The 72,089-nt window shown below is 45.3% G+C and overlaps 1 protein-coding gene across 1 annotated transcript; it reads left to right on the plus strand.

Annotated features, from left to right (window-relative positions):
• The first annotated feature begins 8,893 nt into the window (after positions 1-8,893).
• On the plus strand, positions 8,894-29,124 carry LOC126524502 (uncharacterized). Its single transcript, XM_050172805.3, has 5 exons — positions 8,894-9,448; positions 12,253-12,323; positions 12,774-12,875; positions 22,411-23,677; positions 28,959-29,124. Exons 1-5 carry the CDS (start codon positions 9,403-9,405, stop codon positions 29,036-29,038), a joined length of 1,566 nt encoding a protein of 521 aa, XP_050028762.1. The 5' UTR covers positions 8,894-9,402; the 3' UTR covers positions 29,039-29,124.
• The last annotated feature ends 42,965 nt before the right edge of the window (positions 29,125-72,089 follow it).

The raw sequence follows: 72,089 nt of genomic DNA on the forward strand, positions 1-72,089 counted from the left end.
AGTCACATATTCGTAAAGCTGACGACCTTCACGTTCAGGCGCTCAAAGGAAACAAGGCTTGCACACATGAGAGTTTAACCAGAGGGATAAATTAGTGAAATTGTATCGTTGATAAACAAGCACGCATGCAAACGGCGTACTGCTAGAAGGGCTTCGGATTGTTATTCACCGCCATAATAAAAAGACATATATAGAGAGCAAGGGGGAAACAGAAATGCACGTTGCATATTTTACTATATTAAGGGAGCCGATGGTAAAGTGTCCGCCCAAAGCTCGGTTAGTTTGCTTAACACCGGCTTCTTGCCCATTCCGCCAAGTGTGTGCACCCAAGTGACAAACTTTAGAAAAGCCCCGATCCCATTACTTGATCGCGTGCAAGCACTTCATAAACGTGCCCTCATGGAAACTGCACTTCAAGGAGCAATAGAGGGAAGTAAGTCAAGCTTTGGGACTTTACAGCACGTAACGTAAGAAGCGTAAGAAACAAATGACGTGCCAACCTTGCCTTATTTTCTGACTCAGAAAGTGTGAAAAAGGTAGCTTGGTATTGAAGTCTGCACCACGTCCAATGTGTTTAGCGCTTAGGCGCGCCATCAACACACAGCCACCTTAGGCGCCATCAGCTACTCCACTCACGAGTGCTGCTTCTTGTTTCTCGCAACGTAGGGTAAAAAATCTGCGCCTCTTTTCTCGATGATCTGTATTGTGCCCATGCTGGAATTCAACAGCCAGGAATATCTTCACCGTCGACAATGGCGTAGGAAGCAGAACTTTCTTCTGACTTTGTTCAATACAGCCCAGACTACCACCACCAAAATTAAATCCCCCTGCACGCAGCCGGCGCTTTGCAGCCAAGACACGTGGCTTTCCTGTGCTCCGCGTTCGTTTTATTCCTAAGCTTGTAATTAGCTAAAATATCCAGATCTTTCTACCTCAGAAATTCAGCAAGCTGTCCGAAACTCGGAGGCAAATGCGTGTGCACCGTGGCTGCTGAGGCGGATGCTGACCTTGTGCGTCGGTGAAGTACAGGCAGGGGGCAGAAACTCCCTATACTTCCCTTGGGACACTCGGTCCCTTGCCAATACGCGGCGGCAGCGCCCCTTCCACAACTAGCGGTTGCCGGATATCGAACTGGAAATATTTCACAAACAAAACAATGCCTCCACGACGGGACTGATGAGATCAGATGGTAGAGGAAGAGGGAGTGCTGCCGGGAGAAGGTGGCTTTCCGCAAAGCCCTTTCCCACTTCACATGCAGGTGGGCTGCGTCCATGCTCTCTTGCAGGTCCGCTGGCCGCGCGGCGATATTGGAGAAATCGCGGAGTAGAACCCGCTGAAGTGTGCCGTGTTTACGAAACGCCTTTTTTCTGCCGCGTTTACATGAGAAGCTTCTGTTCATTTCTTAAAGCACTGGGACACAGCGCTCATACACATCAGTGTCAAACAACTATAATGAATATTTTTATATAGCAAACCGTCGTCAGCTACCAATTTTCGAAGGTAACATGCTACAGTTCGTCATTTAGTGAAAGCAGTCGGTTTAAAATTCCTAATTTGTGGATAAGTTTAGGGCTGCAGATCAACTAGCCCACAAAAAGCGGGGGGGGGGGGGGGGGGGGGGGGGTTAGTATGAAAAAAATAACTTCCTGGTACCATCAATCTTTAATTTTGTTCGCGTATTGTGAAGTAAGTCAACTAATTCTGGCCGATTTCTCAGTCAGCCAAAACTCAACGCGATAAAAATTGAACGTTTTTGTTTTTATTCACACATTCTGTACTGGAAAAAGACTGACCTCCACGCAGTGCAAAAGCGTCAGTCTGCAGACAGACAGACAGACAGACAGACAGACAGACAGACAGACAGACAGACAGACAGACAGACAGACAGACAGACAGACAAGAAACTTTATTTGGTCCTAAGGGACTGCGTTGTCGAAGTCGCGGGCCACGCCCGCGCCGGGGGCAGAAGACCGTGATTTCAGCCCTGAAATTTGTACATGATGAGCGAACACAGATTCCAGAAGATCGAAAGCAATGCGAAAATTAACCATCACGGGCTGGTCAGCCGGAAGTTGACTATCACGTATGTTATGACGGCTATAGATTTTGTTGCTTACAGAAAGAAGGTAGAGTACAATACTTGTATTTCATTGACAGTATCAGAAGTACAGGCTCACAGAAGTTTAAACTGGCTGCATGCAAACGCATGAAGAGGAAGTAGCCTATAATTTCTGTCATTATTTGAACTTCATGCCGAATGAGGGGGCATATTTCTGTAGCGCTTACAAGCGCATATAATCTGCCTCTCGTCATACATTGTGTCATATTCAAATATACAGAAAAGCACGGCGATTATTAACACACTGTTTTTACACAACAGCAACGCAAGGAACCGACAATTAACAAAAAAAGAAACTTAATAGCACTCTTCCTCGCAAGGGAGATTACCAGTTAGCTCTTAATATCATTAAATACTCTACTCTTGTATTACTGGTAGAATTAAATACATTTTTGCCGTCAAAACAAGCAACATTGCGCCTCGTCTATAACATAGGTGCTCAAAAACTTGCAGACACCAAAGCTGCGCATAAAGCAAGGTAACAGAGCGTATGGTACTGTCTGCGCTCGAAAATTCAGATAAAATAGAGAGCTACAACCTTTTTCAGTACGATATATCTCAGGAATGGTGCATCAAAACGCAATAAGAAATTACGTGCGTGCATCCTTTTGCCATCATCGCTCTTGAAATTTGATAAAACATCACGCCTTGTTTTTTCTTTACTTTAGCCGTGGCCGTATGTGTCGGCAAAGTAAAGAGTGCGCAAAATGCATAGCGCAACAAACAAGGACTCAAGCCCTGCAGTACGAGTATTTCACCGACAGCATGCAGAAGGGCTACCGTCATGACGAATGCGTCGAGCGACACTGCTCCTATGTCAGTCCACTGAGGCTAGGACAGAACTGGTTTACTCATGCAATATGATTACTTGCTCAGAAAATAAAGTTAAATACATGTGATTACCAGCTGTCACTATAAAACCTGAAAAACTTCACAGTACTGGAATTCTCAGTGTTGGAATACCACAGAGCCGCGCAACACATGTGATGCCCCGACCTATCCATCCTCGTCTAATGCTTGATTGACCTGGTTCCCTGCGTCTTCCGTTCCTTGCACGCCTGAGTGAGTTTCTCTGTCTTATCTTTCCCATCTTCATACTTGGGACGATAGCCGAAGCAGATAGATGTACAAGCACGACCCGACTTTTGATATCGCTGAGCGATTGGCATGGGTGAGCGGAGGTAAGCTCGACGGACGCACGAAGATAACCACTTCCTGCGTTTCACCGGATTGAAAACTCACAAAAATAGAAATAAAAAAATTAAGTTACGATATGCGGCAACCGCTTTGAGCGTACATGATCCTAGAAAACGAAACTAGCAATCACCTTCTGATTGTTGGTACAGGTATGTCGAAGTTTACGCTGTTTACTTGGTCCTGGAAATTCGCTCTCTTAGAGCTCAGTTTTTAGGCGCCCGTTCCCGCGGCAAGCGTCGGCGTCGTACATCGTAACCGAGCAAACGAGCAGGGCAAAAAAAGAAAACGAGCACGGAGCACAGCGGGCCATGAAAGACGGTGACAGCGAAGATAGCGCGAAGAGGAAAGCGAAGGAGGAGGGTATGGCGAAAGCGTGGGAACAAAAGCGTAGTGCCACGAAAGCTGGACTATGGCGATGATGGCTACGAGATGGTGCTAGCTTAGCACGCATCGTTAGGGTGCCTCGATGCGCTCGCTGGCCTCCGCTTCATTTGCAACGGCGCACATCGAGGCACTCTGCACGTCGCCTGTTCACCAAAGCGCTGCGTGAGCGGAGTTCTGTCTGTGGCGGCTGCTGTGAATCGCAGCCACGCGTCAGCCACGTGCTGCCTCTCTCGATCTCCCTATAGCGAGGCAGTCGCCGCAGTGCTTCGCTCCGGTAGGAACGTGCCGCGTGAGACAGATTGTCCGCGCCAGTCAATATGTTGAGAGATGAAAACATCCATAGAGCTGCGGTCAAATTTCGCATTATGGAGAATTGTAATCGTCGGTAATTTTTTTTCCGTTGCATGTGGCATGTTACGCTTTCCACAGTGACGTACGTATCATGTGACAGAAAATACCCGCTCCAGGCGTGGACAAAAACGTATAGAGAGTCATTCCAGCTTTAGCAGTTAAGCGAAGGGGGAATGTATGTTTTCATATGTCGAGTGCACTGTGCCAGGGTAAGTGAAACTGTGTGGGCTAATTAGGCATATGTAGTGAATTAATGAAATTCCTGGTAAATATGACTTGTCGCTAATATGCTTTATAAATTTGTGTCCTACGAGAAATATATAGGATGTGTAAAGATGTAGTTTGGCATGTATAATGCGCGCCTTTGGCAGAACGAGGTGGTGTAATTTCTGTGCTGAAGGTGCTTTCATGAATACTGAAATACGAGCACAAAGCAAGAGAAAAACAGTGAAGTCTACAAGACGGGCAGTCAACGAAGCATTGTGCAGGTCCACTTCCTTGTCTTTATCTTAATTCTTGGCCTCTTTCTGTAGTCATGAACATGTTCCGATCCTCCCAACAACACACTTTAAAGGTGCTTTGTGGCCTCTTAAATAGGCTGTCGAATTTGTGCTGAGAAAGTTCTTAATACTTGCTATGAGGAGTTACACCTTTACTTGTTTAAAAATGCTCAGCGTAACTGGTCGAACCTTCGTCGAAATACGATGTGTGTCTCTAGAACACGTACAATAAATATGGCACTGCCATGTATTTCTAGGTGGCGGAAACGTCAGTAAAATCTTGTAACTAACTCAAACACACTCACAATTTTTTTTTTTTTTTTTTTGCTTAGGGCTCGCTCGGACTCGGACTCACCAAATAATTGTACTAAGCCGGGTTCACTCAGACTTGCCAAAGTTATACTCGGGTGGACTCAATCCAGGCCCAGAGTCACACCTCTCAGGCTCGCCCGAATTCATATAGGCTCAGACTCCCGGGCTTGTCCGAGTCCGGATGAGCCGACTCATGAGTTAGTTTGTCCATTTATCTAGAGAAGTACTCCATAGTAGCATTAACTAATGAGCGTTTGAATTGCTGCATAGTGAATGTATGCGCGCTCCAATTGCAATTCTCATACACTTGTTCTCGAATATCCGTTCTGACAGGGACATCAGTTTAACTTAGAATCACTTGATGAATTTAAGTGAGCGTCTGAAGTGTACATGCGATACTGCGACACTAGAGGGCAAATACCAGTCGTTTACACAAGGTCGAAAACGAAAGGAAAGCCATCCTGTAGAAATTAGAGATGTATGAGTAAGCTGCTTCTGTAGGCTGACACCTACTACCTTATTTTTGCGTGACAGGGTAATTTTGCTTTTGTTGTAGAATACGCCACTGACCACTGCTACAACGGTTACGCTTCGCCATGGTAACACGCTAGCCAAATATGAGCGCTGTGTTTCTGTACAACCGCAAGTGACAGCAGCCGCCACCGATTAGCTCGCATGGAATAACTGAAAGAACATCTCGCGCAAACAACCCGCCCTCAACCCTCTCACTTTATGCAGATTGTAAGTGTACCACACAAACGTGCCATCGTGCGTTGTCGCAGTATTCATCTTAGAAAGCCGCGATGGGTATGAATAGTCGATCAGATTTAAATATCGGAAATTGCCTTAATAAAGCGCATATGCCAGTAATGAGAAAGAATGCCTTGCAAAATTTTGCAGCTGTCAAACTATTTCATCTGTACCACTAAAGGCCGCCTATTTCCCTTACAACAGCATCATGAGCGACGCACGTGTGATTGTTTATTGCAATTAGGCTGAGAAAATAAGTAAAAACAAAACAGATTATGGACTAATGGTTGGAGCGTCGGGCTGCTCCGCTAGGGTACCGAGGTTTCAAGCACACCGTCGGATGCGCTTCTTTTTTTTTTTTTAAGTGTAAGGAGGAATCTACTCAGCGAGAAAGCAACTAGCAACCACCGGCCTGGCGAAACCATGATATAGTAGGCCAAGCAAGCTTCGTCCTAAAAAAGTTGAGATTTGTTTGCGTTACAAGACTGCCTGGGCGAACAATACCCATTGTCTTTCATCGCCGCCGCCGCCAGTGTACTCGTGTATCTTTTTCTGGTGACGGCTTTTGACCGTCTAAAAAGAATGTTATCGCTCAGGGTGGAACGCGCCAGCATTTATTTGATGTTTCTCGAATGTTATCGACGGTTTTTGCTGCTGTCTGTTGTCACCGAAGCTTGTGTGATCTGAATGCGTGTGGGACACGAATTTTGTAGAATTTTCTTGAAAACACACGGGCACCAGCGATTACTCTGGAACGTTCGATGGCTCATGCATAAACGTATCACGTATCAGCTTGACCCGCTGATCAGATTTCGACGATCGCCGACTGTCTTCGCCGCTATCGTTGTTTTAAGTGTAGCCTCTTGTTGTGGGCACAGGTTCGCTCGATAAAAGTTAGTTTCGTCATTCACAGTATTACTACTGTGTTCTTCGCTGTCAGTACTACGTGACAACGTGTGTTTATATATATATATATATATATATATATATATATATATATATAGCCGTTTCTCACCCGTTGACCGCCTTTTCGGTGTGTGAATGCTAATGCATTCTTTCGCTATCCTTTATCTTGACTCGGCATCAAAGTTCCGGTGTTATGTTGTCGGTCTTCTCGATATCGTTTTTTTATATCGAGACATAAAGAGGCACAGGCCGTTCGCGATGTCACTGTAGCGGTAGGGTGGTGCCATCTGTCACCGCTACAGCAGCACACGCCAATATGTGCCACGTGGTGACAGATGGTGCCGGCGTTCTCTTGCTGAAAAATCGGCATCTTTTAGACGTGACGCATATATTTGCCTTTGCCTCAAATTGGCACTACTTCAGAGACCTAAAGCCCGAATTTGTGCTGCCCTCGCTTGTACATCAACGCTAGCATGTGTCAAGTCAATGTCACAAATATTTCACAACTCATTAGGTCCTCCCAGATGCATAAGCTTGTCGTGCCTAAACATCGCCTACTGCTTCAGTGATGTGTCTGAGAACCTTGCATGCTTCCGTGAGGAGATGTGGCTACATTGACGTGGAATGATTGGAAAGAGCACTATTAGAGAAATATTGTACACAATTTACAGAACAATCTAATTTTATTCCCATCAAAAAAAAATATAAGATAGTGGAGCCCACGGGTAAAAGCTGCCCCTAAGAGCGTGTCCAAGATAAGGGGTAAGCTATTCGCACTCTTCGAACTGGAGTGGATGGGGCGACAACAAACCCACCCCGCGTGCATTTATTTATGGTTCGACTGCTGACCGGCGATAAGGTCCACGACTGATCACCGTGAACCAGAGGCATGAAACGGGAGGCGACGGAAAAACACAGGCTCAATGTAACAAAATAAAATCAGGCGAGAGAAATGATGAAAAAAGACTACGCAAATTGAAAGCAAATGTTGCAAAGTCGCACGGAAGGCGTCCGGGTCCCACACAAATCACACTCTGACGTGACGCGTGACACAAAGCCCACTACGCGGGAATTTCTAACGCTCGCGAAATTAAGAAAAACATAGGCGAGACAAATGAAAAATACACGCGACAATAAACGCGGCAAGCACTACACTAAAGAACATACAAAAATTAACACGCGATTAATAATTAAATGAAAGATCAAACGCGATTAAAAAAAAAAGAGTCCGGCGGACAGTTCCGAGGGCTGCTTGGAACACGAGGCTTATCTCTGGCGTGCTCGCCTAGATCCCGATTTGAAGAGTGTCGGGCTGTTGGCACCTCGCGGCCGAAGAACTTGACGGACTTGCACCGTCTGTCGAGCTACCGGCGAAGACTTCGGCAGGGGAGTTTCAACCTGCCGACCACATCTTCAGCTGTATCTCGGTGCACGACCACGCTGCTCCGTCTTCCAAACCGATCTGCCCGCGATCGCCGAGGCAAGCTCGTCCCTCGTCACGCTCTGGTGGCCCACGTGACGAACCGTTCCGAAGAGCTCGAGAACAATGGGGAGTCCTCCTCCCGATCGTCGTGCGAGCGGCGCTGCGGCTGCGGTGGCAGTGGCGGCCATCTCGATGTGGGCGCGGGCAGGCACTTTGTGCCAGAGCGGCTAGATGACACTAACGTAGGAATATCTAAATGAGCAAGACACGTTAGAGCCGATGTTTCTGGCTAAATATACGCAGATAAAACGCACAATACACATTTAAATTTCATGCTCTAGCAAACCTGTGTGTGACTACTCTCACTGTAGATTCAGAAATAAAATAGCCGTAATTTTTAATGAACTTTGCGCAACCGATTACGCTGATCGCAAGACAATTTCACAATGATGACACACAAAAGGCACGTACGTAAGCATGGTGCACAGTTATTGCTTGGCCGAAGTTTTTTTTATATTACATAATGATGACAACTTTGGAGAATAATTATCATAAGCCTTTCACCAAACAACTGCAACCATAAGCATGACTAAATATTTAAGCTGGCTTCCGCAAATACTGATAGTACTGGCCAATAACACAGAGAACATAAGTAAGCAATTACAACAATACACATATTAAAAGCGAAAGCTTTACTGGCCGCGAACTTGCGATTTCACCGTGGCGATGCTCCGAGGACGCACATGACGTCAGAACGCGCGCCTCGCCGCAGATATTTATCTCTCGCTCGCTCCCTAGTCACTTCCGCGCATGCGCCAATAGTAGCACCGAGCCACAGGTGTTCCGCCGCTGCACAGCGCTGCGCCTTTCCGCATCCGCGGTTTCGTATGACGTCACAGCGCGTTCCTCATCGTTACGCTCGCCTCCGCTCGCTTCGCCAGCTGCGTCGCATGCCTAATAACATGTTGGAGGATTGAAAAGGAGAGCACGCGTGCGCCGCAACCACAGTTGAGGCGGCAGGATGGACGGCGACAATTCTGATAAGCAGGAGGAGGCCTGAAATCGACATCGGAACGAGATGACGAGGAAATGAATCACCCAGGAAACAGATGAACCGCGCGCCGAATGACTGGCTAAACGCCGCAACATATCTATACAACCGGAATAAACTGGACTTGCAATGAAGATTAACCAAGGCTAACCATGCTATGCCTTAGCTTTCACTACGTCCTGGCATAGCCGAGTTAAGACACTTCCATTTTTTTACCTAAACTTCACGAAACAAAAAAAAACACCCGTCATTGAAACTCTGCTTTGCTTGCAATGAAAGCTTCTGGACACGTGAACAATGACTAGTAAACAAAAAAAAAATATTTCCACTCAAAAGGTAACGTGGCCGATATGCTTGTGACAGAGTGTTCTCGCGTGCATTGTATGACAAGTGTTCTATAGGCGCAGAAATGTATACCGGCCGGCATCTCTTTACTCTATTGTTTTACTGGATCGGTGAGTACAAAGATGTCGCTGTTATTTAAGCTTAGCTGCTGTAGCTTACGCATGTAACGAAGAAAGAATTGCCGGCAAAAGAGTTAATATTTAAATGAGGTAAATAGTATTGCCTTCAATTAGGTAGCATGCTATTTGTAAATAGCAGTTTGCCTAAATATCTTGATAAAAACGAATATTATTTTCAGACTGAACGTTCTGGCAGTTCCACCGTACATGCGTAAAAAAACATTTAATTTGCTCTAGTATATACAGTAACCTATCTAATACGGTAGTCTTCGCCTCAGTCGTTTATTACTTACCGCAATGTTTTGCAGCTCCAGGCCATTCTCGTAGTATAAATAAAACAAAATTATTTATAACACTGTTATAGATAAGATGGAACAAGAAATCCGCAGCGAATTCAGAAATGCGCAATGTACTTCTCATTTTCATTAAGATTTATGTAGGGCCCTCATTTTTTTCGCTGGTAGGAGCGGCAGTGATGTGCAGCAAAATAGCCAGTAATAACTCGTCACCGCAGGTATATTTAATGGCTGCAGTATGCTAGCGACAAACAACTTCAACATATTCGTAGCACAACGAGCGTAAAAGATATTTGAATACCTGCTGATTTCACGTTGCTTGCAGTTATTCACGATAGTGGCGCTTTTTCGTATAAGAATTTCTGATATGCCTTAGGTCAAGCTACAATCACCTGTTCCCGCTGTGTATGGGGCTTCCTTATTTGAGGAAAGGCAGCATACTGCTTATTGTCTGCCGGGACGCATTCCCGGGCTCTCCAGAATGGCCACGAAATGTGGAAAGACTATAGTGGTTACGTACATGGACTTGACTCTGGTAGTTTCAATTGAGTGTGCAGCAAAGTACTTCAACATGTTGGTAGCTACCCGCCCTGGTTGCTCAGTAGCTATGGTGTTGGGCTGCTAAGCACGAGGTTGCGGGATCGAATCCCGGCCACGGCGGCCGCATTTCGATGGGAGCGAAATGCGAAAACACCCGTGTGCTTAGATTAAGGTGCACGTTAAACAAGCCCTGGTGGTCGAAATTTCCGGAGTCCTCCACTACGGCGTGCCTCATAATCAGCGAGTGGTTTTGGCACGTAAAACCCCATAATTTATATGTTGGTAGCTGAACAGGCTAACTGAGAATTCCGGCAGCCAGGAGCCTAGTTGAATCTGACGTGAAGCGAAGCATTGTTGCTTGTTTCGGAGAAAAGTGTTTATTAAGAATCGATTTAATTTTGTCAAGAGAAACGACGACCCCAATTGTAATGTTTTGCGCGAACTGGTGGTACGTGCAATGGCAATGACAGAGTGATTGTTAAGATGAAATGTTTGATGACATTTAAAGATGATTAGTACATTGTTACATTATGGTACGTACATGTACATTTCGTTGAATATATCCTGTTTAATATCGATTCGTTTACTCGTTTTGTTTCTTTCATTGTTTTGATAGCGTTCACTTTCGGCGAACACTTCTTGTTACTTTAGGATAGCGCGTGCTTCAGGCGTCTGAGTTGCATCACAACGACGAGTGGTCTTGGCGCACTCACGCTTACGTTCCTCTAACATGACTGGGATGAGAAGCTTATTGTGGCAAGGTATTTTTGCGTATTTTTGGTCGTGTAGAGTGACATGCCGACTCAACGCTGTTCCCAGGGCGCACTGAAGCTGGACAAAGCGAACCACTGTATTACAGAGTTCTCACGTTACCTCTAGGCGCCTAGGGCGTCTACCTGTCAATCGTTACTTGTGGTAAATTTGGGTAATCGACGCCATCCTCTGAGCCGGATAGCAAGACGCTCCAGAGTGGACTTAAAGAAAGTACGTGCCACCCGGACGGCGAGTAAGCAGCCTGAGCAGTGATAGGGAAGGAAGCGAAGGCCGAGGGAAACTTCCATTGATGATGAAGAGCGCCTCATCTTATAGCGTGGTAGCATCAGGGTGAGCTAAATATAAGCATCACCCAATGGCCTGATTGCTAAAGTTCTTTGAGTGGTTTTGCGCGGAGCATGTTTCCTCTGTGGTTTTAGTGCACGAAGCAGCTTGCATGGCTGCAACGCTCGATGGAGTGCATAGTGTAGTTATTGCAACTTAGGCAGAGGTGCAACCAAGCTGCGCAAGTTCGAGGATATTGTCCAATGTCACTTCGCAACATGAATTATAAAAATAGTAGCAGGGATATTAGCGAATCGATTGCGAGTAGCAATCTTTTCTGCACTGGGAGACCGTATGTATGGATACGGGAGGGAAGGTTATGCATCCAAACATTCATGCAGCGTCGGGTTTTTTGGGTGTCTAGCAAAAATGTAGAGCTATTTAGCCAATGTGCGAGTTGTCAAAGTCATTTCACGAGGTTAATCACTACTTCTTGTTCTGTGTCCACAGCATGTAGACACAGTGGCTCTCGTCTTTCTCAAAGTATGATCATCTGTTATTATAATGACCCCCAAGGCTAATTCTTTATGGTTCTCTATGAGAATCCATTTACGCCGTGACGCTCACATAAATTATCGCCATATCCTCATCGGTCTAATAGAAAGAATGAGGGGGCGGGGGGGGGGGGGGACATGGCAAACGAAATTTTAAGTTATCCTGCTTTCGAAATATAAATTCTTACATGAGATGGACTATACGCTTGTGGCTATTATTTCGTGGAAATTGCAACTTTAAGCAATGCCATCCCGTGCGCCAGGACAATTCACAGGCACAGACACCCGTCTCTTCTTTCATAAATATTTCAGAAAATTATAATAGGAGAAAGATATTCCCTGCCTTACAGTATTTCTTTCGTTGCAGGAACTTTCTACCGAACCGAAGCTAATTACCAGAGCACATTCTATTGTCATAGTTTCATCGCGCCTCTAATAGTGAGTATACAAAAAAGGTTTTCTGAGCTGTTCCAAAGTTTAGGTATGTACATACTTAGAGGAGATGGATATTTGCAAAGCACACAATTTGATTATGTCTCGGTGCTTCACTTTTTGCATAGTAAATCTTAGATAGCTTTCCGTTTGCTCTGTTCCAATAAAATGAAAAAAATATTATTTACCGCATCGTGCAGTTGACGACGTTCTCATTTTTAAAATTTAGGTCAGTGCCAATAAACGTAATATGAGCAAGCTGCACTTCTCATCCCATTATACCTCGAAGAGCTGGGCAAAAAGCTCGGTATAATTGTAATGATACTTATAGCGCTCCCCTTCTGACCGAGGCAGTTTGTTATGAATGTGCCTGATGCCCAAGTACAGGTGTCTCACTCGGCGCCATGTGCAGAATATACAAAAAATAGAATTTTCTATTACTTTACCTGTTTTCAGGCATCAGTTCTCTCTCCGTGTACTTTTCCATGTATATGCCTCTCGCCAGAAGGAATTTCAGCAATGATTGTCATATGGGAGCCCGATGGAACCCCTTGTAGGGTGAGTAAAACGATCTCACACTATAGGTGCAAACCCATAGTGTACGTTAGCCCATGCTGCCATCGAGAAAAAGCAGTTATAATGACAAAATGCAGCACGAACGGAACAAAGACATAAAGAAGAACGACAGCATGAGCACTTATTCAGGACTCGGTATCTTTTTATTCACATAAAAACTGAGTGTATACAATCTCGGTAGGTAAAGGAAAAAAAAATGCGCACAAAAGCGTAAGGATGTTTACAAACCATTCAGGGACCATGACAAGTGGTTGTGATAAGCTGAAACACATTATCGCAAAGGAAATTTTGCGCTGAACTGAAACATCTTGCGCCTTCTTTTTTCTTTTCTTTTTTTTTTTTTAATGTGGAACGCCTCACTTTTTGCTGTGTTTGATCGCTCTCTAGCCAACATGGTGACAGCCCCCCGCACTGCAGCGTCCCATTAAATTTGAATTAGTGGATACGGTTATTGTATACTCGTGTTCCCTTAGGTGGGCTTTAGTGCATCTACAATGTGGCTGTCACAACTCCTGCCAACCCGCCATGGTTGCTTACTCGCTATGATGTTGGGCTGCTAAGCACGAGGTCGCGGGATCGAATCCTGGCCGCGGCGGCCGCATTTTCAAGGGAAGCGTATTGCGAAAACACCCGTGTACTTAAATTTAGGTTCACCTTAAAAAACCCCAGGTGGTCCTAATTTCCGGAGTCCCCCACTACGGCGTGCCTCATAATCAGAAAGGGGTTTGGCATGTAAATCCTCCTAATAAAGAAAACTCTTGAAATATGTAAAGGGCATCTGGTACACAAATGGAGCCATCCGTTGGACCTGTTTAGTGAGAAACGTCGCTCCTAAATCTCCGCTTTACCTTTCAACCTACATTATGATAGTTTTCCGCATAGCCCCGGAAGCATGTCAGGGGTCGGAAATATTACCCGAACATCATATTGCTCATCATATTTTTAGGCCTGTGCGAAAGCCCAAGATAATATGGAGGCACAGTAAATCAAATGAGTTGCTTCGCCTTTGGACTTTTTAGCACAATGAACAATTTTCAATTGCCCTGGTTAAGACAGTTTCAGGGTTGGTGGCGTCTATAAGTCCGTGCACCTGTACCCCGAAGCATCTGACATATTCCTAAGCCGAGTATACAGCAGCCTTAAGGAAAATCCGCCAGCTGTGGTAATTAAAGCGCTTCGCTTTGTTGATGACTACCTCGTCGCGTTTTACTACAGTGGGTTGAAATCATTACGTGATTATTATTTTGAATGCGTCTCGCTAATCTGGCGCAGGCCGCTGCGACACTTTGCAACTTACAGAGGAGTGCGCTGAGCTGTTTCTGGATATCTGACTTGTTTTTTAGGACTGTTGGGTTTGCTGGTGGTATCGCACCAAAAGGAAAAGGTGTCCACATTTTTTTCCGAATCATTGATGTGTTCTTCAAACAAGATACTGTCACGTAGTAATGTCGGTAAACAACACATTAGCAATACTGTGAACAACGAAACTAAGTAACATTGGGTCAACCGCTGCCCACAAAAATAGGTGAACTCAAAACACCGCGTTAGCGGCGAACACACTCGCAATCGTCGAAATCTTATCAGCGGGTAAAACGTGTCAGCTTTTATACATGAGTAATAGAATATTCCAGGGACGTTGCTGGTGTCCGCGTGTCTTCCAGAAAGTACCACACAATTCCCGTGACGCATAGATGCAATCAGATTACACAAGGCACGGTGGCGACAGACAGCAGATACAACCATCGATAACATTCGAGAAACTTCTGACACATGCAGGCGCTTCCTGCGCTTATTTGTTAGACGTTCAAGCGCGGTCCCCCGATGAAAGATGAACAAGTACACGTGTCAATATCGCGTTTTCGTACTTTAAGTCAGCCCTGTCCAAGTCCTGCCTACACGACCGGCCGCAAAATTTCTGGGAACATATCTACAGACTTACAGACGCCGCGTATCCTGAAATCCTTTCACTTAGACAACGTGAAAAATTGGTTATGGCGATGAAAAGTCATAAGCAAAGAGGCATTACATTAAAAAGATCCAAGAAACTTGAGATACATAACATGATTTATTTGAATTACAGGCTTTCACCCGGACTAAATAATTTCGCGATTCGTTATGGTATTCGGAAAACCTTTTCGGTCCTTACCACCTTTTGAGGATACGTGTATTGTAGCGAAATTTTGGCTCAGTGCCCATAAAGCGTCAACCTGGGAGTGTGGATTTCGGTATGTTGTTTCGTGCCATGTAGGGCCGCAATCGTCGACCAGATCTTCTTGACATGGCGGATAACTTATTGGGGCCAAAGTACTTGATGTGTCTAACACGCGCCTAAGGGAACACAAGTTTCATTAGCAGCGTCCACTCATTTCCCTTAGGTCACACAGTGCAGAGCATATAGCTGCAATTGTGACGTTCGACAACACTACCCTTATAGTTTCTCATTTTAATCAGACTTCGAAAAAATAATCGAGAAATACTATACCGATATTGAAGGTTCAACATGTGTTAGCTAAGCATCAAATACATTTTTGCTGCTAAAGCATCAAATGGTCCCTTGAGCGAAGAAGCCGACGGCTGTCGTCTGGACAAGCGAAAACCGAGCTCGCCTCGTACAGGGAAGCGTACTCAGCCCCTTTCTTTTTAACTGCGTCATGGCTGATTTAGCAACAAGACTGCCACCACAGTTAAAGTTTTCATTGTATGCAGATGATGTGTGTATTTGGACATCTGGGTCTAATGCTCAACTACTTCAGATGGCGTTGCAAGACGGCATAAATATCATTAACCAATTTTTAAAACAGAGAGGGATCGTTCTATCACGCGCAAAAACAGCTGTATTGCCCTTCACTCGGAGGCAGTTAAAAAATTTCAGCCTTAATCTGGAAGGACACCCTCTAGGGATTGTCACACAGCATCGATTTCTTTGCACAATACTTGATAGGGAGCTATCCTGGACACCCCACATAAAAAAACTCGAAAACGAGGCCAATTCCATAGTGACTGTGCTCCGCAGACTCGCAGGCACATCATGGGGCGGATCAGTATCATCCATGCTGATTGTATACAATGCATTATTACGACAAAAATTCCGTATTCCGCGCCCATCTTACACGGACTTTCCCGCACGTAAGAAGAGCGACTTCAAAGATATTAGCTAGAGGACTACACATATGTCTACGAGTTCCACGAGCGATTTCTAGCTCTCTTGTAATAGCTGAGGCTCGCCAATCACCATTTCCAGTTATGCGAACTACAGAAACATGCCAAGATTATTTTCGCCTTCAAACACAGCATAAGAGTCCCCCATTGGCTCTAGACATAATGAAACGAGATAAAAGTTATGTTCATATACAAATTCGAGGAAACTTTCACATATTGCCAAGAAATGAATTTTGGAACTCAGACGTCGAATATCCTCCATGGCTGCTTACACTTCCAAGATTCGAATTGTCAGTAAACGGGATATTCAGAAAAAGAGACATGTTCATTCAAGCTGCTCAACAGCTAGTACTTTACCAGATATATATGGAGTATTCAGGATAGGCACACGTCTATACATATGGCCCCAGTACATCAACCTCTTCAATTTCATCATTCATTAGGCCGCAGCCTCAACAAACAAGAATCATTTAAGTTAGCTCGTGCGACTTCGCCTACAACGGCTAAACTGTTCGCAATCCTATGTGCGATAAAATTTATATTGTCAGTAAGAGATGCGCAATAATGGGTAATTTTCAGCGATTCGCAGGCGGCTCTAAGATCACTCTGCAGCACAAAAGGGAAAACATTCAGGGACAGCATAATATACGAGACACTTAAAAACCTCACAAAGGCAAGCGCAGCGAAACATACAATAGAATTTCAGTGGATACCCGGGCATTGTAACATTCCTGGCAACACAGCAGCCGATGAAGCAGCACAACAAGCGCACCTCAAAGATTATGTGGTTCCACTCCCAATATCAAAGAATGAGTTTCCTTGCATGATAAGAACAATGTCTTTCAAAATGTGTAGAAACACTTGGTTTGACCAGAATTCGAAGCGCTCGAACTCATACCATATTGATCCGTTCATTGAATTCAAATCTTCATTATCATTAGACAGAACTATAGAAACCCTTATTCATCGATTAAGGCTAGGCACTGCCTACACGAAGCATTTCTTACACAGAATTGGCCATCCGGAAACCTCCAAATGTGATTGTGGATTTGTAGACGAAGATATATATCACCTCCTTCTAGATTGCCCACGTCATGAGACACCAAGATGCCGGCTTAAATCAACCCTAATTAAGTTAGACCGCAGACCTTTGAGTTTAAAGAAACTTTTGGGTCCTTGGCCAACAACGTCTTTGCAGAAGAGCGCTTTAAGAGCACTAAAGACTTTTCTTGAAGACAGCGGCATTGTTGGACGTTATTAACGCTTTGATTGTTACTTTCATTTCATTGTCGCTGTATATATGCATGTATTTGAGAATTATGTTATGTTGGCTGTTTTGTTGTGACTATACGTGATAATGCATTTACACGGTGAATGTACAACCCGTTGACTAGAGACTGTGTCATTAGGCGACAGTATCGTTTGTATCTTTGGGACTTTTATCTACATAACTGTGGAGACATTTACCTTGTATATTGTATGTACCATGTGTTGATTACGTCATAGTCTTTCTGTGAAAACGTTGCGTGATAAGTCGTGGTGGTTCTGTGAAAAGATTATTTCGCATGTATTCTTGAACCCTGTATGTTGTATGAAAGAACCATTCAAGAGATAAGGAGTAGCCGGCACCTTAAATTGTGCGTCAACATCTCCTTATATCATATCAATAAAAAAAGAAGTTTAATAATCCTGCAGAACTTATGGTATATATCATCGATAAGCAATTTGCATAACTTCACAAGGCACACGTATAGCATAACCATAAGCTAACGAAAGCATATCCATAAGTTAAACCGTAAACATAACACTAAGCTGAATCAAGACCATAAGCTAAACCGTAAGCATATCCATAACTTAAACCATAAGCATATCCATAAGTTAAACCGTAAACATATCCATAAGCTAAATCATAAAGCATATCCATAGGCTAAATCATAAAGCATGACCATAAGCTAAACCGTAAGCATAACCATAAGCTAAACCATAAACATCACCGAACCTTTTCGCTTCGAGATATCCAGGCTTAACCTTAGCTAAGCCCCAGCCAATTTCTTTAACTCGAAGGACCCCTCAGCGGCGTTCAATTGCACACTAATGCTTTGGCATTGACTCATAAGAAGTGCTCAGGCGTCCTCACGTTTTTTTAATAAATACCTCTCGTTCTCGACAGCCATTTGTCATGCGGGATTATTTGTCACCGCCCGATTTTAAAGAGGATGCAAACAAATATTTATAGTCATCAAGGCCATTAACGGAAACGGCATGACTTCTAGTTTGAGCTAAACGAGTTCTCTTCCATAGAACTGGATGGTTTCTCGCCGGGACTTTGTGCGCTTGAAACTAAGCGCGCTCTGATTAGGCCAGGTTGAAATAACGCAAGTCGACCGCATTATCTTGCGGGGTAAGGCATGCCAAATCGCTGCTGGTTTCTAATTATTTGCGTAATTCTTTGTTGAAGAGAGTTGGATACTGTGCCATAGCTTAACGGCATGACTAGGCCAGCATCAATGAATTCAGACTTTCAATCATTTTTACTTCAGGCAATCGCGGATGTGGCAAAATAGCACTACATTGGTAATGGACATGTGAAACGTAAAACAGAACATAGCAAAATTTGATATCTCAAGGCATTTTAATTTTGAATTATGTTTTGACAGGTTGAATGCCGCCGTTCTCGTGTACATTAAATTTTATTGGCTATTGCTGCCACAACGCGGAATCGCTGTGAATTAACGTGAACGAAGTTCTTGAACATCTTCACTTTATGAAAAAAGAAAACTACGTTACCTACGCTGCACATGCACTCTGATTAAGAACACACATGTAAGAAACAGTAGAAAGAGCAGAAATTCACTCTTATTACGAGTCACGGACACCTGAAGCACCGACCTTAATAATGACCCATTTAAGTACAGCCGAATGAATCCATTGCAGTTATTTGTTCCATTTGACAATGCGGTCGTTCGTGAGTGCTGCTTTTAGCTTTAACTTGTTGGTATATAGTTGAGCTAGAAACGGTTCATGCGGCAGTTTATTACAGGATTCTGAAAGCCAGTAGACTTGTGCAGACATTTAGATCCCCACCTAATTTATTACTCCGAATTGTTGCAATATACGCACATTGCGCTGTGATGTACAATTCAACAATATTATGGCGTTTTACGTGCCAAAACCACTTTCTTATCATGAGGCACGCCGTAGTGGAGGACTCCGGAAATTTCGACCACCTGGGGTTCATTAACGTGCGCCTAAATCTAAGTACACGGGCGTTTTCGCATTTCGCGCCCATTGAAATGCGGCCACCGTGGCGGGGATTCAATCCCGCGACCTCGTGCTCAGCAGCCTAACACCATAGCCACTGAGCAACCACGGCGGGTGCGACATACAATTCAAATTGATTTATTAAACAAACTGTGGAGTTCAACTTGCCAAAATTACTATATGATTATGAGGAATACGAAATGGCGTAGCCGTGGACATCTGAATAAATTTGACCAGCTGGGGTTCTTTGACGGGCACCTAAATCGAAGTACAGGAGCTTTATCGCACATCGCCTTCATAGAAATGTGCTTGCCGCGGCTACCATCAGAACCACACTCGAGCTGTACAGGCGCTACGCTATCGGCATGCCCATTTGCATGCACGTGTACCTACGATATATAAAAGTATGTAGATATATATATATATATATATATTGTCACGTGGAGTGACGGATGAAGAAGAAAGTAGCACTGTACACGTGTCTACACACACACACACACACACACACACACACACACACACACACACACACACACACACACACACACACACATATATATATATATATATATATATATATATATATATATATATACATATAGGAACCGTAGCCGACGACGCGCCGCTAACTCCACCTGTGGCACTACTTGCGCTTGCGCCGCAATACTTCGCGCGGCGCCCTTCATGGCTGTCCGCGGAGCTCGGCCATCCACTCCGTGTTACCTCTAACAGTGGCCGCGCCTGTACTTTGGCAAAGATTGGCTTCGGTGCACGTATAGAATCATGGTGAATTGAAAATAATCTAGAGGCTCCCAAAACATGCGTTTCTAACAGACCGTTTTCTTGCAATTTCTTCCTACAATTAAAATTTTGGCGCACCTATGCAGCAAAAACAAAAATATTTTCTTGGGAAGAGACCGCGATATAAATTTCAGGATGTCCGGTAACGTAGCAAGAGCCGTTGAACGTTTCTTTGCCTTCGGCAAAACGTGTGATTTTCATCAATCACGTGCTAATAAAACAGAGCGCTGAACCATAACCTGATCGGTGTGAACCAGAGGAGGACATTTCTGATGTCCTGCTAAGTTGTTTCTTTCACGTCTAGCAAGTGTGAGAACGGCACGTCATATTTAGCGCAGTGTGCATTCAAGTGTTTTGTTTGAGGATTATTCTCTAACCTTGGCCTTCTCAAGCCATTTGAAGGTGGCGTATTAATGCTTTCCGTACTTTCTTCGTTTCCTGCTTGCTGGCCTTCCTGGCCTTCTTTTTTTTATTTTCATGTCCACGTGCATTTATGCTCTTTTAAGCAAGTTCTAAGAATAATTTTGCCATATTGCGGAAGCGAAATCGGGTACAAGAAAGCGCATGTTTCCAACCTCTCCATGTGGCCTTCTAGCTAAATATCCACTTTCTTCTATTCTAACATCTTGACCTCCAATCCCGTTCACCCATCACTCGCTCCTGGCCGCCTTTCAGTTCAGAGTTAATCCAGACAGAGTGCGGCGAGTAGATATTTCTCTATTTCCTTCTTATTGTATTCATTTCTTAAGAACAAGTAATTATTTCTCCACCACTCTCACGCTTTATCATTATCTCCGATCACTTCACGTGGGTAGAAGAGAAAGACACTAAAATTGAACATGCTCACATCACCAGCTGGGTTATAGGTGTCCTGCAATGCGCCAGGATATGCTTGACCAGCGGCCCTGATGACACTGCCTCATTGCAGAGTTTTTTTTTTTTTGTTGTTGTTGTTGTTAAAACTAGTGAAAAATGTAATGTGCGCTTTGCCGCGAGAGTGCTGCGGAAAAAAATCAATGGCATCACGTTTTACACACATTTTAAGTATCCTAGATCTATGGTCTAGGTGCTGCAATCACGGGAACGACCCATCACATTTCGAGCACTGTGACCTGCGCACAGCCGCGTCGCGGAAGCTGTTCTGAATAGAAAAGTGACGACACCACCTCTGAGATCACACCGCGCGCCGCCTGATCGCCGAGGCTAAGGTAACGCCATGGGACGTGAGCACGCTTGGAAACCGTGGCGCGCCAACGTCCGCTAATGCTGTACGCCTTTTGGGTGGCACCGTATGACGTTATGGGAGAGTCTAGTGCGCACCTTGAAGCCGCGAAAGTTCGGGTAGAAGGCAACTTTCATTTTATATGTTTCTTCAATTTCTTTTCTGACTGAAAACTTGTGTTTGTGTGGGTCAATTTTCACAATTCACATCTCTCTGTGTTCTATTACATGCTGAGAATAGATGTAGCGCTAATATGAAGATCCGAAAACGGTCGTTGCAAGGCCTCTCTTTTGCCTTAGCCGCTGGTTCTGAATCGCTTTCTCAAGAAGTTAGAGACTAAGGCGCCGCATGTCGACAGCTGTTACGTCTTCCTAGAAATATGCCTTGCACAATCCTTATATTCACAATGGATAAAAGCGGCACTGTCAAGCGCCTTTACTGAATATTGTCCAAGTTTAGAATAGGAAAACTGTGTATCATATATTTTATTGCCAAATAAATTTTGCTACGACTGAAGTCTTGTTTCAGGCCTGTAGTTGTATTGGGTTGTAGTTAGTTCATCTGTGTTTCTTCAAAATTTTTAGGAACTTTTAGTATTACATTCATGTTGCCCAATACAGAGTTTTCGCGCTGTAGGTTTTTTGGAGATAAATTGCGCATTCTGAATGGAAGAAAGAGAGGGGGGATTTGCATAAAAGTCAGCGTTAAATTAAGTTTGCTTTGTTCTTCCACGCCACATTAAAGAAAAGTGACGCTAGGGGATATGCCTGATGATGACGAATAGAAGTATTAAATTTAAGAGATTATTTTACGAAAGTGCTGTGACATACCTAAAAGCTGCATAAACATGGTTGTCAAAGTATCTAAGAGAAACAAGCATTAGTAACTAGTGACGTCATTCTGCTCATTTTTGAGGCAATGGATAAGCCCCTAACGGATACACGTACGGAGAGAACTTTTTCTGATTAATGAGACATTGTAAATATATACAGGTCTGGCTCTTTGCATACTTTAATAAATACTCGTAGTTCGCGTGCTCTAGCCCTTTTTAAACTTTGCTTTGCATATTTCTAGGTTGGTCACTGCAAAGGAGGTGCTTGTCTCGAACTTTGGAATTTTTCAAGAGCGAGACTTCACCATCACCCCAGAAAGGAAGAAAGTCACCGTGGCCCTATTGCCGGCTCTCGTGACCGAAGTAGTAGCACTTCTGGCATAACTAGCGTCGGCAGCACTAGTACAGCTGTTATCAAAGAGATTGCAACGGTGCAACGTGCTGGCAAACTTTACGTCAATCGAGGAAAAGCCATAGATACAGGCGTTTTCCCCAGCAGTGGAGGCAGTGTACCTGTACGAAGTATGAGCAGATTCCGTGCAAAAAGAGCAGCAAAACACCGAGCAAAGGCACAAGGGGAGCGAAAGAAAAGCAAATTGAACGTCCTGCCATGGTTTTTGAGTAAAAGGCGCAATAATAGCTCAGTTCAGGCTACTGATAATAGAAAAATCAATGACGCCCAAAGTTTAGGAGGAACCAGCGGCAGTGGAGGTGTGGGATATCCACCGAGCGCCACTGGTTTCGCCAGCCCGAACGTCTACGGTGGGGCAGTCCCTGGAATTAAGAACGGCTATGGTGGCCACCCCCCTTACGGCAATAGCATGAGACGCCGCAGCCGCTTTAGCTTACCGCCTGGCGTTGGTCTTATATTAAGCATGACTGCTTTGAATGCCGGTATTCAGATTGCATCCGAAGGCGCAAAAGCGGGTATCAGAAGTCGCGCTAATAAAGCGGCTGGCGTTAGCGGAAGTGCTATCAACGCAGGCCCCACCGAAAGCGCAGTAAAACCAGGCGGCATTGATAATCTTGACAGTGATAACACTCCTTCTCAAGAGAGAAATAACGCTGAAACAAATAACAGAGAAACTGATGGTGAAAAGGGTGGAGAGGGTGTGAGCGCTGCCGGTTCGAATGACGTCGATAGAAAGCCTGAAAGCAACAAAGAAAATGAAACGAACTCTAGAGGAAATGACCAGAAAGCACATGTCAGTGCCCATGGTAATGCTGCAAGCACAGGAAGCGTAGGCGGCAGTGGCGATGTGGCAGGCGCTAGCACTGCTGCTACGGGGGCCAATGGCACTGCAGCTACTGACCGAAAGGCTGGCAAGATTGATGCGTCTGGCTCTGCTCGCAGCGAGGATGGAAGTGCTGCTGGCACTAACAGACTCAACACGAGGCCTGGCATCTGCAATGCAAATGGAAGTAGCTCTTGTAACGAGAACGGTGGTGTCAATGCCCCTGGAAACAGTGATGACACGAAAATCATCCACAAATCGGGGGCCGAGTCAGGTAAGTAAACTTTCACTGAGCGTAACAACAGGCCCGATTCCTCTAGTAAAAAAAAACACATATGCCTCAGTATATGCCTCAGTATGCCAACACGTACACGTCAGTGTATTTGCGTTATGCCTTGTATTACTTATTGCTTATCAAATAGCGGTTGTTGATGTCCGCCTACGTAATTTCCTGATATTAATAAATCAATAAAATTACCTCTTAAATCCAGTATATCCATGTCACATATGGCACAAACCGGCTCCTATTCAGATCATATATCTTTCATAATTAATTACTCGATGTAAGAGTCACGGGGCATACGGGATTTGTCAGTAGGGATAGATCGTTGAAGCCGCGCCAAAAGTGAGATCTTTAGCAATTTTATTCGTTACACTTCTATTTGTGATAGAAGTAGCGGTGGTGCAGTGAGCTATCACAACAGTAATGAGAAAGTGGGAGCTGCAGACATGGTGTTATTAGTTTGCAACCATTGGGGCTTATGTTGTCCCACAGCAATGTCAGCCAGCATGCCCGCATTTCGTTTCTTTAAAGCAGTAATGATGCAAGATTTAGAAGTGGAGATAACGCGAAAAACCGATTTATGTGGGCACACACACATCGTCTGCAAAATATCAACGACTAATATAGCTTATAACGCATTCAAAATGAATTTTAAAGTAGTTGCGCGAAGCCAACCGCGAGACGCAGCGCACCCTGCGACATCAACATCAAGGAAGGATTGTAAAGAACTCAGAAAACGCCACGTCACTAATTTTCGTTGGCTACTATGCTCATTTGATGTGCTCTTCTTAGTTGCTTGTAGTGGGAGGCTCTCGGTGTTTCTGCAACTGCAGAATAAACCGGCAGTTTGTGTTGTGTCCGCACATTTCTCGCACTATCAGCCCGACTTGCGCTGTACTAACCACGCAAGGATTGCAAGCACAGCCGTACAGCACAATGCTGCGTGTATAGTGCGTCGTTGATTCTGCCGAACACATTGAGGGTTGAGCATGGCGATGCATCGTTTTCCCCACAATACCCTTTACTGGCAGAGGTCGACACGCTGCTGTTAAATACCGCGCAGGCCACGGCGTTTGACGCCTATTTGTCGCGTCTTACCATTGAACGTGGCCGATGTGAGAGTCTAGAGGTTCTTCCTTGCTGTCGCCTGCTGCAGTACCCGAGTTGCTGCTTTCTAGTGGGTCGAATCGAGAGTGATCGCCAACGTCAAATACGGCGGCGACTCGCGCCTGCAGTAAATCGTTGCCGCTGGACGACGAAAACGACGACGATGATGGCGGCGAAGACATTGCAAAGCACGTGCAGCCGTAGCAGGCGAACTGGCAAAGCGAAGCTCGCGCGCCAGCATGCGTGCTGGCGTGGGCGTCAGAGCAAACGTCAGAAGTGTTTGCGATCACCTGCCCAGCTGTGTTTCCATTCCTTCTCTGGGCCATCTGGTTCCTCTCTGAAATTGAAACATGGACTGGTCTCTAACAAGACTCCAAATAATTACCTGTCGCGTTCTGAAGTAAATGAGGTTTCGTGCTGTAATTACTAGGTCATTAGCTACTTATTAAAGAAGAAAGAAACAAGATCGAAATTTTTTTTTTGTCAGTACTCCTTTAACGTTTCACACCCGGTACTTCCGGGTCATGAACGGCAGGCGCGTTATTAGCGTCACATAGCATTCTCGACATAAAAGTAGCGAACGCAGAGTTTTCAAGAAGGGAAATGCAAGCAAGCCAGATGACGATTATTTTTTTGTGATATAAGATAAGCCCCAAAGGGTGCAAACGTTTTTAAGAGTGAAAGTGACCGGAATCATGGCGTCTCAAGGGCAGGCTGATCGCGTGAAGTAAGGCAGCGCGCTAACCTGAACCTTCCCATCCTTTCTGCAAGCAGGTGCCACAAGGAAAATTAGCCCTGTGAAATAATATCCCTTAGCCCATTTCTTTTTTTTTTCAATTGTAAGAAAAAATATTGGTGAAGAGATGCTATTGCGACTCGGGGTCCAGAACGAGAGAGAAACTCTCGAAGCTCACAGAGAAGACTAAAAGCTTTATGCAACATGTACAGGTATAGCAGGTAATAGCATTCAAGTAGCGGTAAGAGCGCACCAGACGGACGGGGGTGGCAGGTGCGACTATCTCGGTCTTCACCATGGGCCGGTTCCACTCAAATTCCTTTGGCGATCTATCGTCGGCAGTAAAGGGGTGGGGCGGGTGCCGACTTCACCCGCGCCTCATTCGCCTTTCGTCTCGGCAGCGGTCTTGGTGCGTCGCGCCAACGTATTTCTCAGTTCTACCCACGGGACGGGGTCGACACTTTCGTGGAACTTTGGAAATTCGTACACATAGTTGGGCGAGTTGGCTTGACATGACGATGTCAAGGTTGTCACTTGATGTTTGAAGCTCAGTACAAAGAGAACCACTTCAGAAAAATGAGGAGCTTAGGGGGGGGGGGGGGGGATGCACCCGTTGCCTCGATGAAAGGCACGCAGTGTGGCACAACAGCACCCTGATGGCAGACGATGCTTCCAGAAGTTCAGCTACCCAACGCAGCTCGGAAGATTTCATGCGCTGGTTGAGCGACGCCTATGATTGAGTGAAGGGGTACGCTTTTTCTTTCCTCTGGTGGTCTTATCTGCTGCACGGCCCTGATAAGGTCCACTGGAACGACCGAGAATCAACAACGACAAACTACTCCAGCCAACGCCAGCACCCGTCAAATGTTCTTCAAACAGCCAGACCAAAATCACTGAAGAAAACACTTTCTGAAATCTGGCTACGCTAAAAAAAAAGGAAACAAACAAAAAGTTTCGCAGACAAAACGAGACGCGTATCTGAGAGAAAATTTGAGGTGCAGAGTTCTCCTTAATAGTCAACGCGTGACAATGGTAATCAAATCAGAATTGTTTTGTATGCGATTTTCGACTGCAATGTGGTCAGGTTGGTAAAGACCTAGGTTGCCGAAAGTGACCTAATTTCGACCACGAAAGCAATGACGCTAAGGCTGAGCGCTGCTAATCTGTGAGCTTGGGCGCCACTTTGTGAAAGTACGAAATGGCATCCAACAATTGCAAACGTCAACCGAAATAGCCCTTCGCTTAATGCTGTTTAAATGCACTCGGCAAAACGAGTCCTACATTTTAAAGCCCAAAAGCGGTCCTACCAAAGTAATAAACAAACAGTAAAACTCACGCCAACGACGTCAAAACAAAGGTGAACCAAAATTCTGCACTGACGCTACTAATGCGTACGATACATAAATCAAGGTACAATCAAAGTTAAGCATTTAGGCTCTTCCTAGGCTACATATAAGTAAGTACAACAAAGAAACGGAAACACTGACGCTTTCTCTACTCTAGTGTTCAGCAATCAAACCTTAATGAAAAAGATTATCAGTAAACTACAGAATGCCTGTCTCTCGCGAAGAGGAAGGACCAGAGCATAAAATAATGCGCACTTCTTGACATCTCAACCCTTTCCCACGCTCAACACGCGACTCAACTTCATGGCGAAGAAGACTAAAAAATGAATACTAAAATTACAAATAACAGAATGGGCTTTGAAAGTACGGCGTTCTTATTCGCTCGGTTTTCACAAACACACCCTTTTAGGTGAGCTCGAGCAGGTCGCCCATTCTCTAGTCGAAGCGTTGTCCAATCGCCAAACCAGAACACAACCGGCTGGCAAAGCTTGCGGTCTCGGCACTCGTATTCACGGTACGCTGCCTTCTCGTTGCAACGATACCGATCTGTGCGGCAAAACCAAGCTATGCTCGTGGTCGTCGCTAGATGTCTATGTCACTGACAGAACATCACTGCATACGACGCCCTCTGAGCTACCCGGCTTGCCCTACAGTCCCTCTTCAACAGGCTTGGCCTTGTCGTTATCACCTCGGCTTTCGCAGTCGGCCTGACTTACAGCATCCAAATGCTTCAACAAATCTATCTTTGCCTCATCGTAGTCGCGATTCGCTTCATCAAGCAGGTGTTCCGAAACACACGCGAGATTGCAAGGGAGCAATAGGATCAACCCTTGGCCCAGAGGTCCCGGTTGACATCTCGCCAAACTTTCCAGAAGCCAGCAAGAAAAGTAACAAATCACTCGCCTGCGTAGAAATTGTGCAGATGGTATTGTGCTGTGCGCCATATCCATGTTTGAATTGCTCGACTGCGCTGATAGACACGCAGTGTGGCACAACCGTGCATAGCTTATACAGCGGGTGCGGCAATAGCCACTTGGGGCAGTGATTTATTACCACAGTGTTTCCATGATTACCCACAACATGCGCAACCTACCGATTCATTCGTAAATACTTCAAAATGCAATCCTACCTGCACATATACTCTCATGACACTTGCGTTGAGATATAAATACGATTGAAGATCAAGAATCGTGCATGCATACTTGACGTCATGTTCCGCAGTCCATGATTCGCTGACACGACAAGCACGCATGTCAAAAGTGAGGTAATTAATTGATAAACCCTTTAGTACTTCAAACAGTCGCGAGGTTAATCGCAGTTACCAGTGTCTAGACGAAAATTACTGCTGGCTGTACTTTTAACCTCCAGCCCTGCCCAGTGGATAACCGGAAGAACAAATATGACAGCCCGCGTTAGGCTAAGGCTATTTACAAAGTTATTACCTTCGGCAAAGTAGGTAGTGTTGGTTTCTTTTTCAAGAGAGCATTTAATACTTGTTCTTGGCATCAAAGCACCCACGTTGCACAAATCAGTGTGAGAGTAGAGGCGAATTACCGGGGCATTGTAACACAGGTACATTTTGGGCAACAGAAGCATTGACGCTGCACTGAAAGCGAGACAAATCCCAGCTAAAGCAGCGATAGTTTTTGTCAGTCGTAGCAGCCATAACAGGGAAAGCTGTCGCCAAGCTATAATGCAGAAATTGATGACATCATTACAATTGTAGCGGAGTTAAACTTCTAGTGCGATATCGCCCGTGTTTATCTTCTATAGGTTTCCAAACAGCATATGTGTGTTGCCAAAATTATATAAACAAACAATGTTTCAAATAGCGTCAGATACGTATACAGCTTAGCTGCTTAATATGCAGTTTGAGCATTACGATCTGTGAGAGATTCAGACTTGCTTTGAGGACAGGGCGATTTCTTGATACTACGCCCGAGTAATGGTTGGTTTCAATTCTGCAATCGCAAGATCTCCCCAAAGTTCACTAATGAAAAATTACGGAGATACCATACGCATTGTCGAAATCTATGTTATGCGAAGTATTTTGCAGTTAACTGGCTGTCTATCACTGTTTCAGATTCTGCAAAACATCATCAGACGGTGACGCAGATCCATGTAGGGCGATCAACTGTGTCCGTGACGATAACGTCGAGCTGATGGCAACATTGTGACGGAGACAGTGGCCTGACGACTGGTTTATTGTACTTGGTATGGTATGGTATGATAAAACTTTAATGAAGTCCTGCAGATCGTGAGTCTTCACGAAGCGGGCCGCTCCCACGTGGGAACCGGAAGGCCGAGCGTCTCGGCCGCATCGTGGGTCTGCTGGACAGCCCAGAGTTGGTCAACCAGAAGAGGGCTGCGGAGAACCACCTCCCATCTGGTCGAGCTGTTAGCGATGATAGAGCGTGACTGGGCACACCGCCAGAGCATGTGGTCTAACGTGGCTGTTTCTCCATAATCGCGGCAGGTAGCATTGGTGTAAGCGTCCGGAGAGATTTGATGTAAAAGCGACGGATTGGGATAGGTATTCGTTTGTAGTAGACGGAACGTTAATGCTTGAGCTCTATTGAGGCCCGGATGAGGAACAAAGTAAGTTCTACGGCTGAGATAGTAGTGTTTAGTAATCTCGTTGTAGGTGGAGGGCGTGTCCCTATTCTCTGGGGAGTCGGCTTCCGATTGGTCGAGGGTATCGCAGTGGGCAAGTTCACGCGCAGCCCCGTGAGCCGACTCGTTAAGGTTGGGAGGAGCACCCTTTATCTGACCCTCGTGTGCGGGAAACCAATAAATGAAGTGGTGCGTGATTGCCTTGCCCCCAATAAGTCTGAGGGCCTGTTTGGAAATGGTGCCTTTTTCAAATGTTCTGACTGCAGATCTTGAATCACTATAGATAACATCCCGTGAGCTATCCAGCAGGGCTAGTGCAATAGCCATTTGTTCAGCTATTTCGGAGCACCTCGTCTGAACCGAGGCAGCATTGGTGATTCCTTGTCAACTATCAACAGTGACGATGGACTTCTGTTTATTAAGACATGCGGCCATTCCATAGGGCGTGCATTGCTACGGTTGTGTAATGTGAGATACCGTTCTAAAGCGCTAGCTGTCAAAGCAAGGATGAGAGAAAACTGGTGCACCCTCGTATGTGGTTGGCAAATGGTTGCTATATGAGTTGCGTTAGTTAGGAAAAACACATCGAACACGCCATCAGCGTGACTAAAAACACACTACCGCGTTCCCATAATGAGGATCACAAAACAGACAGACAGACACCCGCACGCACGCACGCACGCACGCACACACACACAGACAGACAACCCGCCGTGGTTGCTGAGTGGCTTATGCTGTTAGGCTGCTGAGCACGAGGTCGCGGGATCGGATCCCAGCCACGGCGGCCGCATTTCGATGGGGGCGACATGCGAAAAGACCCGTGGTACTTAGATTTAGGCGCACGTTAAAGAACCTCAGGTGGTCGAAATTTCCGGAGTCCTCCACTACGGCGTGCCTCATAATCAGAAAATGGTTTTGGCACGTAAAACACCATAAAAAAGACAGACAGACAGACAGACAGACAGACAGACAGACAGACAGACAGACAGACAGACAGACAGACAGACAGACAGACAGACAGACAGACAGACAGACAGACAGACAGACAGACAGACAGACAGACAGACAGACAGACAGACAGACAGACAGACAGACAGACAACGAACTTTATTTGATCCTGAAGAGCTACAGGACACCCCAGCGGGAAGCCATTGCAGCCGCTGGCCGCGCCCACGCAGAGGACGGAACGCCCTGACGCTCCGCCCTTTCCTGGCCCCTCTGGATAGCCTGGGCTTGCTTTCGGAGTACCGTGCTTGTGATGGCCTCCTCCCACTCGGCTGCGCTGGAGAGAAGGACCACGAAAGCTCCTTTTTTTTCGACACCAGTCGCTCTGATCACGTAACGATGCAGCGCATCATTTATATAATTTCTGTGCCCCTTGCAAATCCCCTTTTCGAAACACATTTGTATATGTAATTTGGTCTAAGAAAGCACACAAGCAGCGCAATGTCATGCACAGGTTAGTCAGAAAACCAGAACCACAGTCTGCGAAGAGTTTTCATACGTCTTCGATTATCTGAATATCGAGCAGCCACAGATCTAGAAACTGGCACGCCCTCATTTAGGGTTACTATCCATCCTAGATTAGCTGGGTTGCACATCGCGTCGGTTGCCACCCAAGATGTGGGTAGCGGACACATAGTCAGGATATTTAGTATGAGCCTTCTGCGAAGTAGCCGAGTATGTTGATTTGTATGGTGAATGTGCGCTGTGCGAATCATTCAAAGAGGTGAGCTCTGGAGTAAATGATGTTGACAGGGAAATGCCGCTTGCGACAAGATGTTGGCGATACCTTACAAGGACAACTTTGAATGTCTGAGACACTTAAGAGCGTTGCATTTGAGCAGGACTCGAAACTGTAGCCCGCGCCTTGACGTGCTGCAGCAATACTTCAGCAGTAAATGCATGAATTGGGGGAGACCCCATCTGAAAATGGAAGACATGCACCCTTAGACAACATTTCCAAATAATAGCGAAATTTGCTACTTAATAAGGCATCGTGTAAATGTGTTTTTCATCAATTTGATTCACTATTTTCCGAAGCATGGCAGGCAATGAAATACCACATTCACTTTACGCGAACCTACTGTTCTTTTTTTAAAATTTTTTTTTAAATTCTAAAAAATTTTCTTCACGAAGAAGTATACCCCACCCCCCCTCAATCATCGGCTTTAGAGCGCATCCCTCAACCTAGAACTCCATGCTCCAGCTCAAGCATCAAATCTTCGATGACAAATCCCGACACACAAAGGCGATCTTGTGTCTCGGTCTCCAGCGCGCCTTCGATAATGTCTCGCACTCTACCACCTCGAACACATCTCCCGACTCAACCTTGGCGAGCGCACCTAGAACTACCTGCGAGACTTTCTATACAACCGACGGGCGTTCCTCTCGGTTAAAGATAATCAATCGGAGAAATTATCTCGGATGCGCGGGAACCCCACAAGGCTCTGTCGTTTCCCCAATGCTGTTCAATTTGGTCATGCTCGGATTAGCACAGGAACTACAGAAGCTCAACGGCATAGAACATACCCTCTATGCCGACGACATTACCATCTGGACAACACCGGGCAGCGATGGGCAGATCGAAACCGCTCCGCAAGACGCAAGCAATGCCGTCAAAAATTATCTCCAAGGCACAGGTCTTCGATGTTCTTCGACAAGTGAAAGCTCCTCCTACACCGCCCCACGCTCCATTGATAACCACCACTAGGGTCTACGCACAAACGCCACTACGAATAAATCCAACTCCACATGAGGGATGGTCGAACCATACCCGCGGTCTCCACAATCCGGGTCCTCGGCATGACCATCAAAGCCAACGGCGCCAACTTAACAGCTATGTCCAAGATCCTCCGAGAGACGGCAAATACGTCGCGGCTGCTGAAATGGCCGACAGACCGGCGACAGGGCATGGAGAAAGAAAGCCTCATCCGCCTTGTTCCCTCGTTCGTCATTTGTCACACCACGTACGTCGCCGCCTTCCATAATTGGTACAAAGCAGAAAAGACTGAAATGGACATTATTATACGCGGCGCCTACAAGCTAGCCTTAGGGCTGCCAAATTACACCAGCACGGAGCTTCTACTCTAGTTAGGACTTCATACCACCTTCGACGAATTAATCGAAACACAGAGTCGGTCTCATCCGGAGCGTCTCACCCTCACAGAAACGGGCCATCACATTCTAACTAAACTCGGCATCACCTACCACCGTCAACATGGAGACAAACACCCAATTCCACGCGACCTACAGACTTGGCTACATGCCGACCCTATCCCTAAAAACATGCACCCGGACTACAATAAAGAACGTCGGAAGGCAAGGGCTGCCTCCCTCATTAAAGCCTATGGTGACACCACGGGCGTCGCCTTCGTCGGCGCAGCTGAATATCAAGACGGTCACCGCTTCGCGGTAGCTACTACAGTAGGCGGCTCGCTCAAACATACCCCCAGCCTCGTAACCTGAACCCCCCAACGACCGAGGAAGTAGCCATCACCCTGGCCACCCTCGATCCGGACTGGCACACCATCGTGAACGATTACCGCACGACAATAAGCAATTACACCAAAGGTTGTATTTCACTACAAGCCCTACACATCCTACACCAAGCCCCTCACTCACCCGAAACCCAAATCACTCTTGTCTGGTTCCCAGCGCACGCCGGCGACGTACATAGGCACGTCACCAACCTCAACGAGCTCGCTCACTCCATAGCACGAGGCCTTGTCAACCGTGCTGGAGACAGCGCAGGTGCACCCACCGAACGCGATAACCTCACCAGCTACAATGACCTTACGAAATCATTCTATCTCGAAAGAAGAACATTCCCATGGATCCCTCATCCCAACCTAAACAGACCATACGCAACCATCCTTCGCATGTTACAGACAACATGCACCCCTCACTAACACGTTACCATAGGATCCAACCAGACATCTACCCTCACTTGCAAGATCTGTAAGACTCAGGCAGCATCGCTTCGCCACATGCTATGGGAATGTAAACACCAATATCAGACAAATAATACTGTGACCCTCTCGTCGAGATGGCACGTCACCCACCGCAGCTCCCACCTCCACGACCAACTCTGGGCTACCCAGCAAGCCTGCGAGGCGGATAAGAGGCAAAACCTCGACGTGCTCACGTGGGAGGCCTACGCCCAGCCAACTAAACTGCTCGTTCCATAAAAGTTTGTTCATCCTGCTCCTTCCTCATAAAGGAGTAATCAGCATTTCGGTTTCATTAAAATATGGTTGTTAACAGAGAACCTTTTACCAGGCTTTCCGTTGTGTTTACTGCTTTCTGTAGTTTACTTGACATGACGGTTGCATGAAGTGTGCATGAAAATGTCGCACCGCAACAAAATAAAGAAAGAGATACACACAGACACAGTAGAGAGATGAAAAGCACCGGTTATATTGGAGATGTACGTCTTGTCACTATATCCAGTAGTTACAGCTGCGACTTTGTCGTTCCTTCCACGAAACAATTCGTAACAATTATTGCTGTAGAAACTCCTCCCTCAATCTTTAAGCTTAGCACATCTTGTTTATTTACCCCGTAGCACTTGGTTTTGTAAGCGTACAGAATCAAGACGAACATGCTGTGGAGCACAAATAAATATGAAATCTGCAATTGGTTGTCCGGATGACAACACATACGATCCCAACGAAATAAGGAACATGATATAGAATGTCGTCAAACTTGCTCCTCCCCGTATGGCCATCCGCAATGCAAAATAGTTCTCAAGTTTGTCAAGAATTGGCCCGAACTGCGCATAAATAATTTTGCTCAATATTGCTCTCTGGGTGTACGCAACTGAAATACACTAGCAATCTTGTTTTGCTTTGATGCGCTGAATATTAAGCGACCACTCAGACATAATTAACACTGCCTGCAGAATTGTCTTCGATGGCAAATAGATGCGTGGCCTGGTGCTTGCCTTTTATAACAGGGGAGCTGTTCAAAGTGGAAACTCGACGTCGTTGTCCGGTGTCACGCATGTTCCGGAGCGCCTGACCTACTGATGATGATGATGATGATGATGATGATGAACTAGATGTGTTTAGAGCATACCCAGTCAAACTGTTGGCCAAAATACGGGCAGACTCTACATATCTGTTCAGGTAATAAATTTAAAAATCTATGATTTTGATTAATAAATTAAAGCCTGGCAAGTTCAAAACGATTCAGTAGACAGCCATTCAATCAAACAGGAAAAAAAGTATATACTCTATGGGACCGAGCTCTACGCAGCTCGAACCTTGAATCACAGCTCTGGGCTGTCCATCGAGCCCGCGACGCGGTGGAGGGGCATGACCTTTCTGTCCCGACGTGGGAGCGGCCCGCTGCGCACTAATCACGCGCACCAATGGACCTCAAGTAAGCTATCCATCCATCCATCCATCCATCCATCCATCCATCCATCCATCCATCCATCCATCCATCCATCCATCCATCCATCCATCCATCCATCATATCCATCCATCCTTCTGCTTGCCATTTTCTTCCTCTTCATTCACTTGTGGCGGTCTTGGTTCCCGTTACAATATATATATATATATATATATATATATATATATATATATATATATATATATATATATATATATAGCTTTTTCCAAAAGGGCTTACCATTATTGAGCCCGAGAGACACGGCGAGGACCGTCGGCATAGTCCTCGCTGACGATGCGCCCATATGCGCGATGAAGATCAAGGACACACACATGGCCGCATCTGAAGGCGGCTCTTGGCGCGAACGAGGCGGTAAACGAGTACTGGCTCTCTGGTTCTCTCGTTCTCTCCGGTTCTCTCCGGCGTTCCTGGTTCCCTGGTTCCTGCTGGCCTCGTCAGAGCGACCGTTTCGTTGACCTGCAGTGGCGTTTTGGCTAAGCATTGGGTGGCTTCAGGTGTCTGAATAACCTTTTTTTAATTCCTGGTTGATTGGCCTTCCTTGCGTCAGCCGTCTTGAGCTGATGTTGACCAGTTCAGTTCTCCAGGCCAGGCGGGATTCGCCTGGTCAGCATCCCTGCCACCTAATGAATTGCCTATAGATTTATTTTTTCGCAGTGGCGTCAGCACCATTCCTGTGGCGCTTGTGCTTACCAATGGAGGTTCCATCAGGATCACGAATCCACAAGCTCTCCAGAAGGCACTTAAGACCACGTCCAACCACTTCCAGACCATCACTGATGTGCGAGCGTTAGGACGGGGAGGTATAGTGTGTCGTTCACCCGACGAGACCTGCGTTGAAAACCTCTTTAAATGCACTTCATTCGCTTCCACCCCGGTGAGTGCTTTTATTCCGCCTCACCTTGCGTGCACCAGGAGTCTTGTACGGGGCGTAGACTCCCGATTAAGTCCTACTGAAACACTGGACAAGGTATCCGCAGCAGGCGTCATTGCTGTCTACCGTTGCAATCGACTGGAAAATAACGAGAGGGTTCCGACAGAATCTGTAATTACAATGTTTGTGGGCATATCATGTCCATTTGAAATAAATGTGTGGCTTCTTGTGTTCCGTGTAGAGCCGCTTGCGTTACGTCAAATCAAGTGTCAGAATTGTTGGAGATTCGGGCACAGCTCAGGAGGATGTAAGTCTAGCGTCCGTTGCCGCACCTGTGGGGATGGTCATTCTTCAAGTGAATGCTCTACTCAATCTGAAAAGTGCTGCCTCTGTGGGGGAGAACACCCAGCAGACTATTCGAACTGCTCAGCTCGCGCTCAAGAAGTACAAATTCTTGAAGAGATGCAATTTCACTTATCAAAGACAGGGCCTTCGGATACTCTGGTGTTACAGCGCGCAGCACTCCAAGCATGGAGCTTAATCTCTCAGAAGCAATTGACTCTGCTGTGAAAAAAGCAATGGCGAAACTATGGATAAATTGATATCCAGTCTCTCTGATTGCTTAGCGCAAATCATTTCGAGTCACATGATGCAAATAATGCAGACCACTAAGACACCAATGCAGTCCCCAGTATCTAACGCACACACCTCGAATGCCCAGCAGCGAGGTAGAGACGCCTTCCACAATTGCAGAACATTCCACAGACACTACTTCGCTAGTCCAACCAGGCGAGGATGAGCCCTCTTATTCAGACACCGTTAGTGTCACAGATATGGAACTTGACACTCGAGCTCCGAAACGTATGGGGTCCCCAATTTCAAAAACTATGAAACCAAAATCAAAAAAGAGTCAACCATCTCCTGTGCTTACTGAAAGTATTCTAAAGGCGGCAGTTGCCGCTGCTGTGCGTTCAACACCATTGGACAGTTGAAAGTGCTGCAGTGGAACAGTCGTTCTATATTTTCACCTTTAACAGATTTATCTTGCCTATCTATTCAATTCAATCCAGATATCTCACTTCTTCAAGAAACGTGGCTTTCACCAGAGAAACATTTTCACTTAGAAGGGTTTAGGTCTTTCCGATTAGATCGAGACTCGCGAGGTGGAGGATTAATGATACTTGTTTCCAGTAAAATTTGTCACAAGGCAAACATTTCTTTTGCAGTCATGGACTGTGACTGCGAAATTTCGGCGATAGATTTATGTCTGCCAGAATACCATCCATTGTCAATTATAAATGCTTATTTCCCCACCGGTGTGCAAATTACACGTCAACTTGATGGGGCTGTGGCTGCCTGTAGAAAATAAATTTTGTTTGTAGGTGATTATAATTCGCATACCGTGTCGCGGGGGCTAAAAACATATTTGTGCGGTAACGACTATGGGAGTGGAATATTGATAGTCACCTTTCATGTCAGAACACAGGACAAGTAACGTTTGCTAGAGGTCCCTTTCGTTCAGTGTTAGATTTAACATTTTGTAGCGCTGGCATCAAGGTTTTGTCGTGGGTAGCGTTCCACTCAGCAACCAACAGTGATCATTTTCCTGTGTCATTTGAAATCAATTGTGCAATAACATCTTTAGAATACCAGGCATGCACATTTGTGGACTATACGAAATTTAAGACTTTCGTGTGTTCTGCCGTTTCGAAACTTGCCAACGCCAATGATAAGGAAATCGCTTCAACCATTTGCTCAATTCTAGAGGATTGCCGGAAGAAAGCTGAATTTGTCATCCCTTCGGCTAAAGGCACCGCTTGTCGTTAGTGGAATAATGAGTGTACGCGGGACTATAGAAAAAGAAAGGCCGCTTGGAAAATGCTTCTGGATAATCAGTGCCCGACAAAGGGGAAGCATTATCAGTTTCACGCTGTTTTATTTTAGCGTACTGTTAATCGAGCCAAAGAGGAATACGATATTAGGCACTACGATTATCTATCTAATTCAAAAAGTAAGCGTGTTTTATTTGCATTCCTTCGTGCTAGGAAGGTGCTACCAACACCCTTAACATTACACTCAATTGTTTTGACCCCGCAGGAACTGAGCGCCTCGCTAGAGGAGATTGCCGAAGGCTTAGAAAATCGATTCACGGCCATGCTTCCGGCTATTCATTCTACATTAGATCCTTGGGATGGCTTTACTCCAATTTCCTAAGCTGAACTAAATGAGACTGCACTGTTTACCGAATTCAGCCCCTGGCCCTGATGGTGTCACAAATGCAATGTTAAAAAATATTGTTACAGGAATCGCCTAACGTTCTTTTAGACCTGGTGAATTATTCAATTAAATATGCTTGGATTCCGTTGCAATGGAAGCTCGCCAAAGTAATATTGATGCTTAAGAAACAAGAAGGAAGGTATGTACTGGAGAACATTAGGCCCATTGCGCTTACATCAAACGTAGTAAAATTCATTGAGAGGCTTCTATACCGTCGTATCATGAAATTTATTAATGATAATTCCATTCTTAGTCCCTGCCAGATTGGTTTCAGGGCCGGCTGCTCCATCTGGCATGCCCACGTCGACTTAGAAAGGCGAATACAACTCGCTCGACTTCATAAGCAATACGCTACCTTAGTGAAGCTCGATATCGCTAAAGCATACGACACTGTGGAGCATACTGTATTGATCAATCGGTTAACTTCCTGTGGTGTTCCTGGGTATATAGTAGCGTGGATTCAGTCATTTTTAGGTGAAAGAGAATTATATTGCTACGAAAGCGGCGTTTCTTCTTATAAGCACAAACAAACGAGAGGCGTACCACAAGCCTCAGTCCTTTTCCCGGTGGTTTTTAATATTCTCATGAGCACACTACCTTGTCATCAAGAAATAACTACTTATGTTTATGCAGACGATATTGCGTTTTTTGCATCTGCAAACGACATCCACACGCTATACCAACGACTGCAAACTTACCTTTATGCTATGCAGAGGTGGTTAGCTGTTAGTCACTTTACACTCAATGCCAGCAAATGTTCTGTTCTCGTTTTTCCGATACGTGACATAGTGCACATTTCATTGTCTTGCCACCTTCAAGACATACCACAGGTGGAATCTGTTAAATACCTCCGAATTACTTATAACGCCTCTCTCAACTGGCGCTCACACATAGATCATATGACTAGAAAAGGTACCCGTGCAATTGGCATAACGCGTAGGCTGAGCAGTCGTCGAATAGGATTGAGAAGAGATACACTCCTAATGACATATTGTATGTACGTTCGCCCTGTATTAGAATTTGGTTGCGTGCTCTTCTCTGGAGCTCCAGCCTACACGTCCCGTCCTCTAATCCTCTTAGAAAGAGAAGCATTAGGTCTGTGTTTAGGTCTTCCTAAATTTGTTGCACATTCTATTCTTTATCTAGAATGCACTGTTCCTCCTCTTGCGTGCAGGTTCCGGCTTTTGACAGTGCAGACGTTCTTAAGGATTTATGAATCACCGCAGCGTCATCTTCAAACAATCTTTATTTCATAACCTGCATTGTTTTTTCGGTGTCATCTGGCCGCGACTAAGATGCATAAGATGTTCCCAACAGAGCATGACACTTCATGCCCTTTTTGCAGACGGTCAAAAAGCACTCTAGCACACATCCTTGCAGAGTGCACTAAGCTCAAGAACCCCCCGCCATCCCTACCCCCCACCCTCCCCAGCCCCAACCCCCCCGAGCGATGGGAGACCTTGTTGTCCAGCCCCGACCTACCGACCCAGCTCGCGCTGGCGGCTAGGGGCCAGGAACTGCTGGACGCATATGGGACCTGAGAAGAAGGTTCCACCCCATCTGGTGCCAGCGCGCACCAACCGTCACTAAGGGCTCAGTGCAAAAGTTGATTCTCTCTCTCTCTCTATACAGACCGTATCAGACTCCGCAATTACCAACTCTGCGGATTACGGACATCTCCTACACCCTTGGCACACAGATTTTTGCTGAACACAGAAAATTGAAGTGTCCATCACGAGGCTGCGCTGCCGTATAGCTGCATTGAACTTCTACCTCCACAGGTCTGGTCTGGTCCCCTCACCATTGTGCTCATTCTGTGGCGAAGCGTAGACAACAGACCATTTCTTGTTGTCTTGCAGACGTTTTTCTATTATAAGAAAACGACTACTCGAAATCCCGCTTTGCTCTATTCATCTAGCTTTATCAGTGCCTGTGATCCTATCTTTTGGAGCCCCCATTATTGGGTTCAGCCGCAGAAATGTTTGCTTGGCAATCCGAAATTACCTCATTGAAATCAATCGATTTCCATGTTAGACTGATCGTTCTCCCTCCCAACCATAGCTTTCTTTTATTTCTTATCTATTATTATTATTATTATTATTTTATACCCGGTTTTCATCTGCTTATTTCCTTTTCTCTCCAAACACAAAACGTTTACTTTTAAACTCCAACGCTCAAATTGTTAACTCCCTTATTATTATTATTTTTATGCACCTAATTAAACCACCCGATTCTTGGCCAATCCCCCACTGTGGGTATGTGCCACGGCCGCTCAGGGCAACAACAACAACAACAACAACATCATAATATGCAGATGATGAATAAGTGCACAATAAATTCCATATTTCGCTCGAGAGCGGCAGCGCCGACGTCGCGCAAATCCCGAGCTTCGAGAGCGAGAAGCGCAAGCCAAGCGCCAGCGGAGGGAAGCCGCTACCGCCGAGGATACAAAACGGCAAGCGCAAGCCAAGCGCCGATGGTGGCAAGCCCACCACCCCCCCCCCCCCCCCCCCCCTTTCAAGAGAAGGCAACCCTAGCCAAGCGCACGCAGAAGCAAGGTAAGTCTTAACTTCGAGAATAAGAGGCCGAGCAGAGACGTCGACACAGAGAGATTCCTCCCCAGGAGGGTGCGGATGGACTGTTCAAGAGAGAATCCCTCGACCGTGATTGTGGCCACAGCTGCAAGGTGTGTTAGACTGTGGGTTGACCACAAGCTCACGCTACTGAAGAGTGCGCGCATTCCGGAACCGAAGCTCGAATCTAGCAAAACAACCACAACCAGACTAAGGACGTTCATGAAAATCGCGCTATCCACGAGTTCAAACTTGAGAAAACGACAACCAGCTTCGATGTTTTGACAGCTTTCACTGCGTGGAATTGGTTTTACTTTTTTCTTTCTCTCTGTGTTAGTTTTCTTCTGCTCCTATTTCCTTGCATAGTATTCATTATAAGGAATGAAATGGTGTATGTACAGGAACAAGGGCGCAACAACAGTGATGGATGGATGGATGGATGGATGGATGGATGGATGGATGGATGGATGGATGGATGGATGGATGGATGGATGTTATGAGCGTCCCGTTTGGAACGGGGCGATGGGTTGCGCCACCAAGCTATTGCTATTATGCTGCCTAATGTCCTACCTAGGTTAAACAATGAAAAAACAAGAAAGAACACTATGTACTACCACGCCCAAATTTTCTGATCCCCTATTGCGAACTGCGCTTTTGTACGTCTCCATCTGTTGTCGTTACCCTACTTTTCTTCCACCAATCCTCCCATCGCCTCTTACTAATGCCTATTACGGACATGTTTACTTTTCCCCTGCTCTCACTTAACCCAAGGGCTTCAAGAAGGCCAGTAGTACCCAAATCGACCACTGGGCAGATGTCTTCACATTCTAATAAAACATGCTCCATCGTTTCCCTAGCTTTACCGCAGCAAGCACATGCTTCTTCCTTATATCTCGCTTTATAGGTGCGTGTTCTAAGGCATCGCGATCTCGCCTCGAAAATAATGAGCTTCCCTTTCAGTTATCTTAAATTGTTTCTATCCTGATTTCGTTTTTCCCCCTAAGTACCTACTAATGGCAGGTTTCTTTTCCATTGCCGCCACCCTTGACATTATTTCAGCCTCTCTGACTTTCCGCTTGACGTTCTTTGTTGCTGTGTTGCCCACCCTGCAGGCCGAATACTTGCTGGTAAGCTTCCCAGTTCTTTTCTTCCACTGTGAATCAATGTTTTTCCTGTACGAATACCTCAAAACTATCCCAGCTGATTTACTTTCTTCCATATTCCTCAGTTCTTCTTCATAATCAATTTTACTGTGAGCTTCCCTCACTTCAAAACTAGTCCAGCCCATGTTACCCTGCACAGCTTCATTTGTAGACTTCCCGTGAGCGCCCAGTGCGAGGCGTCCCACTGACGTTTGCTTCCCATCGAGTCCTGATTGTACCGCTGATTTCAACCAAACAACCGCATATCCAAGAGTAAGTTTTGGAACCATTAGACTTTCCACATACCCCGGAGCACCTCGTACCTATTGTATCCCCATAGCGCTCTGTGCTTCATTATGGCTGCATTTCTCTTCCTCTTTACTGTTATTGATTTTTCCTGTGTTTCCATATATCTATTGCCTTCGTTTATCCATATACCAAGGTATTTATATTCTTTTACCCGAGGTATTTCCTGGGCCTGTATTGCCGCTATCTGCTCAGTTTTCATTGAATACTATAACGCCTAATTTTCTAACGCTAAATTTCAAACCTAAATTCTCGCCTTCCTGTCCACAGATATTAGCCAGGCGTTGCAAATCACTTTGCTTGTTAGCCAGCAACTCAATGTCGTCCGCACAATGGGATCCGCTTATCGACCCTTCGATAAGCGGCCGCGCCCCTAGCGGCAGCTTCTCTCCCAAAGCAATACTGTGGCAGGACTTTCACATGAAGTAGAAAAGGGTTGAACGGCTCTGGAGGCACAAACATGAACCACTCGTACATCTCTACATGAAACGACTTATGCCATGTTATATCTCTACCTGAAATGACTTATGTCATGTTATATTCAATGTGCAGATATACGAATGTTCTCCCATTTGATGAAAAACAAACAAAGTGTGGTTCGGTTTAGTACGATAACTTCTCTAGACCCATATCATCTGAACAAAGTTAGCCGAAATTTATTAGGGGACTTGAAGACATATTCATAAACACGCAGTAACTTTGTTTCAAAAGTTTTCTTTGTGCGGTACTGCTTTATGGGCTCTAATAAATTTTCATGAAGTATACTGTAGGACTTATAAAATAAGCGCTCACTTGTTTCACTAAGTATCTGTAGTATCAATTCTGTTTCCATAGAAATGCATCAATAAATTTTCAACAGAGCAAGCGGACAGGACTATTTCTGTACAGTTTGAACGCCGGGTCACATCTTGTCAGCTGCGGCCACTCGCACTGGTGGAAACTGTCTGCATGTTGGCTTCTGGCATGTCTGCATGTAGCACAACAATTCGCGGTCGTCCCTTTGTGGCATGTAGGAAGGTATAAAATTTGAAAAGAGGCTGTAGATCCCTGCGCTCCTTGGGCTTAAGAACTATTGATGTCATTCTTAATGTCTATTTGGCTATGCTGCAAGCATTCAAAAAGTATATAAACTAATATTATCTCCCTAACTGCAATGAGTACACTTCTGACCAAGCTAAGACGTATTACAGAAAAAATATTTTCAAAATATTTTCCTATTCCCCCAATCTATGCACCCTCAGCAACCTGCAAACACTATCCTGCACAAGACAGACCGGCTCTTTAAACATGTAATTAATTGCCGCCACTTGTTAAGGTCAAGATGCATGAGCTACCCTTTTCAAAAAATACTCAGGCAATAATGCTAAAATCGAGAAAGCTTTCGGTTAAATTCGGTTAACCGAAAACGTAAGTCATGCTGTTGTTGACTTCGAGTTTTTCAACAAGCCTATACACAAGTCATAAAAACCAACATCTATTATGTCTCCCTAATCGCTTAGGTGTTAAATTTAAATTTAAAACAGTATTCAAATAACGCTGCTTTATTTGAAGCCTGTCGAGCCTCCAGATTCGCAAAAGTAATGTCGAATATAAGTGACGTTCTGTCGTTAGAATAGCATCTGCCATCAAATTTTCTATAGCAGATGCTCGCCTACACAGATATTGGCACAGTCGCTTATACCTTAGATCGTAGTCATAGTGACAAGTTAAGCATGCAGCGAAAAATCTATAAAGCTGTTCGACCATAAACTGCACCATAGCTTGTGGCATCCTTTCTATTTTGAATATTACCGGTCGAAAGAACGTGGAACCACTGCATTCATATTTCTACTCGGAAACATTTTGTAAAAGTATAGGATCACGCTTGGCACATACAAAAAACAACGAACTCAAGCAAGCGCTTTAACCAGAGTCCAAGCAATGCAGTTCCATTACAAATAATATCGAAGGTGGCGGTCATGATATGTCGATGTTGCTAACTTCAAAAATTCATAACGACACTTAGTTGCCGAACACAGAGCGACAAATGTTTACCGCGGAAAGCTTTTGATCTCTGACAAGAGGTCTTCTCTGTAAACAACGGATTATGTTTCTAATTCCGTAGAACTGATATGTTGTGTCGTTCTCGGACATAAATCGCTGAAGAGCTTAATGGTACAAGACAAAAAAAAAAACGCTGTCCAATCGCTTTTGTTTTCGACATACCTGCTTGCGGCGTCGCCATTATTGCGGAAGACAATGCCTATTATAGTACTGCGATGTTAATCAGGCATATTTGAGCTCTGGAATCATAGTAAAGTGTTATCAGTCTTGCGAGAAGAAATCGTAAACATTTGTTTGTGCTTTGTCTCAGAAAATAACGAAGTAATGTGCCTATAGCAGTGGCGTCCATTTCGTTTTCCTCCATTTTTTTAGCCCTTTCAGCGGTTTTCATGGGTTTTATTCACGTGCGGCAAGATCGTGCGTCCAGCAAGGCGCTTTGGGAAATCGCTGCGAGCGTCCATGATAAAGGCTTATTTCATCAATTCTGATTCTGCTCATAGATGCCGAATTGCAATGCCATGATATCATGATCTCATTCCCTGTTTTCGGTATTGGTCTCTCACCAACTAAGTCAGACCTATCCAGGGGGCAGCAAAATTAATGCCGGGCCAATTCTGGATACGTTACCATAAAAACTAGTTACTTGGTAGCCGGATTTAAGATACTACTCCACGCTATCTCCACGCAGTTTTAATCCAGCCTGTAACGCAGAGGGTTCCTGGAGACAGTGCCTTTAATTGCTAAGTCGTTCGTTCCTAATAATGTAGCCAAATACATTAGCTTAGTTGTAGCACGTGGGCCTACTTTCTTTTACTAAATAGCGTTTTAGCATCAAAAACAACATCAGAGAAAAACATAGGGTGCAGAGACAGGACGAACGTTTTTCCGGTGCTCGTCCTGCCGTTGCGTCTATATATATATATATATATATATATATATATATATATATATGTGTGTGTGTGTGTGTGTGTGTGTGTGTGTGTGTATCTGGTGCTAAAATGTACCACCTGGCCAAACATAAAGTGTAACACTTTTGAATTTTCTTCTTTCTCGTGGTTGGGCATCAGAGCCTCGTCGGGTACTCTCAGTGAGGGTCGCTCACAGCTCTTCTGCTTACGTGGGAGTGCGTCAGAGTGTCGTGTATAAAACCACACTTGCGCCGCCGTGCGTCGACTGGCCAGGAGCGCAGAACGTGCGTCGTATCCGGCGCTTCCACGTAGAACAGCTGTTGTGCAAGCGCGGAAAAGAAGCGCTTGCGTTTTTGCACTTGTTAAAACGTGTCTACTTCGCCGACCTCACGTCAGCTGCCGACAGGAGCGATCGCACAATGGCCACGGTATGATGATGCATTGAACACGCTCAATCCAGCGGATACAGTGTTGTCAAAGGACTCCTCAAATGGTATTACACAAATGTCAAGAAAAAAGCCGCTGCGCTTATTGTGTGGTAAGGAGGCCGAGGAAATGCTCAAGGGGTAGATGTCTGCGGATCATTGTCGGAGGTTCTCATGCGTGCGCACCTCCGGTTTCAGGGATACACTGCTAGCAAGTGCAATCGAATTTCCTGATGTAGAGGGGTTGGTCACGAATCCTTTCGCGAAGTAACCACCTTCAAACATTATCGGTGCTGTCACTGCCGTTGAATGCAGCCTCAAATAACACTTGTTTTCTTGACTTTGAGGTTCGATTGATTATGGGAAGTCTTGCAGAATTCCAGCATTGTTCTTTTTTCAGAATAACCAGACTAAGAAGAGGAAAAACACATTCATCGCTTAGAAATGCAACTGGACAGTATGTTTAAATATTCGCAGATGCTTCTAGACGTTGGCGTGCGTCAAGAATGTGAATTATCGTTTGCGAGAGTAAAGACATGTTGACATAATTAAGCCTGCACCTGCTACATTATACAAAAAGCAGCAAACAAGTTTTTTTATGGCACAATCATAAAAACTGAGCCCCAATCAACGCTATAGAGGTGGTTGCCCAGCAAAGTTGTGGTATCATTTTATCCGATGCAGTAATTTGGGGTAGCCTTGAATGATTGAGCAACGCACTACATGAAATGATTGGCAGGAAAACAGTTAAATGCAGCGTACCAAAACTTTATTTCTTCGAAACGATATTAACAATTGCTTTGTGATCGCTGTACTAAACACTGAGGGTTTTTTTTTCATTCCTACTTTAGAGAGATTCTTAGCAAAAGTTAGATCTGTATACGGCCTGTGCTTTGGCTAGGAACTGATGCGTCCTGCCTAGCCTGAGCACGACGCCCTTGTGCATATCGACGTCGCGGTTCCCGTCTCCGCTCATCGTGTTCACGCTGCTCTTCGGGAGTCCTAAGCATGCACAAGGCATAGCGCTATCACAGTACAAATGAAATCAGTTGCTAGGCGGGTTCATTTATATATGAAAGTGTACTGACGTCACACACTGCTTCGCTGTCGATGCAAGTTTACCTCCGATGCTTCCCGACACGCTGCTACCTATACAAGAAAAAATATGAAGTATGCGTCACCTGCGGAAATTTCGCCATCGGGCGGATGTTGGCCCGAACCCCGACGACGTCAGATGTCGGGGGTGCGGAGCCGAAAACCCCGAACCGAATCACAGCTGCGAGCCTCGATGCTTGGTATGCAAGAAAGCCCACCTCCTAAGTGACAACAAGTGCCGGGAGATATATCGCATGCCATACATCATCAAGAAAAAATTATGGGAGAAGAAGATAGAACAAGATAAGCTCCAGGTGCAAGACCCGACTCAAAGCAAGCCCCAGGCCACCACCTCGGCACCTAGAGAGCAGCACCGAGGCAGAGCAAGGAATGCTACCAGTGACCAGGCGGGGCAGCACTCGAGAGCGAGATCTAGCTCGAGACCCGGTAGTAGGTCCTGTTCGTGGTCCAGAGGAGGCCGCCAGCAGACTCTAGCCAAGTGGCCTGCTGACCAGGGCCGGGGACCCGGCTTGCCACCCAGGGACCCGAAGGACCCGCGGGGACAAAAGAAGAAAGAAGAAAATACCCACTTGGTAAGGTTTGGTAGCAAGGGCTCCCAGGCTGAAAAAGATGAGATTAGCTTATTTAAGAAAGAAATAGAGGAGCAGAAGAAAGCAAACATGAGGTGAGAACGATTGCTCAGGTAAACCCCAAATCAGCTGAGCGCGCAAAAAACAGAGAAGGTACCTGCAGAGGCTCCCAAAAAATGGAACACCCACATCACTCCTCCTGCTGCTGGTCTGGTCAGGAGGAAGAGGATATGAATGTTGATATTACGAGACAACCCCCTTCCAAACGTAAGGCGGGGGAGACCGACGCGCTGGCGAGCTGGCGAAAGAAAATTGAAACGTGGCTGATGAAAATGGACAAGGAGAACGAAACCATGAAAGCAGGACAGCTACAGAATGGAGGAGCAATTGCGCTATTACAGGCGCAAGTGAACCAACAACCTTGCAAGATAGAGGCCCTAAGCACGTCGATGGATACCTTAGGCGCGACAATAGCTAGGCTGTGCGAGAAAATCGGCGCAATGGAAGCGATTCTTAATAGAAATGGATAAAAATTCGGGTAAGAAAAATACCTCCACATTCTGGCCGTGGAATTGTAGGGGGTACCAGAGGAAACGAGCGTTGCTGCAACAATACCTCGAGCTGCAACAGGAAACACCCATAGCCATAGTCGTGCAGGAAACGGGAAAGACCCGTGTTAGATTATTGGGTTACCAAAGCTTTGATAGCGGCAAGGGGGATAAATGCCGAGTCGCCACCTTCGAAAAGCGAAACATTGCAACCATTGTCCATGATGTCTGCCCCAGCGAGGCACAGGCTGTTCTCGTTGAGATTATCACAGGGAAGAAAAATAGAGATAGCATATTCCTGCTGAATGTGTACAGCACACCCCAGCAAAAGAAAATGAGATTCGTTACTTTATTCCGAAAAGCACTCAAAGCCGCAGGTGGGAGACCTCTCATCATTATGGGAGACTTCCACGCGGCTCACGAGGAATGGGGATATACATACAGGGACCCCAGAGGCAGACGAATATGGGAAGATATACAAACGCTACGGCTTACTTTACATATTGACCCATGCGTCCCTACGTGTACAGGCAACAGTATAACCAGGGACACTGCACCCGACCTCACGATAAGCCATATGGCAGGAACAGTAACATGGAAAAGCACAGGACAAAATCTAGGCAGCGACCACTTTATTATTTCCCTCACGCTAGGAAAAGGCGCCAAAACTCACCTCATCAAACAACCGATATTAACGGAGTGGGATAAATTCAGGGAGATAAGAAAGGAGGCCTCACTGCCGGACGATATCTACAATATCGACGAGTGGACACACCTCCTTAAAACGCACATAGGGTAAGCGACTACAACTGTAGAGGATGAGGAGGCACCCCCAGCACTAGACAGCAAACTGCTGAACATGTGGAGCAGAAAGAGTAACCTGGAGAAAAGACTGAAGGTACAGAGATGGAACAGGAATATCTGGCACGAACTAGCCAGATTAAACAAAGAAATAGAAACATATGCGATTAAGCTCAACGAGCAGAATTGGTACAGCAAGTGCGATGAGATGGAAGCCAATATGAGTCTCTCGAAAACCTGGAGCCTTTTCAGATACCTAATCGACCCTACTAAATAAAAAATTCAAGCTAATACAAACCAGGTGAGAGCGAGGCACGGCTTTGTTGGCACAGATGACGAGCTCATTAGCGAGCTCCAAGAGACATATCTTGGAAAAGCAGAGAGCGAGGTGTTTAATGACTACGAGGGACCTCCCAATCCAGACCTCGATGCTCCCATCCCCACGACAGAGGTTAGAGCAGAGATCAATAACCTCTGAAAGAGATCGGCCCCCGGTCCGGACGGGATAACAAACACAGCTCTCAGGAATCTAGACGATGAGTCGATCATTGCATTAACCAAATTCATGAACCAGTTGTGGGAGAAAGGAGAACTCCCAAAAACACGGAAACAGGTGGATGTAGTCTTTATTCCCAAGCCAGTCAAAGTACCCGGCTTGAACAACGTGCGACCAATCCCCCTCACCTCGTGTGTAGGGAAATTGATGGAGCATGTTGTTCAAACGAGACTGACCAGGTACATGGAGGACAATGATCTCTGGCCGCATGAAATGGTTGGATTCAGGCCAGGGCTCAGTACACGAGATGTCATGCTCAGACTTAAGCATGATATCTTAGACCGATACGACTCAACTGACTCAAGGGCGATACTAGGCCTCGACCTCACTAAGGCATTTGACAACGTTAGCCATAAGGCTATCTTGGTAGGCCTCGAAAAGGTAGGTGTGGGACACAGGGTATATGCATACGTCAAAGACTTTCTATCACAGAGGGAGGCCAATATAATATTTCCGGATGTAAAATTCCCTCCCATCACACTTGGGAGCAAGGGGACCCCGCAAGGGTCGGTGCTATCGCCCTTCCTATTCAACATAGCGATGAGGGGTCTCCCGGCGGAACTCAATGAGATTAAATCGATTAAATTTAGCATGTACGCGGATGATATCAACACCTGGGTTAACAGTGGTGGAAGAGTATGCGGCCAGCAGAGGCGTGGCGTGCTCGCCACAGAAATTGGAGCTGTTAATCATTGAGCCAAAACATCAAAGGGGACACGCTGGGAATAGCAGACCCATCAATGTTTTCGTAACCGGAAATGAGGTTCCCAAGGTGGAGGAAATCAGAATTCTGGGCATGTATATCCAGAGAAATGGATGCAACCTCATGACAATCAGAAAGCTAGAAGGATATGCGGCGCAGGTCACGGGGATCTTTAGGAGAATTTCACTCATAGGCTGGGGCCTCAAAGAGAACAGCCTCCTCAGACTCATGCAAGCCTTTATTACCAGCCGTATAGCGTATGCCACACCGTGTCTTGTATTTAAACGAGAAGAAAAGGAGAAAATAGATGCGATCATTAGGAAGAGCGTTCAGAGAGCCCTAGGGCTCCCAGACTCGAACTCGACAGACCTCCTCCTCAAAATGGGAGTTCACAACACGCTAGTTGAGCTCACTGAGGCAGTACGAGTGTCTCAGTCGGAAAGATTAGGCCAGTATAAAACAGGGAAAAAAATCATGGAATGGGTAGGAATCCAATGCGACAGCGTTGCCCCGACTGACAAGAAAGACATTCCGTTGGACGTGCGTAAACGCTTCCGAATCGCCCCCCTACCTAAAAATGTACATCCTATCTACAACAAAGAGAGGATAGCTCACAGGGCTGAGGCTCTAGTAAATAAACTTGAAAACACACCGGCGCATAAAGTAGCGTACTTGGACGCCGCTTGCGGCAGAGACAGGGCTACGGTATCGACGGTGGTTGATAACGATGGGTGCGTTAAGATAGCGTGCTCCACGTGCACGAGGGACGCCTGTACAGCCGAGAAGGTTGCAGTAGCGCTCGGTTGTGCGGGTACAAAAGCGGGAGTAATATTATGCGATAACAAATTAGCTATCCGAAATTTTAACAAAGTGAGAATCTCGGAAGAAGCCCTCCACATTCTACTCACACACCCTCCCAGGAGGGACACAACTTTTATTTGGGCACTGGCCCATGAAGAAGTCCCAGGCAACGAAGCCGCTCCCGAGCTCGCCCGAGCACTCTACCAGCAGGCAACTCTAGAGCAGCCAGTTCCAAGGATAAAAGATAGCATCCTCACGTACAGGGAAATTGTCGATCATTACAAAGCTGAAAGAAGAATCTTTCCGCCTCCGCATCGGTCTCTCTCTCTGGAGGACGCTCGCATTTGGCGACGCCTCCAGGGAAACAATTATACATCACCACATTCTATCTACTTAACACAGACGAGGGACTATAACGACGCCCTCTGCAAAATTTGTAAGCAAAAAGGTACGCTAGACCATATAATATGGGAGTGCCGGCTCACCAGGGGCCAAGGAAAACATTGACAGTAGAGAAGCCTGGGAGGCCTTGCTCCAGAGCGAGGCTGAAGACGACCAGCGTCGAGCAATCCGCCTGGCCGTTGAGGACAGCTTCGTCCTCCCTCCCTACCTACGTGTAGGTTAAGAGGTGGGCACCCCAGCTCGGTGGAATAATAAAGTTTTCAATCAATCAATCAAAAATTGGAGGACGCTTAAACTTCGCCTTCAAGAGTGGAACGCGACAGCGTTCCCGTCGACCCGTCAAGGGGTGTAAGACAATGCGCTACGGCCTAGCGATCACTTACGAGGCGCCCCGCATCGGACTTTGCACCCACTAATCACGGGGTGAGCGTCGAGCAACGCAGCGTTCGGCGCGGCAACGAAACGTGCGCCTGAGCAAACGGAAAGAACCAAAGAACTCGGTGTCTCGGAGGGGGAAACGATGTACGCCAGCCAAACGTCGTGATCGGCACGGGCAGAGAGATAGACAGTGATCCAAAGAAATGAAGGACGCTTGATTCTGCATCCCGTGAGGGAGCACGGCGAAGCGTCGTCAGGGGAGAGGGGGTCCGGACCGCGACGCACCTCGCACCGGTCCCCGCACAGCCCCAATGCGCGCGTGGCGCGCCACCTGTCGGGGCAGCGCCGTACATTGAGAGGAGGGGGTCTTCTGTGTTTGCCGCAAGATGGCTCTGCGTGTGCGGAAAACGCAGAAGACATGTAGCGGAAATGCACTTCGCTACTCGTGTAACTGCGACTTCTGCAAGCTACATGTTCATAATTAACGATATACACCGCAGTATAACTTTCTACGGCTCGTTTCTAAGTAAACACTTCATTCACTAGAGGCGCTTTTGTACGACTTTGAAGCATCGAAGTCGTGGCTGAGTGCAATACAGAGAAAAAAAGTCGTGGCTGAGTGGTAGAGCCTCCGTCTCACACTCCGGAGACACTGATTCGATTCCCACCCAGCCCATCTTGCAAGTTGTTTTTTTTTCATGAAGTGCCTCCCGGATTTATCGCTCACGGCCAACGCCACCGACACCGACGCCGACGACACTGACTTTTCTGCGACACGAGCTCCTTAACGCTCTCGCGTTAAAATCGCTTTCTGCAGTCGCCGCTTCCCGGAAACTACAGCTTAGGCAACCGTAATCTTTACCGGCAAACGAATGCGGCGAGCGTTACGTGCTTTGTACTGTTCGAACGCGCCTTATCATCTAGCATGTGGTTTTTACACCTGCCTTGTGCTTTATTGAATGGTACACTGTGGTGTGGCTTGCATGCGTACTTCCAGTTAAGATAGGCACTTTTGGATTCAATTCTTGGTATGGTTTTTTGTCGACTGCTTTGTCGACAGAGACGAATAAATCCCGAGCACCGAGGCATATACAGCTTCACAGTAATATCGACTGGTCATTCCCCCCACTTGATTTTCCCACTTTTTTTATTCATTGCTGGCGATGGCTTTCACCAAAGTGTCGCTATTTATTGAGGTTTTGCTCTTACACAAGGCTCTCATTCCCTAAGCAAAACTAATCTTGTTGAATGTTCAGTGAATGATATAGAAATATTGTTCGTTGAGTTGAGTTGAGCTGAGTGGTTGTAGGCTAGTGGTGGGATTAGCCTTGCAGTAGCTGCCGGCAATTGCTCCACCGTAGCGACACTTAAAATACATAAATCATATACATCAAACACAGACCTCATAACTACACATAGTCACTCCTAAGGTCACCATGTGGAGGCCAAATCCGTGTCCTCCAGGTAATTTAAAAGAAGGCGAGAAACCTCCTTCCTATCTAACTGGTTCCCGCGCGGGAAAACAATGTCCTGTAGAGAACTGTGGGGAATTCCTGTCTTCTTGAGGGACCCGAATAACACGCTCCTTTCCGCGTTATACAGAGTACAGCACATAAGGTAATGTTCTATGTGACCGCACACACCACACGTTGAACATAATGGAGACAACGCCAGGCCAGTCTTACACATCCACGCAGGTGTACGAGCAGAGCCCGTGCGAATGCGGAACAGTAACGTGGCTTGGTTTCTTTTGAGACCCTTAGTCACGCATGGCTTGTGAGGTGAGCTCCACAAAGAGCTGAAGTGGCACGACATCGCTTCTCTGAAGAGTCTCTTGTCCTCTTGAGGCACTTTTCTCATAGGATTCCCAAACAGCGCTCTATGGGCGAGGCTGTCCGCCATCTCGTTGCCTATGATACCTATGTGCGAGGGCATCCATTGGAATCGTATGGAGAAGCCTTTGATATGGAGATTGTGCACCGAGCGTAGGGAGCTTAGAATGAAGCATCAGTAGGGAACCCATGCTCTAACCTTTGAAGGGCGGATTTCGAATCCGTAACAATGACAACGGGTTGAGGCGTACAAAACCGTAGCTTCTATAGAGCTGCCTCAATGGCAACGCTTTCGGCCGTTGTGGAGGACACGACTGCAGTGAAGCGAACCGACCAATCATACTTCAAAGAGGGAATGTGAAAAGCAGCTGCACTTGATCCTCTGACCTTGTCCACAGAGCCATCAGTAAAAATTTGAAGATGACGTGCATATTCAGTTTCAAGATGTTCCAGTACGAGCGAACGCGTTTCCCCCACAGGAGAACTCCGCTTAGCACGAACGTGAGGAAATGTAAACGAACAATCGAGGCTCGCCAAAGAACAAGGTGGTTTCAACCTCTTAGTTCGACCTCTAGCGTCAAGACCCAGGTAACCAAGAGTATTAAGGGCCTAGTACGCTCGAGACTCGGATCTCTTTCGAAGGCTCTGTAAAAGCGCTCGACCAGCTATTGTCTCTTTGAGGCGGCCAATTTGCATCAATAACCTTTGTGAAACGACTAGGCTAAGAGGTCTCGATAGAGACTCATAAAGTACTGCATTGTTAGGAGCAGTCTGGGGAACGCGAAGAGCCCTCCTTAGGCCCTTTCTGTGCAAAACCTCAAGTCGTTCCAGCTGTGATAGTGAGGGGGAAATTAAAGGGAGCTGGTACATTATTCGACTCGTCACTAGTGCATCGTGCAGCCTGATCATTGAAGAAGGGTGATTTCCCCATTGCTCACTTGCAACTCTGCGGATCACATTGAGACGCGGAGATAGTGATGTCACAATAGAGTCCACAGCTCGTCGCCACTGTAGACGGTAGTCAATAATGACGCCCAAAAAGCGCTTGTGCTTCAATTGACGAAGGCAAGATTGATCAAGGTTTATCTTCAGCCGCGCATACCGTCTTCCTCTACCTGGAAACATGATGAAGCCAGGTTTTCCCACCGAGAGAGTCAACCCTACACCTTGAAGGTAATTTTTAACTGAAAGTAACGCCTGTCGAGCTATCAGAGCTAAACGCTTGTGTTGATATCCGCTTAACCAAATACAAATGTCGTCCGCGTATATCGACATATGGATATGCCTGCAATGTTTTTGCACTTCAGCGGGAAGACCAGCCATTACAACATTAAGCAGCGTCGGGGAAAGAACACTTCCCTGAGGTACACCTCGCGATACCGCCCTTTCGGGGCTTATGGTACTTCCTAACCGCACTTGAATTTTACGATCACTGATAAGTGAGTGAATGAAACGCAGAAGATAGCCCTGTACGCCTATGTCCATCAAGCTATTTAGTATTGAACTCTGAAGGACGCTATCATAAGCCTTTGATACATCTAGGAAAATAGCTAGTGTTGAGAGGCCGAAAGCTCTTTGATGTTCAATGTGGCTTATCAAGTCCAAGACGCTATCTTGCGCGCTTAAACCTGTGCGGAATCCAGTCATGCATGCTGGCAGAGCCCTTCTATCTTCGAGCCACCATAATAAACTCTTACTTGCCAGCTTCTCCATGAGCTTAGCCACACACGACGTCAATGATACAGGACGATACGAGGCCAAGTCTGTCATTTCTTTGCCGGGTTTCAGCACTGGGACAACACAAGCCACCTTCCATGAAGGAGGAACGTCGCCAGTCTCCCATACTCGATTGAGAAAGCTTAGGAGCATCTTCCGGTGTTCTAGAGGTAGGTTCTGCATCATCTGGTTGGTAATACCGTCAGGACCAGGTGCACATCGACGCCGCAGGCTGCTGAGTGCTGTCTGTAGCTCTCGAAGTGTGAACGGGGCGTCCATAACAGACGTAGATGTTGCAGGCCGAGCACATGGATGAATTCCTGAGCTTGCACGTAAAAATGCATCTGCAAATTCCTCTGCCAAGCAAGCGAGAGGTTTCTGCTTCAGCAGTGCAAGCGCTTCGAAAGGCTTACTAGGACGAGAATCACCAGCAAGGCTACCAATGACTGACCAAATTCTCGTCATCGGTGAAAAAACAGACAAGCTGGCGCAGAAGGACGCCCACTGCGATCTACAGAGCTTGTTCGTATGGCGACGAATGGCAGAGTTAAGCCTGTTGAAGGTCGTCTTCAAGGATCTGTCGTCCTTCTTCCGCATCAGTTGTCGCTCCGCCCTTCTGCACGCTGCGCAAAGGTTCCCGAGTTTTAAATCCGGAGTCAGAAAGTGATTAGGCAACTTGACCGCCGTGGTAGCAGCCATCTTACCATAAATCATTCTATCACATCTCCAGAAACACTTGCAAGTGCTCCCTGTATTTGTCCCAATTAACAACATGGCTCCTTTTACCGCCGCGCGTATGGAAGTCGGCAGTAAACACTAAAATTGGATAGTGATCACTCCCCATGCGGTCAAGTGCAGTTGACCACTTCACACGGACGTCAGGTGAATGCAGAGTTAGGTCTATAGATGTGGCTGAGGCTGGAGGCCGGAAGAAAGTGGGACTTCCGTCATTGACCACGCACAAGTCCAAACTGTCGATAACTTCTACAGGTTTGCGTCCGCGGGAGTCTGTGTTCCTGTCACCCCAGACCGAGTGATGGGCGTTGAAGTCACCGCAGATAATTCGGGGCGCTCGGAAACGGTCACAAAGCTGCTGGAGAAACACATCCATTGCAACCTTCTTCCGCGGAGACACGTATACGGATGCAACAGAAAGAGTTCGGAAGCCGAGCCGTATCTTAACAGCCGCTACCTCAATACTATCGGTGCAAAGATCAGTGACGATCACAGCCACATGAGGAATCTCTCTTCGTATGTAAAGGGCGGCACTTTCTGTGGGAAATGACTTTATGCTGCAATTCTTGTGCGCAACATATCCATTCAAAGATCTCCCCCTTGGTAGGCGAGCCTCCGAGAAGGCCAATACTGGAACACATGTTTCTTTCAAAAATAATTTCAGTCCTGCTAATCGACTTATAATCCCAGCGCAGTTCCATTGCATAATAAACGGCACGTGTCGGTAATTTTTGGTTGCACGAGGTTGAAGAAAACTAGCCATATTATAAGGCAAAGTTCGCTGCGAAGGCGGTAATCATGGACTCAAAGGAAAGAACGAGCTGTAGCAAGTTCTTCAGGGTGCCAGTCTGCATTGCTTGAACATATGAGTGGAGGACTTCAAACAAAACTCGCAGAAGGTCGGACAGATCCCGATTTTTGAGCTCCTTATTTTGCTGGACGCACTGCCTCACCACTTCAACAAAAGATGCGGACTGGGACTCACTCTTGGCCGCTGCAGCTGGTTTCTTCGTCTCTTTTGAGGCAAGGGAATGTCCTCCTTGTCTTCGAGTCTTCGAGAACTTGGACACTTTTGACTGAAGCAGATCGAACAACCGACTCACCTACAGAGGCCTTTGCCGTCTTGCTAGGGTCAGGTCGCTCACTGACGTTGCTTGTTACCAAGCCACGAACTTCCGACTCTAACGCAGGGAACTCAACTTCCGACTCTAACGCAGGGAACTTGTCACTTGCAGGTATCGGCTTCTCAGTAGGTCGTGGTTTGGGACCACTAATGAAGGACACTCGACGGTGTAAGGCGCTTACACGAAGGGGCAGCCGCCGAAACTCACTGGATGGTCACCCCCACAATTAGCGCAAGCAATATCTGCCTTGCAGGTACTGTAATCGTGGGCGCCACAACATCGTTTGCAACGTTGATCTTTGATGCAAACTTTGGCTACATGCCCAAAGCGTTGGCACTTAAAGCATCGGGGAGGAGTTTCAACGAATTCTTGGTAAAACCGAGGTCAATTTTCTCTGGGCGCTCGGTGTTGGGAGCAAACGTTAGCACAACAGAGTTAGTAGGCTTCGCTGCCCATTCTCTTTCTTGAGTCTCCACCCGGCGCATCATACGTTTCACGTGCAAAACACTTTGCGGTTTCAAGTAGTCAAGTAGGTCGCTTTCTGAATACCACACTGGTACTCCCCTAATAACACATGTGTTCGTCATGTAGGAGTGGGGCAACCGGGCTTTAACTCTTATGTCACCAGTCTGAGAGCACCGGAGAAGAACGTCAACTTGTTGTTCCGTTGCGATATCTAGATGAAGAGCACCTTGTGTTGTGAAGCGACTGCGAATCGGAGCAGATCCCAGCAGCACTTTAATGGCTTCGAAGAGCCTGATAGAGTTCTGCTCTCTCAAATCAGCACCTTTCTCTGTTGGTAAAACTATCACTGGGATTCCGACCGTTCTTTGCTTCTGATGACTCACCACCTTGAAGCCGTCGCTGTCCATTTCCGCCATATCAGTCACTTCCTCGTCAGGGTCGACGATAGTTGAGTCGTCCCCAATGAGCGATGATGACGCACTGGACTGGCAGCTCCACGCCTTGCGAGGCCATGGTCGCCTCCGCCACGCTGGCTTCCTTCGGATGGCGCTGTCCCTTTAAGGATGCCGGTGCCGGAGCAGCCGTACCCTTTCCATAGGGACAGTACCGCCTTAAAGATGCGGCCGTCTTCCAAGGATATAAATAACTCACTCAATGAATAGCAAAACTTATGGAAAAATTACAGAGCTGAGGTGACAACAGATCGAACAGCGTCGTCGTCTTCTTCCTCTCAAATATTCTCTCAAATCGGCGTTTGAAGAACACAATGTCGAGTCTGAGTTCAAAATATTGATCGAACTCAGACTCGACATTTTGTTCTTCAAACCCCGATTGTGCTCGCTGCTACTGCTCTCAATAAAGCCTCACTTTGCATTTAGGGACAAAATCACCCCCCCCCCCCCCCTGCTCCTTCTTAGTCTTTATTAACCTTTCTGTTAGTTATTTTGATTTACTGTTTCTTTGACTAGGAGAGTGGTGAGCAGTAAATTTAATTAATATTAGGGTGAAAGCGGTTGAATGGCTAATTATGTCGGTTATCGCGCTTGTGCTGTGTCCCCATATTATATATATATGTCGTCATTGTAACGCAGATAGATGTGATGTGTTAAGGGGTATGATTTAGCCAGGTTTGCTTCAAGCTCTCTCATGAAAATGTTGGCATCCTCGATACGACGGTCCAGGTAGAAAATTTAAAAAAAAATTAGAGTGACGCTTTACCGGAAGCCCCCAGATAGCCATTAATATTTAGACTACACCAGTCATCAGCCGCGACAATACAAGCGAGGAATGTTTGTCATGCAAGCGAAACAAATAAATATAATCTTTAGCGAAGATAATGATTATATCCACCTCCTAAATGGCCCTAAAGCAACGCTAGCCCGAAGAAACCATCCACAAGTTCATCATTACAAGGCTTATAAGACTGCGTCATGATTGAAGAGGCAGTTACAATTAAAGTTCAAGAGAATAGACTGGTGGGCTAGTTGGTACTGCGTAACTTGAGGCAAAGCGCAAAAAAAAAAAACACACGAGGACAAGAGAAGGCAACGAAGCGCTGTGTCTTCGTTGCCTTCTCTTGTCCTCATGTTTTTTTTTTTTTTTGCGCTTTAGCTAAGAAAGAGCCTACACCAGAACGAGAGAGGCCACCAGCCTTTCTAACAAAATATACTATTGCCCTCCCAAACATAAAGAACATCCTATGATAACACAACCCAATATTATCAAGTGGCGAGCGTCTGAGAAAAGCGTTCCCGGTCGTACCAAAGGTGACCTATCGCCGCAACAAAAAATTGGAGGACGCTTAAGCTTCGCCTTCAAGAGTGGAACGCGACAGCGTTCCCGTCGACCCGCCAAGGGGTGTAAGACAATGGGCTACGGCGAAGCGACTACGCGCCCCGCATCGGACGCGGTGAGCGTCGAGCAACGCAGCGTTCTGCGCGGCAACGAAATGTGCGCCTGAGCAAGCGACGCACGCCTGAGCCTTAGAAACAGCTCGTTTCTAAGGCAACACCGCATTCACTAGACGCGCTTTTGTACCGCTTTGAAGCATCGCTGACTTGATAATGCTTTTGTGTATGAGCAGCGTGTGGAAAACGCGTATGGATGTCAGGAATGCCCGCGTAGATGAAAGGTCTGCGAGGGAACACCTAAATGAAAGTCTTAGGTACACGCGTGATGTCCTCAAGCACATGATTGAACCGCCAGAGTGGTTTCTGGAGCTTGACACTTTGGTGTCTGTGATATCCTCTTTGAGTGCCTTTTAGATATGTACAGTCTGTCGAAGTGATGTAATATTATTTTTCTGCACCAAGTGACCTACTTTGTACGCGTTTTAATGGTGTTGAAATCAAGGTAATAAAGAAAAAAAAACTCGTGGCTGAGTGGTAGTGTCTCCGTCTCACACTCCGAATACCCTGGTTCGATTCCCACCCAGCCCATCTTGCAAGTTGTTTTTTATTCATGAAGTGCCTGCTGGGATTTATCGCTCACGGCCAACGCCGCCAACGCCGACACCGACGCCGGCTTTTCTGTGACACGAGCTCTTCACTTCACTTTATTACCTTAAAGGCCCCCGGGGTTGGGGGTGTTACATAAGGGGTGGGTTACATGTATAAATCATAATAAACAAAGAAAACACGTAATGAACATAAATTATTCGCTGTTAAATATAGTAGTTATACAATTCAGAAATTTGGATGTACAGATGATTGCGGCGACGTCGTGTGGAAGGCCATTCCAGTCCGGGGCTGAGCGTGGAAAGAATGAAGATGCGAAAGTAACAGTGCGCGTACGAAGCCGTGCAACTTGAAGGGGATGACCAATGCGGGGGGAGATACGTGCCGGCGGATTGATGTAGGGCGGATGACGAAGTGAGCTGTAATAAAGTTTATGAAACAAGCACATACTAGTAATACGACGTCTACAAGCTAGAGATGTTAAACCTGCCTCTGCTTTTAATGATGATATACTATCGTTATATGAATAGTATGAATATATGAATCTTCTGGCTCGACTTTGTACTGATTCTAGGGAAATTGTTAGATAATTTTGGTTAGGGCTCCAAATAGCAGAGGCGTATTCTAATTTAGGACGGACAAGTGATTTGTAGGCAAGTAGTTTTACATTTTGTGGGGCATGTCGTAGATGACCTTTTAAGAATCCAAGGGTTCTGTTAGCGGATGATATGATTTTTGTGACATGTGCGTTCCAGGTTAGATCATTGGACAGTGTTACGCCGAGGTATTTATAAGTGTGAGTTAATTCTACCGTGGCGTGCAAGATTTTGTATGAGAAGAGGAGAGGATTATGTTTTCGGTTAAAAGACACGAGTTTACATTTATTGGGGTTTAGTTCGATGAGCCATTGGTTACACCAGTCCTGTACGCTGTTTAAGTCATTCTGGAGGGCGAGCTGATCAGAGGTGTTATTGATTGTGCGATAGATGACACAGTCGTCGGCGAAAATACGGATGTTACAAGAGACATGCGTTGGTAGGTCATTAATGTATATTAAAAATAATAGCGGGCCAAGGACTGATCCTTGCGGGACACCTGATGTTACGGGAAGAGGACTAGAGGCTTGATTATTAACGTGAACATACTGGGTGCGGTTAGCAAGGAATCCACTTATCCACTGTAAAATGTTAGGATGAAGGTTTAACCATGAAAGTTTTAGTAGCAAGCGTTGGTGGGGTACTTTGTCAAACGCTTTCGCGAAGTCCATGAATATTGCATCAGTTTGAAGGTTACAGTCAAGGTTCATATGCAAGTCATGGATGAAAATAACCAATTGTGTATCACAGGATAGGTTTTTACGGAAGCCATGTTGAGCAGGATGAAAAAAATTAATAGAGTCAAGAAAATTCATTATGTGGGAATAAATGACATGTTCCATGATTTTGCACGGCACGCTTGTTAAAGAGATGGGGCGGTAGTTAAGGGGTGATTCTTTGTTACCTGATTTGAAGACCGGAACAACCTTCCCCACCTTCCTATCGCTGGGAATGCTACCTGTGGAAAGTGATTGTGCAAAAAGTTTTGATAGATACGGTGCGGAAGCATGGCCAGTATTTTTGAGGAACTTGGGGGTGATTTCATCAGCACCCGCTGAAGATGACATCTTGATATTTTCTATAGTACATATAATGCCGTGCGCTGTCGGAGCTCCTTAATGACAGCTCCTTAACGCTGTCGCGTTAAAACTTTAAAGACATGTCAAGGCACGCAAAGATCAGCCAACATAATTCCCCCGTAATAAAGGCATGTTACCGTCCAAGGTGCCAAACCTGCAGGCACCTTCAAAGTTACCGCAACATTAAAAGCACCGCAAGTAGCTATACTCACGGAACGAAAACTAGCTAATTTATATGACTGAATGTTCATTCTGTAAGAAACAATTACCGCATTAACCTACTCCTCCCCTACAGAAGAACCTCTCCCATATATACTGTGCCGAGGAAAGCACATGTCAACTCGAAAAAGACAAGTCCACTTGTCGAAACGTTGGGTCCGGCTTTCACGTTCTCGTTTTGCTCATTTTATGGAGAGATCTTTTGATCTGATGGTACGACATCTATTGAGCATACATAAATCCTGTTAAATCATTTAGCATTACGTCGAGTATATGTAGTGTTTTTTAAACTTGCAATAACAAAAAAGACAAGTAAAGGTTCCACATCAAGAACTATGCAACGGAGGCCGAAAAAGGTGGAAGCCGCGTCAAGAAAATGCACTCCATTACGGAGAGAGCCGGCTACTCGGTGTTAAGATGTCTGCCTGTTTTGTTTGACCATTGTTAGCCTTTGCTGGTGGACGTGACATCAGGTATGTACGAAGCTCAATATTGGGTTCCCTTTTGTTTGCCTAATTAATGATATTGTTGACGACATATTTCATGCACAAGACAACAACTGATATTAGCAAGGATGACTGGCTTTTGTACTGAACTGTTCACTAATGCACACAACCTGGCAGCGCTAAACTTTTTAACGCGACAGCGTTAAGGAGCTCGTGTCGCAGAAAAGCCGGTGTCGTCGGCGTCGGTGTCGGCGTCGGCGTCCGCGGCGTTGGCCGTGAGCGATAAATCCCGGCAGGCATTTCATGAATAAAAAACAACTTGCAAGATGGGCTGGGTGGGAATCGAACCAGGGTCTCCGGAATGTGAGACGGAGACGTTACCACTCAGCCACGAGTTCGACGCTTCAAGGAGTGCAAAAGCACCTCTCGTGATTGCGATGTTACCTTAGAAACGAGCTGTTTCTAAGGCTCAGGCGTGCGTCGCTTGCTCAGGCGCACATTTCGTTGCCGCGCCGAACGCTGCGTTGCTCGACGCTCACCGCGTCCGATGCGGGGCGCGTAGTCGCTGCGCCGTAGCCCATTGTCTTACATCCCTTGGCGGGTCTACGGGAACGCTGTCGCATTCCACTCTTGAAGGCGAAGCTTAAGCGTCCTCCAATTTTTTTTTACTTTATCTATTTTTGTGGCAGTTTGACATATACGCCCCACTTTATTATGTGCGACAAAACGCTTATCACCAGTAAAGGAGCGTCCTTATCTCATTTGTTTGGTGCTTCCATTTACCTAAATGTTTTAACACTTCAAGGCGCGAATAGCTTTCGCAAGTGGCAACAAGCACGCAAAATCTAGAAAACTGTTTTCACCGTTACAACGCTTCCTGAATTTCGCCCACATTCGCTCGCAAAAGTGTTCTCAAAATGCCCGATTATTCCTCTTTCCTGCACTTATACTTGCCACTTTAGCTCAGAATAAGCCCCAATGTTTATATCTTGACGTGATAGCTAGTCCGCAAAACTCGCCCTTGTATGTGAGAGCAGAGGAACACAAAAAGGCGCTCATGACGTTTGTGTTCGAGGCTCTGATGCTGTGCCACTTGGGTCTTCGTGCCATGGCGCGTTTTACAACGCAAGTGGATACATATAATTTCTCATTGACACCCTCGAAGATCCGCAGACACTTTTCCCACTTTTCGCAAAAGTCGTGCAGTGTTTGTGCGACAAATACGTCCCACTTCTTAAACCTTAGTGGCATGTTCCACAGTATTTTAATTGGTTGGAAACTACTTCTCATCCCCTCATTTACCATATACCACACAAAAAATTTCAAGAGTTTGGTTGGCGGAGCCAGTGGTGAGAAGTAATTTTCGATTGAGGCCAGAGAGTCAATCGGACACATGCGTCCGACTTTTTCAAAGACGATTGAGTAGTAGTACTCTCACTTTCAAATGCACAGTTTGGTGTACAGAATCAAAATTTGGTGCAAGCTATTTCTAATCATCACATTTACTCAAGCCATAAAGTAATTGTCAAGAGTTTTATCAAAATATTATGTGCTATCCTACAAAGGCTTCTTAGGTATAATGAAGCAGTATATGAAAAACTACTTCAACGACTTTTGTGAATAGAAAAAGCCATGGCGCTCTTGTTATGTGGCAGTCCATAGGCTCCGACTAGGCGGGGGTCGCAGGGCTCGAGGACTCGTACCCCTCCCCCTCCCCTCGTCGCGAAGATTAGCCATGGGGTCAGAGCGCATCATGTCTTCTTTTGTACAGTTTTGCACAAATTGACGTAAGTAATACAGTTGTCTAATCGTTGAAAGAATAGCGTAGCCTTAAATTGTCGCGGCTACCTAGATTTCTTTCGCACCAACAAAGGATAAGGATGACAACACCAAGAGTTCCAGATCCAGTTCACCCTCAAGGGTTCGTACTGGCAACGACAGCTCTACGAACGTCTACTGTTCCAAATTAGTACGCACCTTCAGGTAGGCCCCGAAGTGAAGAAACAAGAACCACCTTCAACTTCGCTCGACCTACTTGTTCTTGGTACGTACAGACTGAAACGCTTTTAACGAACAAACGATTGGCGCGCTTATTTGTGTCTTTACAGCGAAGTTGTTTAAGTCGCATGCGAGTTCTCGTAGGCGGGGTATCTGAAGTCCGTGTAGTGAACAAAAACGCCTTCCGGCAAAGCCTACTTTATCATGGATTGTCTGTAGAAAACCGCTGTAACTATCCGCTTATCAAAAACATCCGCATACATTGTGGAATCGTTCCCCACGTGCGGCAAGTAGTCTTTTCAGCCACTTTAATTTCCACTAACTTATCGTTTGTTTACTTCATTTCTTACACACAAGTAATTTCCCTATGTTGTCTTCTGTGTCAGTGTTTGTTGGCTTCTTATGAGATGCGTCAGGGGACAAGGTATTTTCTGAGACCAGTTGCGCTGCTTGTGAGATGAACATTTTTCCTCCAAACACTTCCAAGGATAGGGACACTCGCTTGACGTTTGTGCAAAAATGGATTTTCTAACTGAAGAAAGCTCTTATTCAAAAGTCATGAGGTCTCGAATCTGCACCGCGTGGCTGTGAAAGCTGAACAAAAAAAAAGGGGGGGGGGGGATGTAGCAACTGCTCGTGTAATTGGGAGGCAAAAATAAATGAAAGACGCCATGAAAGCGCTGCATGCTAGCGACATTATCCTCAGTGTAGTATTCAGAGTGCCAGGGATTGGTAGTGCGTTGTCATGATGATGCGGAAAGTAATCTCACACAGCTTCTGCAACTTCGCGCCAATGACTTTGCAGCAATGCCATCATGGCTGTCTCAAACCACGCGCAGGTTAGTCTCTCCACGACATTTTAGACGAAATGTTGGAGACTTTCGCTAATGATGTTCTCCGGTCACTCGCAAATGATGTTCGTGAAGCGCGGCACTGGGCCATGATGATGGATAACGCAGTGGACACATCCGCCAGAGAGCAAGTGTCGATCTGTTTTCCTATTGTCCAAAAAAACTTCGAAACACATGAGCTTATTTGTGCATTTTATAACACTGCGGACATTACAGCGGTCATTCGTTTTGCCCTTCTAAAGGACGTCCTCTGTCGTTTTAGTCTTAGCATTGACAATAACCTTGGGCAAGGCTATGATGGCGCTGCAAAAGGCTGCAGGTTGGGCTGCAAGGCCTCACACAACAGGAGGAGCCGCGAACATTCTATGTATACAGTGTTGCGCACAAACTTAACTTGGTGCTGCCTGGCGTGAGTCAGAAAGCGGAAGTTGCGATTTCATTGGCTCGATATCAGGAATGATAAACATCGTTACGCGCTCCCCAAAGCACCTAGACATGTTTACTTCTTTCTTTCTTTCTTTCTTTCTTTCTTTTTTTCTTAATTTATTGAAGACAATGAACAGATTGTCTTAGGGGACACGGCTAAAGGCAAACATTGGCCTGACTAGGTCGTGCCACCCGTACATTGGCAGCAGTATGGCAATATCAGGCTTTCAGGAGAGCACACATGAAATTAAAGTAGTACACATTTTCAACACTTTAGTACACAATTCACGTAAAAAGAAAGAAAAAAAGGTTAATCTTACGCAGTTTTCTAAGCACTTTAAACACAAAAACATGTACGACAATTTTTTATACTTGTAGCTGAACATTTCTATTATCCTTCGGATAGTAACAATCCTTTTACCGTCTTCTTAAAGCATTGCTTTGAAAATCCAAAGTTTAGCAGGTCCAACAGCAAGGGCAAGTCTTTTAGAAGGTAAGGAGGATGAATTGCTAGCTTTTCATCTCCGTATTTTGTTCTGAAACGTGGTTTTCCTATCAGACTTTTTCTGAGGTTATAGCTTGTCGCTCTGCCATGGTATTTACCTTGGAAGGAACATTTGTCTTCCCAGAATTGCCGTGAAATTTCGAGGAATAATTTCTTGGTGTGAAGTTTTCATGCAGTGAATATTTTATATTTGTTATAGTATGGTGTAGTGGTGTCCGTAAGTCCTAAGTTTCCTCTTGCACGCAATGCGCGGTTTTGAAGTGTTTGAATAGATCTTAAGTAAGTTTGTGTAGTGGTTTACCAAACAAGGAAACAATAAGTTAACCGAGAATGTATAAGGGCGTTGTAAATATTGCGCTTCACATTTACCGATAGCAAATATCACAACCTGTTTAGCACACCTACAGCACGAGCAATATTCTTTCTGAAAATATCTACGTGCGGTGACCAGGACATATTTTCATGGAATATAATTCCTAAAAATCTCGCTGTTGGCGCCTGCTCGATGTTGACCTTCTGAAATCGGAGTTGCAGCTGAGGGCGGATTATTGTTCCTTTCGATTTAAATAGTAAACACTTAGATTTAGTTATGTTTAATTGGAGTTTATTTGCCTTTAGCCACAAGCTTAGTTGCTGTAACCAGATGTTAGCTTCCTTAAAAAGATTTTCTATTTCTCTTCCTGAGAAGAACAACTCTGTCTTATCCGGAACTAATATAATATTGGAACAGCCTTGAATATTTACAATATCGTTAATATACAGTAAAAATAAAAGAGGCCTTAAGAGAGATCCTTGCGGCACCCCGTACTTTATGTGCTGAATTTCGGAACTAACTCCATGTATTGTTGTGTACTGTGTTCTAGAGGTGAGATAGCTTTTCTAGGTGAGATAAAGAAGTAGCTTTTTGAAAGGAACATCATGTTGCCCGCAATCGAAGGCCTTCCTAAAATCTAGAAATATACCTAGAGTTAGCATTCGGTTTTCTATCTTGTCAAGGATTTGTCCTTTTATTTCAAGTAAAGAGGTTTCTGAAGATTTAGTCTTGCAGAAACCATATTGCTCGTGAGCTATTATTTTATACCTGTTTAAAGTTTCACAAAGTCTACTATTAATTACATGCTCAGTAGTTTTTGCGAAGACAGAACGAATGGATATGTAGTGATTCATGTCGTTAACTGGGTCATCGTTATGAATGACAGTCACCCGGACTAGTTTCATGTTATCTGGAAACAGCCGGCATGTTCCGGGCATTTCAGAAAGATGAGAGCGTAGATTTGTGGAAGTGTTGTCCCACGAAGTACATGCTAAGGACAACTTCTTAGAACTCGATTTTCCAGAACTACAGCCACCTGATCTCGTTTCAAAATGCCCTAGCATCAGAAGAACGGAACGACGTCGCACCCATAGGCAGTGGATTTTTGAAAGCACTGTGAAAATTGGAAACGTACATCATCCTCAAGCTCCTGACACTCATGTTTTTGCGACTATAAACAGTAAGTACTGCGTTGCAGAAAGCAGCACTGAGATTTGGTCAAGCATAAAAGAAATGGTCAAGCTGTCAGAGAGTCTCAGTGGACTTAGGAAGGAATGATATTGGCGATATTGAAACGAGACACAAGCGGAGGCGTGGGTATGTGAACTGAATGTGAAAAACAAAGAAGCTCCTCCGCCAAGGCAAAAGAAGACTCCACGATGGTATGACGATGGATCTGTACCTCCCGTATTTCCTTCGGCTAATGACATGTAGTGCCTGCGGTTCTACGAGGTATTGGACACAGTTGATTCATCGCCGACGACTGGTATTCACCAAAAATGGGGCATCACATGACACAGATTGAGCAGTATTTGACTCGGAATGGTGACAATACGTACCTGTTGATGTTCTACGGGCAGGGCAAGATCTTGAGCTTTAGTGCCTCAAATTTCACCGTAGTATAGCAAGGCAGCGCAATACACTGTTGAAAACATTTCAGGATGTTGTAGAGATGCTTTCGGGTGATAATTGTGAGCAGCTGCGACATTTATTTATTTACTTATTTATTTATTTATTTATTTATTTATTTATTTATTTATTTATTTATTACAAATACCTACAGCGCCCGACTTGGGCATTATCGTAGGGGGGTTAATTACAAACATTAAGGTCAACTTCGCCAACAACGGCATCATATCATCTGTGGTATTAAACATACGATCATCGTAATTAGTAAAGAAACACAACACATCCAATACTAACAACATCCGTTTATAAAATTTGTTACACAATGCTATAGATGGCACACTGAAAATATTGTCTAAAACAGCTTCACGTAAAGTTCTCTATGGCAGATGAAAAATTGAGCGCAGACACTATCTCATCTGGGAGCAAATACCACTCTTCAATTGTTCGCGGAAAGAATGAAAACTTAAATACATTAATACGACTTTGGTAGGCCCTCACTTTCTCGGAATTGTCGCGTCTTATAGATTGATAATGAGGTGGTTTTAAATATATGTTCTTATTGATTCCTGTGTTACCGCTGTTAATGTTGTGTAAAAGTTTTAACCTGATTATTTTTCTTCGTGTGGACAGCAAATTCCATCCTAGATTTTCCATGGTTTGCGAACCTCTAATTTTGTAGTCGTAGATGCCCGTGGCAAATCCTGCAGCCCTTTTCTGAACACGCTCTAACTTATCTTCAAGAACTTTTGTGAAGGGGTCCCATGCTGCGCAAGCGTATTCTAACACCGGCCTAATATTTGTAAGATACAAAGCTTCCTTCAATGGTTTTGGCGCATACTTGAAGTTCCTCTGGAAAAGGTGCAAAAGGCGGCCCGCTTTAGCGCTTGTTGTGTCGATGTGGGATGTCCAGTCTAAACCCGCAGTTAAAGTGACGCCTAGGTATTTGACTTCACCAACGCATTGCACTAAAACTTTATTTAGAGAGTATGAACTGGGCACTTCTTCCTTTTTGTTCGTAAATTTAACATGATAACACTTTGCTACGTTCAACACCTTTTTCCATTTAGCGCACCAGGAACAAATTTTTTCTAGATCAAACTGCAACACACTCGTTTGTTCGGCACATGACACAGGATGATACACAACGCAATCATCCGCATACAGTCTGATATTTGAAACATAGCCTTCACTTAAATCATTAGCATTAAATCATTTGCACTAGGTGGCTAACCTTGTCAGAATTTCTTTGACTATCTTAGTCAAGTCATGAACATCTCAGAGATCGTTTTCATGTCTCCATTGTGTCAAAACGTACCTGAGGTCAACAATGGGAAAAGCTCGGTTAAATCACATAGTAGTTCTCCATGAGCACAAAGCACTCGCCCGCAAAATAAGTATCACTGACATCGCGGAGGGTTTTATTTAGAGATCAACTGTGCGAAGAAACACTTTCTAAATTGTGCGGCAGCCTTTGCATAAAGGTACAGTGAACTTTATCACAATATACTGCATCAGCTTTATTCCAGTTGTCAGAGCTCTTGACCTTAAGTTATCCTCTCCCCTGAAATATACATTTGACTGCTTCCTTCTTGCAACTTCTGTCTTTTGACTATTGTACTTGTCTTCTTGTTTTGTATCGAATTTGGTAGTTCTCTAACATTTTTGAAAGGCGCACAGTTTATGAGTCTTTAGATATTATATTGTTAGCTTATTGTGGAAACGCTTGCATTGTCCCGTATTACAAATGAAGGGTCTGAAATGAGTTATTCTGGAATGAGCACGCCTCTCCAAAGCAGCATTCACCCAATAAAAATATTTATTCTCTCTCTTTCTCTGAAATGAGTTTGAAACGCTTTAATTGTTAGCGTGCAGAGGAAATGTTCGTATCGCTCCGTGTCTTCTCACCCTTTGATAAGGGCGTTACGTGCCTACCAAGATTTTACAAACGAGAAGAAGGCGGTTAACCGAGGGGCCCGATTTTTATTATTCATATCATAAGAAGCCAACAAAGACACCAAGTACAACACACGGGAAATTACAGGTACTCACTAAATGAAATAAAGAAATTTTAAATTATTCGAATTGACAATGGATGAAAATACAACTTTGCGCAGGTGGGGAGCGATCCCAGGTCTTCGAATTACGGGTGCTATGCTCTCACATCATCGCACGCGTAGCGCGAACACGCGCGGTCCTTCACCATCTGCGGCAAGTCGTTTTTTCATCCACTTTCAATACCATTAATTTATAATTGCTTTATTTCAATTATAAGTAATAGTAATTTCCCCCGTGTTGTCCTTGGTGTCTTTGTTGACATACCAATAGCGTACGTGTGTTTCAATTTCTTTTTTTTCATATATTTATTTAGTATGTGAAGAACCTTGGAATCATTATTTTTACCATATTCGCTGCGTTTTAGAAAACAAATAAAACTGATGCTTAGATGTATTGTCTCTCCGCTTGTGCTAATTTCTTGACAAGGAGCATGCGCGGGCGGGGGGAAAGCACGAATGAACAGAAGAAAGGCTGCTAATTGTCCCACCTTCCCCCTCACGGGTACCTATGTGGCAGCCGGCGTCCATTAGGTCGTATATGTGCATTCTGATGTCTTTGAGCAATGTTTTGCTCTCGTCTCACCTTGTAAAAAAATATCAATTTCATAGACAGCGGGTCATATTAATCTCACTTTTTATTACAGCTTCACTGAGCTGCAACGGTGAAATTTAACAACCACGATTGAACTTTTCTAAGCATAAAAGGTTGTGAAAATCGTCAGAATACTTTCTTTATTTGCTTTTAGTTTTATATTCATCAACAAGGCCGGTCACCAGCAGCAATTTCTTACCTTCTTTTCCGCTGAGTTTTTTTTAATTTCTTTATTTTATTTTCAAGTCACTGCAATCATAAGTGGAGACAGTTTTCAGCAAAATTTCTTTTTGGCAGTAGTCTGTAGACATCGGAAGTTCCCAAACCCGTTTGTCTCCACATTTGCTTACTAAAAGTACTTGAAGACAGTTTTCATGACAGCTGTGCGCTGTCATAATTTTAGAGGGTTAAGCTTCTGAATTTGTCTTACCCAATGGACACCTACCAATAATAAATTATCTTGAATGCTACATGTGAGAAATTATTCTAAACGTTATTCATGCCATGTTGAGTGGTTTAAGACTATTTAACGGTGATGTTTTCACCATCAATATAGAGTGTGACAACGACGTCTCACTTTTTCTCAAGTACAAAATATCGAGTGCTTTCAGGTTTAACATTTTGTGAACAATGTCAGATGAAAAACAAATTCCAATGTATAAGGCAGAAGACTATCCGGTCCCTTGTTGCATCTATCAAAGTTTTAGCCTGCACTAAGACAATTAGGAAACTCCCCTACGTTAAACTAACTTTGACAGTAGCTGTAGAAGTCTGCAAGCTCGCAGCCTTCAAATCCTTAGATAAGCCAAGGTTGTCTGGTTTTGGTGTAGCACATGTGACACTGCAATGTTCGAAACAGTTCAAATAATATCAACTTATCGATGTTTGTCGCTCGGGCTTTATGCAAGAAATCTATCGCTTGAACCATTCAATTCATACTCAACATATTAAATCTCATTTTTTTACTTTCTCGATTCGACAGCTCCACGCTTTCTATTAGTAAACTTCTAAATATTTATAAGCAATGATGAATCTTTAATAGTTGTATTCTGGCAACAAGTGCTGTAGCAAGGCTCTTCTTCATGAGTACAAGAATAGCTGGCACTCCTGATGTGTCATTGGTTTCACAGGACCGACTGGAGCAGGACACTTGATTTGAACCGACACGATGTTTGAATAGCGCGTATTAGTTTTATTTTATCCCGACCATCTACACGAACCCACTTTTAAACTATTCTGTATTATAGCCGCATTGGTACCATATGTCACAGCTATCTTTATTTTTTAACATTACCAATTTCCGGGACTAAGGGGAATGTTACCGCTTTTGTGAGCTCAAAAAAAGCGCTTCTGCTCTTGTAAAACCGTACTCTTGTCGCTGTGTGACCACTGCAGCGCGTACGCCATTAAACTCTACCAAGAATAAAATATTGATCCAGGTGACAAGGCCAGATCAAGCTTAGTGACTATATTGATGATTGAGTATCAACTTAATCTGGCAACCTGTTTCACTGAGAAAGCCTCATTAGGTGGTGTATTTGATTTATTTACACAGTCTACCCCGACGCATAAAATGGATGAAGCATCTTATATGAACACACAGTGTTAATAATTATTAGAAAAAGCTGCTTCCATTCACGAGAGGCTGGCGAATGTTCGGTTAACTTTTGAGTACTAAATAATTTTCTGAAACAGCACTTGTGAGCGAGAAAAGGATTAACTTGAAGA

This window comes from Dermacentor andersoni, chromosome 3 (assembly GCF_023375885.2).
Source record: "Dermacentor andersoni chromosome 3, qqDerAnde1_hic_scaffold, whole genome shotgun sequence".
NCBI classification, from domain to species: Eukaryota; Metazoa; Arthropoda; class Arachnida; order Ixodida; family Ixodidae; genus Dermacentor; species Dermacentor andersoni.

Excerpts from the sequence above, each read along its gene's own strand:
- LOC126524502 (XM_050172805.3), top strand. The coding sequence starts at position 9,403 with ATGTATACCGGCCGGCATCTCTTTACTCTATTGTTTTACTGGATCG. Across the intron at positions 9,449-12,252 it reads TCTATTGTTTTACTGGATCG|GAACTTTCTACCGAACCGAA; the intron begins GTGAGTACAAAG and ends CTTTCGTTGCAG. Across the intron at positions 12,876-22,410 it reads CCGATGGAACCCCTTGTAGG|GTTGGTCACTGCAAAGGAGG; the intron begins GTGAGTAAAACG and ends GCATATTTCTAG.